Source organism: Amblyraja radiata, chromosome 6, assembly GCF_010909765.2.
Source record: "Amblyraja radiata isolate CabotCenter1 chromosome 6, sAmbRad1.1.pri, whole genome shotgun sequence".
In the NCBI taxonomy this organism is placed as follows: Eukaryota; Metazoa; Chordata; class Chondrichthyes; order Rajiformes; family Rajidae; genus Amblyraja; species Amblyraja radiata.
In genome coordinates this window covers 59,836,570-59,908,658 of record NC_045961.1, presented here as the reverse complement: position 1 = coordinate 59,908,658, position 72,089 = coordinate 59,836,570, and the positions used below count along the sequence as shown (strand labels likewise).

The following is a 72,089-nucleotide window of genomic DNA, read 5'->3' as shown; positions in this document are numbered from 1 at the left end:
TTAAATTCGTTTTTTTTCTAGTTTTTAGTGAGTCCTGTTTTTTTGTTTGTAGGGGATATGGTCTTTTAATGTGGGGGGGTAGGTGTTACTTTATTTATAGGTCCCTACCTGGTCGGTGTGGCAGCCTTTTTTCCGGGCTGCCCGTCGACCCGTCGTCGTGGCCTACCAGCGGGCTTGGAGCGCCGTTTCTTGGCGGGAACCACCCAGCACCTCGGCCTGCGTGGCGGCACTGCATTGGAGCGCTGGAGCGCTGGAGCGGAGCGGAGCGGAGCGGGCGATGCCTTGCCTGGGTCGCCGCGCTGGAGCTCTGGCGAGCTGGACCGCCGTGAGCAACATCTCCGGGCTGCGGGTTTGCGGAGCGGAGAGGCGGCGTGCGTAGAGGCGGCAAGGCGGCAGTGATGAGAGCGGTCGCCGACTTTTTCATCTGGAGCCTAGGAGCGCCAAACCGGCGCGGCCTTGTCGGCTTCGGCAGCCCCGGGCTCCAACCAAGAAGCGGCCGTTCCAAGTGGCCCAGCCGCCGAAAGGACTCTCCCGACGCCGGGGCAAGACCACCCGGTGAGAACGGCCAGGGACATCGGGCCTCCGTAGAGGCAACTGCGGTGGCCCCAATAGGCCTGACTTTGGGGTGAACATGGGGTGGGGACTGGACATTGTGCCTTCCTCCACAGTGCTATCCACTGTGGGGGGATGATTTTTTTTTGTCTAACTGTAGTCTTGTAGGTCTGTGTCCAAGATGGCTGCCGTGAAGGGAGAGTGGACGCTGGCACGAATTGGTTGCCGCTGCTCTCTCTTCACACTGTGTTTTTGATTTTCTGTTTTTGGATTGAATTCTGTTTTTAATTTGTGTCATTGTGATGTCTTTAATTACTTGTTTTACTCCGATTATATGTTTTTATTCCGATTACTATGTAAGGTGTCCTTGAGATTTTGTATGAAAGGCGCCCATTAAATATAAAATTTATTATTATTATTATAAATAAGCCAATTATTTTCAAGATGTTTGTGTATCCTATCCCTAAGTATCGTTTCCAATAATTTCCCTAACACTGGAACCTCATCTATAGCTGAAGAAACATAAATATTTCTGTAAAGGCCTCAGGAAATATTGTTGCTTGAATCTCGCAAATATCTAGGATGGGTCCTAGATCTGGGTCCGAGCCATCTTAATGTTTTTTGAAAACCAACCTCTCTTTTTTCTTGGTATAAAAATGATCCAAAAATCAGCATAATTCTCCCTGATTATATTATCATCCATTGTAAGTGAAGCCAGACCAACTTGGTCTCCTCCAGTGTCAGAGTGAGGCCTCAAACAAACATTATATGCCACATGCATAGACAACAACCCAACAATATGAACAATGAATTCTCCAATTTCAAGTAATATTCCCCATCCCATTCTCTTTACCCTGACCCCTCCACCCCATCCCCACTCTGGTGCACACACATTTCTCCCGTCGTCAAAGACCAGAGGGCATAGTTTTATGGTCAGAAAGAGAATGTTTAAAGGAGATGTGCGGGGCAAGCCTTTTTACGCAGGCATTGGAGGGTGTGAAAAACAAATGCTGCCAGGGGTGGTGGTGGAAGTATATACGATTGTGGTGCTTAATATGCTTTTAGACAGATACGTGAATATGCAGGGATATAGCAAGGTAATGCAGGGATATATATCACATGCAGTCAGAAGAGATTAACTTAGGCCTTTTCTGTGCTGAAATGTTTTTTGTTCTATGTTGTATGGATATGTATTGATGGTTTTCTCCACACTGGGGAAGCTATGTGCAGGTTGAGTTTCTGTTCAGTCTGTAGGGGTGAACCTGAGCTTCTGGTTGCTTGCAATTTTAAAACAACACTCACAGTATCTGACCTGTCTATCTGTCAAAGGTAGACACAAAATGCTGGAGTAACTCAGCGACACAGGCAGCATCTCTTGAGAGAAAGAATGGGTGACTTTTCGGGTCGAGACCCTTCTTCAGGTCTGTATATCTCCTGCACTGTTACAAGAAGGACCAATGCAAATTTGTTGAACATATCTTATCTTCTGGGCACATCACAGCCCACAGGATACAATTTCAAATTCTCCAACTCTAGGCTATTCACTCATTTTTTAATGACAGAACGCTATTTCTGTGTCATTATTTTGGCTCTGTTTTGTTTTCTTTTTTTTGTATAAATGACCATCTGGGAATATCCCACAGCTTTACTATTAGCAGCACATCACACTGCCAAAGTAGAATAATCTGATTTTAATTGCCACTTAACTGCCACATTAAATAATCTGTCGGAGATATTAGCTTTGTCCTATCCATTTCTCCCCCACCTTCTTTGCCACGTAAACCAAATTAGGTTTCTCGCTCTCAGTCTGACGAAGGGTTCTAGATCTGAAACATTAACTCTATTTCACTTTCATAAATATTACCTAACCAACACAGAGTTTCCAGCAATGTTGCTTCAATGGCAGTTTTTTATAATATATCTTCACATTTACAACTGTTTAGCCCACACTGTAAACAGAGTAGCAGAGCTGGAATTATCATAACATCACCAGCTTGCTATTGCCCCAGGATGAAGACTTAGGCATCACGGTATGTCAATGTGACGGATGAACTACGTCGGTAATGCATTTGGATTTCATTGTAGTGTGGATGTGGAAAAGAAGGCAACTATGCAGGATAACCTCTCTGAAGAACATAACTCAAAAGGCCGAAAGGAGATAGAGTATCATTAGTCCAACAATATAATAATAATAATAATAATACATTTTATTTTTGGGCGCCTTTCAGACATCTCAAGGACACCTTACAGAGATTAACAGGAATAAAAACATATAATTAGAATAAAATAAATAATAAAGACATCACAGAAACACAAATTAAAAACAGAATTCAGTCCAAAAACAAAAAATCTAAAACACAATGTGAAGAGAGAGCAGCGGCAGCTAAAGCGCGCCAGCGTCCACTCTCCCTTCATGACAGCCATCTTGGACAAAGACTAACAGGATTACCTTACAGACAAATAATCATCCCCCCACAATGGATACCACTGTGGGGGAAGGCACAATGTCCAGTCCCCAACCCCAAGTTCACCTAAAGTCAGGCCTATTGAGGCCACCGCAATTGCCTCTACGGAGGCCCGATGTTCCTGGCCGTTCTCACCGGGTGGTCTTGCACCGGCGTCGGGAGAGTCCTCTCAGCGGCTGGGCCACCTGGAACGGCCACTTCCTAGCTGGAGACCGCGGCTTCTGAAGCCGACAAGGCCGCGCCGGTTTGGAGCTCTCAGGCTCCCGATGTTGAAATCGGCGCCGCCCGCTCCGCTCCGCAGACCCGCAGCCCGGAGGAGTTGAACACGGCGGTCTCAGCTCACCAGAGCTCCAGCGCGTCGATCCAGCGCAGCGACCCAGGCAAGGCATCGCCCGCTCCGCTCCGCGCCGCCACCGAGGCCGAGGTGCTGGGTGGTCCCCGCCAGGAAACGGCGCTCCAAGCCCGCTGGTAGGCCACGAGGACGGGTCGACGGGCAGCCCGGAGAAAAAGCTGCCTCACCGACCAGGTAGGGACCTAGAAGTAAAATTGCCCCCTACCCCCCACATTAAAAAGTCAATTTCTCCTACGGACGAAACACAGGACTTACTAAAAACTTTTTAAAAAAAGCAAATTAAACGGACGGCTGTTGGTTAGCAGCCGTTCTCCAAGATGGCTCCTCCTCCTCGTGAGGAGGAGGAGCCATATGAAATATTTCTACATTATAAGTAGATTTGTTTTTTATTGTCCGTCCTGAATGTGACAAAATCTTTTCCAAATATTGTAAAATGCATTCCTAAAGTGTTTAAAGTGCTGGAATTGTTGCAGTACATTATTATATTATTAGGCGTATATTATTAATGAAATATTCTCCTGATAACCAAAATCTGTGTGTTGCTATGGTACTCAGAGATTTGTGAGCCATGTGATGACGTACATCGGAAGGAATTGAAATGCACTTCTAATTTGCCTGCTTTGATGTACATGTGTCATCTGCTACGGCATGAGAACTCGGCAGTAAAGAGATGTATCAACTTAGAAAAGAAAACAGCATAAATGAATTCCTCATTCAAAATCAATGTGCAGATTTAATCCAAAATGAAACTTTACAACATTGACTAAAATGCAGCAATATATCTTTCAGATAGAACAAGCCTTCGTGTAGTATCCCAGTACTTTAAAGGGCTGAACGTGCAAGATATTACTAGTAGCCTATTGCATCAGTTGAAATAAATATATTGCATGGAATCGCATGCACAAAGTTCAAGCCTTGAACCTCAGCAATGCATTTTTATCTCTTATTAATTCCAGATTTGTTAAAATGCACCATGCATCGATCTGAACATCTATTTACCAATTTTCCTCTTAATTATTCACAGCAGTAAGTTCTTAAATTCAGAAATGTCATCATTTTTTTCCTAGTAAGTCCTACAGTGACGAATATCAATCAGAAATTAGATAGGACACCTGATTAAATCTTAATAAATGCATGATGGATGTTTGGTTAAAAATGCCAGTCATGAAATCTCCTGATTAAAATTTGATTTTCTTATATATTGATAAATTAGTATATGCACAAAACGTAATTAAGATTTTGGTAAAATTAATTCATAACACCAAAAGTGTGTCTTTCAGTGTTATGAATTGATTTTACTAAAGTAGAAATCTGAAATCTGTAATAAAAATAAAGAAAGCGCAGAAATGTTTTGACCAGAAATATTAATTGTTTTTTTTCCCATTGATACTGCCTAACCTGCTGATTACTTTCAACATTACCTGCTTTTTTACCACATAAATAATAATGCACAGAGCATTAAAAGCCACGTGTTTGTGGGGAGAGAGAACCAAAGATAAAGAAATCAAGGAGCTACCTAGTCTAATCTAAGGCAGCCACCCACTTTAAGAACATTATTATCATCTTGATGCCAAAGAAAAACAAGGTAGCATGACCGCTATCTGTTTGCTCTGGCACCACCGATATGGAACATACCACAGCACAGGAATAGGCACTTCAGCCCACAATTTCTGGATCAAACATGATATGAAATTAAGCTAATAATTTCTGTCTGCATGTAATCTCTCCATCATGAAGAGCTTCAAGAGGCTGGTCATGGTACACATCAACTCCAGCCTCCCAGAAACCATGGAGACATTGCAATTCACCTAACAGGGCCATGGCAGATGCCAATTCCAAGGCTCTATGTTAATTTGAATAATAAGGACACCTATGTCACACTCCTATTTATTGACTGCAATTACGCCTTCAACACCATAAACCCATCTCCAAGCTCCTGCACCTAGGATACAGCACCCCTTTCTTCAACTGAATCCTTAACTTCCTGATCCGAAACAACAATTAGTGAGGAAAGGTGACAAAACATACTCCATGATAATTCTGATACTGCTTACCTGTAATGGGGCTGTCCCACTGTACGAGCTAATTCAAGAGTTCTCCCGAGTTTCCCCTGATTCGAACTGGGAGAATTGCGGTAATAGCCGCTCGTAGGTACTCGGGGCTCTCGTGGACATTTTTCAACATGAAAAGGAATTGAACATCACAATCTCAGAAGAAGAATGGCATCATATGTATGTAACACTACAGACATCCACTAATTCACAAAAATTGAGAGAATTTAATTGGAGACATTTTATTTGTTTCTTTATTACGCTTAACATAAAAAGTAAGCAAATTCTAAGGCAGCAAACATGCTGGAGGCAATGTGGCCAAACAGATGCAAATCATGAACATATCTTCTGGAGTTGCCCAAAAATAGAACCATTTTGGGACAGAGTGAATTCAGAATTAAAGGAGGTATTAGGATATATAGGCTCCAAGAAGTGTTCCATTTTATACCTGGGTAACATAAATACAGTGGTGCTGAAGGGAGATCATTACTTGGTTAAAATCCTACTCACAGCTGGCAGAAAGGCCATTACAAGAAACTGGCTTGCAGCGGAAACACCCAGACTTAAACAATGGTTAGACATAGTACAGGAAATATTTGTCATGGAGAAAATGACATATTCTCTAAGAGTGAAAGAAGACGGGTTTAACAGAAAATGGGAAAATGGATTAGGTATAGAAATAAAGACATCAACACTATAATTTTATTGACAATAATATAAGTTATTGTAAAATGTTTTAATAAGAAAATAGTTCTGTATACTGCATCATTAATTGTAAACTGAACCCCCCGCTGTACTGTTGTACGTTTCACTGCATTGCTTTATGTTTCGTTGTTATATTTGTGTTTTATTTGAGTATGCATAAAAGCAATAAAGAAATAAAAAATAAAGTGAAAAAAAAGAAAAGAAAAATCTTTACGAGTCTTCCTGAGCTTACCGCGTTTCCCAAGTACCTGCCATTAGCATTACGAGCCGCTAAGAAACGTCCCGAGCTCCGACGTACCCACTATGTACATTCTACGTGCTTACCACAAGTTTGATTTTTTTTTAAACTCAGGAGAGCTCTTGAATTAGCTTGTACAGTGGGACAGCCCCTTTAGAAAGCATTCTCAGCCCCTAATTATACTTTCAATACACTCATGCCTGTGCAGCCAAATGTTGTTCTAATTCCATTTACAAGACTGCTGTGCCAACACCATTTAGGGTTGCATTAGGAACAACAATGAGTCAGAGTACAGGAGATAGAGCTTAATACCATGGTGTCCTCTTCCTCAATGTCAGCAAAAGGAATGAGCTGCACGTGCTTCAGATTTCAGATGCAGGTTTGAGTAGAAACATAGAAACATAGAAACATAGAAATTAGGTGCAGGAGTAGGCCATTCGGCCCTTCGAGCCTGCACCGCCATTCAATATGATCATGGCTGATCATCCAACTCAGTATCCCGTACCTGCCTTCTCTCCATACCCTCTGATCCCCTTAGCCACAAGGGCCACATCTAACTCCCTCTTAAATATAGCCAATGAACTGGCCTCGACTACCCTCTGTGGCAGGGAGTTCCAGAGATTCACCACTCTCTGTGTGAAAAAAGTTCTTCTCATCTCGGTTTTAAAGGATTTCCCCCTTATCCTTAAGCTGTGACCCCTTGTCCTGGACTTCCCCAACATTGGGAGCAATCTTCCTGCATCTAGCCTGTCCAACCCCTTAAGAATTTTGTAAGTTTCTATAAGATCCCCTCTCAATCTCCTACATTCTAGAGAGTATAAACCAAGTCTATCCAGTCTTTCTTGATAAGACAGTCCTGACATCCCAGGAATCAGTCTGGTGAACCTTCTCTGCACTCCCTCTATGGCAATAATGTCCTTCCTCAGATTTGGAGACCAAAACTGTACGCAATACTCCAGGTGTGGTCTCACCAAGACCCTGTACAACTGCAGTAGAACCTCCCTGCTCCTATACTCAAATCCTTTTGCTATGAAAGCTAACATACCATTCGCTTTCTTCACTGCCTGCTGCACCTGCATGCCCACTTTCAATGACTGGTGTACCATGACACCCAGGTCTCGCTGCATCTCCCCTTTTCCTAGTCGGCCACCATTTAGATAATAGTCTGCTTTCCTGTTTTTGCCACCAAAATGGAGAACCTCACATTTATCCACATTATACTGCATCTGCCAAACATTTGCCCACTCACCCAGCCTATCCAAGTCACCTTGCAGTCTCCTAGCATCCTCCTCACAGCTAACACTGCCCCCCAGCTTAGTGTCATCCGCAAACTTGGAGATATTGCCTTCAATTCCCTCATCCAGATCATTAATATATATTGTAAATAGCTGGGGTCCCAGCACTTAGCCTTGCGGTACCCCACTAGTCACTGCCTGCCATTGTGAAAAGGACCCGTTTACTCCTACTCTTTGCTTCTTGTTTGCCAGCCAGTTCTCTATCCACATCAATACTGAACCCCCAATGCCGTGTGCTTTAAGTTTGTAAACTAATCTCTTATGTGGGACCTTGTCGAAAGCCTTCTGGAAGTCCAGATACACCACATCCACTGGTTCTCCCCTATCCACGCTACTAGTTACATCCTCGAAAAATTCTATAAGATTCGTCAGACATGATTTACCTTTTGTAAATCCATGCTGACTTTGTCCAATGATTTCACCACTTTCCAAATGTGCTGCTATCCCATCTTTAATAACTGACTCTAGCAGTTTCCCCACTACCGATGTTAGACTAACTGGTCTGTAATTCCCCATTTTCTCTCTCCCTCCCTTCTTAAAAAGTGGGGTTACGTTTGCTACCCGCCAATCCTCAGGAACTACTCCAGAATCTAAAGAGTTTTGAAAGATTATTACTAATGCATCCACTATTTCTGGAGCTACTTCCTTAAGTACTCTGGGATGCAGCCTATCTGGCCCTGGGGATTTATCGGCCTTTAATCCATTTAATTTACCCAACACCACTTCCCGGCTAACCTGGATTTCACTCAATTCCTCCAACTCCTTTGACCCGCAATCCCCTGCTATTTCCGGCAGATTATTTATGTCTTCCTTAGTGAAGACGGAACCAAAGTAGTTATTCAATTGGTCCGCCATATCCTTGTTCCCCATGATCAACTCACCTGTTTCTGACTGCAAGGGACCTACATTTGTTTTAACTAATCTCTTTCTTTTCTTTTCTTTTCTTTTCTTTTATTTTCACATATCACCCGAGACTGTATCAATGGTTTTGCAGTTGATTGAGTCCTTCAAGTTCTTAAGTCAAGTCAAGTCAAGTCAATTTTATTTCTATAGCACATTTAAAAACAATTCTCGTTGACCAAAGTGCTTTACATCAGTGCAGGTACTAACATGCTACATACAATGGTACATAGATCTAACAATACATACGTAAAAACATACATACAGCGCTCCCTCAGAGGACCTTAATAAACGCTTGTGAGTAGAAATAGGATTTAGGTCTAGACTTAGAGTCGATGGAGGGTGCAGTTCTGATGAGAAGAGGGATGCTGTTCCACAGTCTAGGTGCTGCAACCGCAAAAGCACGGTCGCCCTTGAGCTTAAACCTGGACCGCGGGATAGTCAGTAGCCCCAAGTTGGCCGACCTGAGGGACCTGGAGGTAGAATGGTGGGTTAGCAGATTTTTGATATAGGTGGGGGCAAGCCCGTTTAGGGCTTTGTATACATATAGGAGTTTGAAATTGATTTTGTATCGTACTGGGAGTCAGTGGAGAGAGGCCAGAATCGGGGTGATGTGGTCCCTTTTACGGGTACCCGTCAGAGGTCTCACTGCACCGTTTTGGACCAATTGCAGGCGGGACAGGGATGATTGTATAGGGAGATGCAATAATCAAAGCGGGAGGAGATAAAAGCGTGGATGATCTTTTCAAGGTCGTTGAATTGGAGGAATGGTTTGCTTTTACCTATCGTGCGAAGCTGGAAGAAGCTAGCTTTTACCACAGCATTGACTTGTTTGTTAAACTTCAATGCGGAGTCAAATATCACGCCAAGGTTTTTGACGTGCGGTTTGAGTAAGGAGGTTAGGCTTCCAAGGCTGCCTGCTATCGTTTTGATGGAGTCCGAGGGGCCGAGTAGGATGACCTCAGACTTGCTCTTGTTTAGTTGGAGGAAGTTCTGCGCCATCCAACACTTTATATCCTCAGTGCATAAGGCTGACTAGATTTGATCGGTTATTGGGTTTCAGGGGGAGATAGAGCTGTGTATCGTCTGCATAGCAGTGGAAGGCAATGCCATGCCTTTGAATGACTTGGCCTAGGGGGAGCATATATAGAGAGAAGGGAATGGGGCCTAGGATGGAGCCTTGTGGAACCCCGCAGCAAAGGCTAGCTGCAGAAGTCTTAGGTGTAAATATCACCACAGATTTCTCCCAGTCCAAGCCTAATGAGCCTTTGGCCAAGGAAGCTCACTAACATTTCTATTTCAACAGAAGACCACTGAAATTTGATGTGTCTCCAATGTCTCTCACCAATTTCAACAGATGCACCATAGAAAATATCATATCTGGATTACTACAATTTGATTTGGCCCAAGGCTGCAAGAAATTGCAGAGAGTTGTGAACACAAGCCTATCCATCACACAAACCAGCTTCTACCCCATTGTTCTCTCTTCTCCCCTCTCCCATTAGGGAGCCAATACAAAAGCATGAAAACAATTACCACCAAATTCAAGAACAGTTTCTTCTGCACTGTTAACAGATTCTTTAAAGGACCTCTCATATGTCCTTGCAAGGCGGGACTCTTTTCAAGATCCATAAGAGGTCACACACCTATTGCAAAGGCCTATGTCTTCACAGAGGACATGTGTCATTTTTAATTAATGTGCAATCAAATGCTATAAATACTGAAGATTTGAAGCAAATTGGTGTCCTTTGAGATGTTCTCAGAAAACTAATGGCTGAAAAGGATTAGCTACGTTGTATGTTTAACGTAGCTAATCCTTTTCAGCCATTAGTTTTCTGAGAACATCATATCATGGAGAGAACATAAACATTATATGTGGTAGAGTTCTAGCTCATTGTCTCTGGCTGTTTACTGCCCTGTGGATAAATCAAAATTTCCCCTGGGTACATACTGTGCTAAAAACTTCTAATTAATATAAGGATCCTAACTACATCATGACTCGCAGTTTTACATCTTAACAAGACTCTCATTTCCCTGGAAGGAGCATTAACTACTTGAATTGACTTGAAAATCACAGCAGGCTGCATTTGGATATGATGTTAGTTGGAAGAAGCAATACAATTTTGGTCTAACTGCTGCCTCATTGACATTCAGTGTGGTTATTAGGTTTGCCAAAACTGAAGCCATATAGGCTTATTTTCCAGGTCTGAAGCAGGGTCCTGACCCAAGGCACTTATCCATTTTATCCATGAATGCTGCCTGGACCCATTGAATTTCTCCAGCATGTTGTGTCTTTTTGTGTCATCCAGATTCTGCATGTCCCTGTTTCTACCTCTAGACTTATTTTCTCTCTCCTCTCAAGCTTACTGTGAATATCCTATCTTCATGTTTCTTCTCCATGGTTCAAATGGTTCAAAGTTTGTAATGCCTCTGTAATAAAAAACATAATTATCACTCAATGCTCAAGTTTGAGAACAGGTTATCCTGACAACTGTGGTTGCAGAAATTCCAATCTGCATGCTAAATATTCTATCACCATAATTCAGGTAACATGTTATAAATTTGCATTACTGACTATGTTCCAGTATATTTGAAAGATGATGTGAAGTAATAGCTAAAAGTAGAAACACTATAAGTAGAAACGCATTATGAGCACAGACTTTCCTTTTAATACTGTATGAAATGTTTCATTTTTATTCAGTCACCATGTAAAATACTATTCAGGCAACATATTATCCCTCTATGGTAGAAAGAGATCGGAATTTAAAAAATGAAATATGTAAGCAAAGATTGAGTTGCTGATTGTTAGCTGAATGCAAAGTTGTTTTCAACCATTATACATTTAGAAGCTATTTCACTTTCATTTTTTCAAACCCTTAACCATGTAACAATAAGTGCTACAATACAAGGTGTGTGAAAGGAATGGGAAGATAAGACGTATCGCAGACTACGTTCTATAAAATACATCCAGCAGATGCATAATTACTTACCGCTTATTTTCAGCTTTAATAATCAAATTCTACTATTGAATAAAGAGCATAAAACATTTAAAATACTTACCATTGATCCAAAGTCATGATTTCAAATCCAACCATGGCAAGTGAGGAATTTAAATTCAGCTTATCTGGACTGAAAAAAACCCCAGCTAATTGCGGTATTGTAAAAATCATTTGTTCACTAATGCCCTTTACGGAAGGAAATCTACCATCCTTACCCGGGCTGGACTGTATGTGATTCCAGACCCATCTGAAGGAGGTAAGCGAGGAGATTGTGGGGGCCTTCACAAGGATCTTTGTTTCTTCTCTAGCCACATGTGAGGACTGGAGAGTGGCTAATGTTGTTCCTTTGTTTAAGAAGGGAAATATAGAGAATCCAGGGACTAGAGGTCAGTAAGCCTCACGTCAATGGTAGGTAAACTCAAATTCTTTGAGATAAGATTTACTCCCATTTGGAAGCGAAAGTGCTCATTTGGGATAGTCAGCATTATATACGGCAGATCATGTCTTACTAAGTTGGTTCCTTTTTACGAGGAGGTGATGAAGGAGATTGATGATGGTAAGATGGTGGATGTTTTATACATAGATTTTAGTAAGGCTTTTGAAAAGGTATGCTGATCCAGAAGATTAAGATGTACGGGATTCATGACTTGATCATATGGATTCAGAAGATCAGATTCAGATTCAGATTCAGATTCAGATTCAACTTTAATTGTCATTGGCAGTGTACAATACAGAGACAACGAAATGCAGTTAGCATCTCCCTGGAAGAGCGACATAGAATATGATTTCAATAAATAAAACTATTTACATGCATACAGTCATAGTGTTTTCCCTGTGGGAGGAGTGTCCGGGGGGCGGGGGGGGGGGGGTGATTGGCAGTCACCGAGGTACAGTGTTGAGTAGTGTGACAGCTGCAGGGAAGAAGCTGTTCCTGGACCTGCTGGTCCGGCAACGGAGAGACCTGTAGCGCCTCCCGGATGGTAGGAGGGTAAACAGTCCATGGTTGGGGTGAGAGCAGTCCTTGGCGATGCTGAGCGCCCTTCGCAGACAACGCTTGCTTTGGACAGACTCAATGGAGGGGAGCGAGGAACCAGTGATGCGTTGGGACATTTTCACCACCCTCTGCAGTGCTTTCTGGTCAGAGACAGAGCAGTTGCCATACCATACTGTGATACAGTTGGTAAGGATGCTCTCGATGGTGCAGCGGTAGAAGTTCACCAGAATCTGAGGAGACAGATGGACTTTCTTCAGTCTCCTCAGGAAGAAGAGACGACAGTGAGCCTTCTTGACCAGAGTTGAGGTATTGTTGGTCCAAGAGAGGTAATCGGAGATGTTGACCACCAGGAACCTGAAGCTGGAAACACGTTCCACCTCCGTCCTGTTGATGTGGATGGGGGTGTGCGTGCCGTCCCTAGACTTCCTAAAATCTACAATGTGCTCCTTGGTCTTCTTGGAGTTAAGGGCCAGGTTGCTGTCAGCGCACCATGCTGCTAAGTGCTGGACCTCCTCCCTATAGGCCGACTCATCGTTGTTGCTGATGAGGCCAATCACCGTTGTATCATCTGCATACTTGATGATGGTGTTAGTACCATGTACAGGTGTGCGGTCGTAGGTGTAGAGGGAGTAGAGGAGGGGGCTCAGCACACAGCCCTGTGGAATGCCGGTGTTCAAGGTGAGGGTTGAAGAGGTGTGCTTGTCTAACCTAACAGACTGGGGTCTGTTGGTTAGAAAGTCCAGTATCCAGTTGCAGAGGGAGGGGTCGATGCCCAGGTTACCGAGTTTGGTGATAAGTTTAGAGGGTATAATGATGTTGAATGCTGAGCTGTAATCGATGAACAGCATTCTTACGTAAGTGTCTCTGTTGTCGAGGTGGGAGAGGGCGGAGTGAAGTGCCGTTGAGATGGCATCTTCCGTACTCCTGTTCTTGCGGTAGGCAAACTGATAGGGATCCAATGTGGGGGGTAGGCAGCCTTTGAGGTGTGCCGGGACCAGCCTCTCGAAGCACTTGGTGATGATGGGAGTAACTGCAACTGGGCGGAAGTCGTTGAGGCTTGCCGCAGTGGAGTGTTTTGGCACCGGCACGATGGAGGTGGTTTTAAGGCACGTGGGGACAACTGCTTGGTCAAGTGACAGGTTGAAGATGTCAGTCCAGACGTCTGTCAGCTGCGCAGCACAGGCCCTGAGGACGCGCCCGGGGATGCCGTCAGGGCCAGCAGCCTTACGTGCATTAGTCCTACTCAGTGCCACGTACAAGTCGTAAGGGGTGAGTGTGAGGGGTTGGTGATCAGCAGGGAGCACAGCCTTGATGGCTGTCTCTAGATTGTCCCTGTCGAAGCGGCCATAGAAGTGGTTAAGCTCCTCAAGGAAGGAGGCGTTGCTGGATGTGGGGGTGGTGTTGGTGGGTCTATAGTCCGTGATGGCCTGGATGCTTTGCCACATGCGTCGGGGGTCGGTCTTCTATGAACTGACATTCATAGAAGACATAGGGTTGTAGTTGAAGGAAGACATTGTGCCCAGAGGTCTGTGACCAGTGGGATTCCACAGGGATGTTTGCTGGGACCTCTGCTCTCTGTGATATATAAACATGGATGTAAATGTAGATAGGTTGATGAGTAAGTTTGCTGATGACACAAAAATTTGAGCAGTTGCAGGTACTGAGGAATGCAGAGGGATCTTGGAATACAAGTCAATGGCTCATTGAAGGTGGCAGCACAAGTAGATAGGGTGGTAAAGAAGGCATGTGGTATGCTTGCCTCCATTGCTAGGGTCATTGAATATGAGAATCAGGAAATCATGATGGACCTCTACAGAACCTTGGTTCAGCTGCATTTGGAGTATTGCATGCAGTTCTGGTCTCCCCATTCCAGGAAAGATGTGGAAGCTTTGGAGAGGGTGCAGAGGAGGTTTACATAGAAACATAGAAAATAGGTGCAGGAGTAGGCCATTCGGCCCTTCGAGCCTGCACCACCATTCAATATGATCATGTCTGATCATCCAACTCAGTATCCTGTACCTGCCTTCTCTCCATACCCCCTGATCCCTTTAGCCACAAGGGCCACATCTAAATATAGCCAATGAACTGGCCTCAAACACCTTCTGTGGCAGAGAATTCCAGAGATTCACCACTCTCTGTGTGAAAAATGTTTTTCTCATCTCGGTCCTAAAAGATTTCCCCCTTATCATTAAACTGTGACCCCTTGTTCTGGACTTCCCCAACATCGGGAACAATCCTTCTGCATCTAGCCTGTCCAACCCCTTAAGAATGTTGTAAGTTTCTATAAGATCCCCCCTCAATCTTCTAAATTCTAGCGAGTACAAGCCGAGTCTATCCAGTCTTTCTTCATATGAAATTCCTGACATCCCTGGAATCAGTCTGGTGAAACTTATCTGTACTCCCTCTATGGCAAGAATGTCTTTCCTCAGATTAGGAGACCAAAACTGTAAGCAATACTCCAGGTGTGGTCTCACCAAGAACCTGTACAACTGCAGTAGAACCTCCCTGCTCCTATACTCAAAACCTCCCTGCTCCTATACTCAAACCTCCCTGCTCCTATACTCAAATAGTTTAGTTTAGTTTAGTTTTAGTTTAGTTTAGTTTAGAGATACAGCGTGGAAACAGCCCTTTAGGTCTACTGAGTCCGCAACAACCAGCGATACCCGTACACTAGCACTATCCTAGTTTACCAGAATGCTACCTGGATTAGAGGGTTTCTAATACAGGGAGAGGTTGGATAGACTTGGAATTTTTCCTCTGGAATGTCAGAGGTGGATAGAAGCCTTGACAGAAGTATGTAAAATTATGAGATGCATAGATTGGCTTGACAGTCAGAACCTTTTACCCAAAGTGGAAATGTCCAACACTAGAGGGCACAGCTATAAGGTGAGAGGGGGAAAGTTTAATGGAGACGTGCGGGGCAATTAGAAGTACAGGGAATAGAGGGATATGGATCATGTACAGGCAGATGAAATCAGTTTAAATTGGCATCATGTTCGACACAAACATTGTGGTCCGAAGGGCCCATTCCTATTCTGTTCTGTTCAATGTTCTATGTTCTACGTAAGTCATTGGGATTAATGTTTATCATCAATGTCCAGATGACTTGAGATGTGGTTTTGGTTGATGTAAGAATTAATGAAAGTAATGAATTGGTTTGATTTTAGATTACAAAACTTCTGCTGTATTTTCCATTCCTTGCGGTCTGATTATACATTACGTTTTGTTGTCGATCAAGAGATAGCATAACATATGCTGCGTCAGAGTAAACCAAGTGAGAAAGATAAACAAAGGCAACTAGTTGTGTAGGTAGGAACTGCAGATGCTGTTTTACACCGAACATAGATACAAAAAGCTGAAGGAACTCAGGGGGTCAGGTAACATCTCTGAAGAAAAGGTATAGGCGACATTTCGGGTCAAGACCCTTCTTCAGGCTGAGAATCAGGGGAGAGGGAAACGAGAGATATGAAAAGGTACATAGAACAAATGAATGAAAGATAGGGGGGGACCCGCAAATGGGCATCTCGGTCAGGCCCAGGTGAAAACCGACAGGGACTAAAATGCAACCAGAACTTGAGGAACAGCACCTTCAGATATCCGTACAGGGGCAGCACACACTCCATATACACGTGGAACCGCAGAAAATACAGAAGGCCGGCGAGCCCATGAACCAGCCCTGTGTAACTAACTCAACTAACTAACTACAACGACTACGAACGAAAGAAGCACGAACGAACGACGAAAGAAGCGAACTAACGAATCAGAACGAACGAACGAACGAACGAACGAAAGAAGAACGAAAGAAAAGAACGCTAATTAACTCACGAAGCAAGCGAGAGAGCGAGAAAGAATGAAGAAAGAGAGAGAAAGTGAGGGGAGGCAAAGAGAGAAAGAAAGAGAGGGAGAGAGAAAGATAGTGAGGGCAGAGAGAAGGAGAGAGGAGCGAGAGAAAGGGAGAGAGAGAGCGAGAGAGAGAGGAGGGAGAGAAAGAGATAGAGAAGAGAGAGAGAGAGAGAGAGAGAGAGAGGAGAGAGAGAGAGCGAGAGAGGAGAGAGAGAGAGAGAAGAGAGACGAGAGAGAGAGAGAGACGAGAGAGAGAGAGAAGTAGAGATGAAGAGAGAGAAAGTCAGAGAGAGATAGAGAGAGAGTGTAGAGAGAGAGATATAGATAGAATAGCGAGAGAAGAAAGAGAGAGCATAGTACTACTCTATCTCTCTCTATCTCTCTATCGTCTCTCTCTCTCTATCTCTCCTCTCTCTCTCTCTCTCTCTCTCTCTCTCTCTCTCTCTCTCTCTCTCTCTCTCTCTCTCTCTCTCTCAAATGGCACTTGTTGCCCCCCCCCCCCCCCCCCCCTCTGATAGGGCCTGTCTTTGGCAACCTCTCTTTCTGCTGCGATTGCCGTTGGCAATGTCCCATTGTGATGTTGTGGCAGTGGGCTGCTTGAGAGCCCATTGTGATAGGTGCACTGTGAGTGGCATTGTGACATCATCATTTGAAGCTGCTGGAAAAAGTCTCTCTGTGAGAAGCGATTTTAGGCCTTTTTTTAAACTTTAATCACGAATAACGTTTCAAATAGAGCATGATATCTGAAGTGACCCTGATGAGGTCGTGGAGGGAGAAAATGTGAGTTAGAATGTGTAAACATTTACGTGTTAGCACATAGCGTTTTGAGGAAGATACAATGAATACAGACAGACACACACACACAAGATCATACTTTTATAGGTATAGAGATTGCTCTACCACTACATCAAAGCTGACTTTATCCATTCCAGTGACACAGCAGGGGATGTATGACTAATTGTGGAGGCAATTTCATTCTTTTACTCACGAGAATAAATCTGGCTTTTATCATATTTTTCAGAGTTTGGAGATTATTCCGTAGGCACATTCAAAGAATCCTTTTGAATATCAGAAAGTAAGTAATTCACAACATGAAATTTACAATTATCCTTTCCATCTACTATATAGAGCTACCACTTCACTTGGTATTTAGAGAATACTGCAGATGTAATTTGCATCTAGGTCAGTGGCTTGCAGCAACTGTTTCCTTATGAGTATAAGGTATGAATGTCTGGCTTTATGCCAAATTGCGACTGAAGAATGTGTGGGAACAGTAGTAGTGTGGGTGGAGGGGCCAATTTTAAAAACCGGGTACCTACTTCTGGAATGTCTATTTGTCAATAAGATATGCAGGAATCGTTGTCATGTTTCTCCTGAACATTTATGTTATACAGAATACTCTGATCAACATATTGAGACAAATATCAATCACTGCAGGAAGATTTGATCAACTCAGTGAAAGATTCCCTGTGCTCCAGCTGAAATATTTTTTTATTTCAAAAATAAAATGTATTCAGAATATTGTCACAGGTACTGTATATTGTTAGCATATTAAACATAAATAGATGGAGTAACTCAGCAGGTCAGGGAGCATCTCTGGAGATCTTGATTGCTAAAGAAGGATCTCAACCCGAAACGTCACCAATTATTTTTCTCCAGATTTTCTGCCTGACCCGCTGAGTTACTCCAGCTTTTAGTGTCTATCTTCAGTGTAAATCAGATTTGCACTTCCTTCTTACACATATTGTTGGCATATTGTTTGCCCAAGCTGGTCAAATTATTCACAATTTGACTCATTGCCAAATAAAATGATGCATACATATCTGAATGTGGCTAGAACAATTATAAAGGGGATTGGGCGGATAGGGTAGGGGGTGGGGGGGGTCTGCAGTAGGGCAGGTATTCTGAAGAATACCACCAATAAAAACACTGAATGTCTGGGATGGATAAGGATGACTCCATATAACCATATAACCATATAGCACGGAAACAGGCCATCTCGACCCTTCTAGTCCGTGCCGAACACGTATTCTCCCCTAGTCCCATATACCTGCGCTCAGACCATAACCCTCCATTCCTTTCCCATCCATATAACTATCCAATTTATTTTTAAATGATAAAAACTAACCTGCCTCCACCACCTTCACTGCAAGCTCATTCCACACAGCCACCACTCTCTGAGTAAAGAAGTCCCCCCTCATGTTACCCCTAAACTTCTGTCCCTTAATTCTCAAGTCATGTCCCCTTGTTTGAACCTTCCCTACTCTCAGTGGGAAAAGCTTATCCACGTCAACTCTGTCTATCCCTCTCATCATTTTAAAGACCTCTATCAAGTCCCCCCTTAACCTTCTGCGCTCCAAAGAATAAAACCCTAACTTGTTCAACCTTTCTCTGTAACTTAGTTGCTGAAACCCAGGCAACATTCTAGTAAATCTCCTCTGTACTCTCCCTATTTTGTTGACATCCTTCCTATAATTAGGCGACCAAAATTGTACACCATACTCCAGAATTGGCCTCACCAATGCCTTGTACAATTTTAACATTACATCCCAACTTCTATACTCAATGCTCTGATTTATAAAGGCCAGCACACCAAAAGCTTTCTTTACCACCCTATCTACATGAGATTCCACTTTCAGGGAACTGTGCACAATTATTCCCAGATCCCTCTGTTCACCTGCATTCTTCAATTCCCTAACATTTACCATGTACGTCCTATTTTGATTTGTCCTGCCAAGATGTAGCACCTCACACTTATCAGCATTAAACTCCATCTGCCATCGTTCAGCCCACTCTTCCAACTGGCATAAATCTCTCTGTAGACTTTGAAAATCTACTTCATTATCCACAACCCCACCTATCTTAGTATCAGCTGCATACTTACTAATCCAATTTACCACACCATCATCCAGATCATTGATGTACATGACAAACAACAGCGGACCCAACACAGATCCCTGTGGCAACCCACTAGTCACTGGCCTCCAACCTGACAAACAACCATCCACCATTACTCCTGCTCCTTTATAACATGTCAAGTCTGAAGGTTTGCTCAGGACCAATCTCATCCCATTATAATTCAAGTGATTTGACTTGCCATCAGTATGGAAGGATCTGGAATTTAATGGGAAGGATAAAAATAGATTCTTTAGAATTGTTCTACTTTGGCAGGTGTCTGCCACACAGATAACAAGAGTTATTATTTTCAAATTTATTTTAAGAACAGCAATACACGGAATAATAGGACAATTATCTTATGTTTTCTCAATCAGAGCTGCACAACTTTTTTACAAAGAGAGAGATTTATAATTACTACCAATCTCGAGGGTCACACACTTTTGAATTATCCATACAGAACCCAATATTTTTTATCATGTTCAAAGAAACAAATGCCTTAATCTTTGCTGCTTCACTCTGTCCCCCTGCCATAGTTGAATTGCTTTCTCTTTGCTGCTGTTCCGTTTGGTTGTTACATTCACTGACTCTTTATTACTCCATTGCTGTAATTTTGCTCACTCACTTTCCTCTCACTGACACTTGCTGCTCGAGTCATTACCCCCTGGTTATTCCTCTTGCCACATCTCTGGTGCTCCTTCCCAGCTTGCTGTTGACCACATCTCTCGTAAATGAAAAGATATGCTGCAAATAGTCAGTAAGTCAGCATTTGTGGAGGGAGAAATGAAGTTCACATTGTTGAACAATAGACAATAGACAATAGGTGCAGGAGTAGGCCATTTGGCCCTTCGAGCCAGCACCGCCATTCAATGTGATCATGGCTGATCATCCCCAATCAGTACCCCGTTCCTGCCTTCTCCCCATATCCCCTGACTCCGCTATTTTTAAGAGCCCTATCTAGCTCTCTCTTTAAAGCATCCAGAGAACCTGCCTCCACCGCCCTCTGAGGCAGAGAATTCCACAGACTCACCACTCTCTGTGAGGAAAAGTGTTTCCTCGTCTCCGTTCTAAATGGCTTACTCCATATTCTTAAACTGTGGCCCCTGGTTCTGGACTCCCCCATCATCGGGAACATGTTTCCTGCCTCTAGCATGTCCTTAACAATCTTATATGTTTCAATGAGATCTCCTCTCATCCTTCTAAACTCCAAAGTGTATAAGCCCAGCTGCTCCATTCTCTCAGCATATGACAGTCCCCCCATCCCGGGAATTAACCTTATAAACCTATGCTGCACTCCCTCAATAGCAAGAATGTCCTTCCTCAAATTAGGGGACCAATACTGCACACAATACTCCAGGTGTGGTCTCACTAGGGCTCTGTACAACTGCAGAAGGACCTCTATGCACCTATATTCGATTCCTCTTGTTATAAAGGCCAACATGCCATTCACTTTCTTCACTGCCTGCTGTACCTGCATGCTTACTTTCATAGACTGATGTACAAGGACCCCCAAGATCCCGTTGTACTTCCCCTTTTCCCAACTGGACACCATTTAGATAGTAATCTGCCTCCCTGTTTTTGCTATCAAAGTGGATAACCTCACATTTATCTGCATTAAACTTCATCTGCCATGCATCTGCCCACTTAATAGTTAATCCCTATTCTTTGTTTCCTGTCTGCCAACCACTTCTCTATCCATGTCAGCACTCTACCCCCAATACCATGTGCCCTAATTTTGCCCACTAATCTCCTATGTGGGACCTTATCAAATGCTTTCTGAAAGTCCAGGTACACTACATCCACTGGCTCTCCCTCGTCCATTTTCCTAGTTATATCTTCAAAATATTCCAGAAGTTTAGTCAAGCATGATTTCCCCTTCATAAATCCATGCTGACTCGGACCGATCCTGTTACCGCTATCCAAATGTTCGGCTATCTCATCTTTTATAATTGACTCCAGCAACTTCCCCACCACCGATGTCAGGCGAATTGGTCTATAATTCCATGTTTTCTCTCTCCCGCCTTTCTTAAAAGGTGGGATAACATTAGCCACCCCCCAATCCACAGGAACTGATCCTGAGTCTATAGAACATTGGAAAATTATCACCAATGCACCCACGATTTCCAGAGCCACTTCCTTAAGTACCCTGGAATGCGGACCATCAGGCCCTGGGGATTTATCAGCCTTCAGTCCCATCAGTCTATCCAACACCATTTCCTGCATAATGTGGATTTCCTTCAGTTCCTCCGTCACCCCAGATCCTCTGGCCACTACTATATAAGGACGATTGTTTGGGTCCTCCTTAGTGAAGACAGATCCAAATTACCTGTTCATCTGCCATTTCCTTCTTCCCCATAATAAATTCACCTTTTTTGGTCTTCAAGGGTCCAACTTTGGTCTTAACTCATTTTTTCCTCTTCTCATACCTAAAGAAGCTTTTACTAACCTGCTTTATATTCTTGGTTAGCTTACCTTTGTACCTCATCTTTTCTTCCCATATTGTCTTTTTGGTTATCTTCTGTTGTTCTTTAAATACTACCCAATCCTCTTGCTTCCCGCTCATCTTTGCTACGTTGCACTTCTTTGCTTTAATTTTTATACTGTCCCTGACGTCCCTTGTCAGCCATTGTCGTCCCTTTCTCCCCTTGGAATCTTTCTTCCTCAGAGGAATGAACTGATCCTGCATCTTCTGTATTATTCCGAGAAATACCTGCCATTTTTGTTCCACTGTTATCCCTACTAGTGTATATAACCATATAACAATTAGAGCATGGAAACAGGCCATCTTGGCCCTTCTAGTCCGTGCCGAACACTTACTCTCACCTAGTCCCATCTACCTGCACTCAAACCATAACCCTCCATTCCTTTCCCGTCCATATACCTATCCAAATTATTTTTCCAGTATCTTTCCAATCAACTTTGGCCAGCTCCTCCCTCATGGCCCCATTGGCCCCTTTATTCAACTACAACACTGATATCTCTGATCTACCCTTCTCCCACTCTAATTGTAGATTAAACCTGTCCATGTTATGGTCACTGCCTCCTAATGGCTCATTAACCTCGAGGTCCTTTATCAAATCCGGTTCATTACATAACACTAAATCCAGAATTGCCTTCTCCCTGAAAGGGTCCAATGCAAGCTGTTCTAAGAATCCATCATGAAGGCCTTCTACAAAGTTCCTTTCTTGAGGTCCAGTACCAACCTGATTTTCCCAGTCTATCTGCATGTTGAAATCTCCCATAACAACCACAGCATTACTTTTGCTATATGCCAATTTCAACTTGCGCCCTATGTCCAGGCTACTGTTTGGGGGCCTGTAGATTAGTCCCATTGGGGTATTTTTACCCTTACAATTCCTTAGTTCTATCCATACTGACTCCACATCTCCTGTTTCAATGTCACCCCTTGCAAGGGACTGAATTTCATTCCTCACCAACAGAGCAACTCCACCCCCTCTGCCCACCTGTATGTCTTTTCGATAGGAGGTATACCCTTGAATATTCAGTTCCCAGCCCTGGCCCTCTTGCAGCCATGTCTCAGTAATTCCCACAACATCATACTTGCTAGTTTCTAACTGAGCCTCAAGCTCGTCCACTTTATTCCTTATACTTCGCGCATTCATATACAGCACTTTGACCTCCGTATTCACTTCCCCCTTTGCACCGCTCGCAATTGGCCCTGACCTTACTTTGTTGTCCATTCTTGAGCTTTCCTTCTCATTAATTTGAGAATCTTTTGTAATTTTTCTTGTCGCCACTTCCCCTTCAACTCCATCTTTATACTCCCAATTTGTCAATCCCTCCCTCCCCACTATTTAGTTTAAACCCACACGTGTAGCCCAAGCAGACCTGCCTGCCAGAATGTCGGTCCCCCTCCAGTTAAGTTGTAACCCGTCCCTTTTGTACAGGTCACCCCTACCCCAGAAGAGATGCCAGTGGTCTATACATCTAAATTCTTGCTCCCTGCTCCAGCCCCTCAGCCACACATTCAGATCCCCTATCTCCCTGTTCCTGTCCTCATTAGCATGAGGTACTGGAAGCAATCCAGAGATAACCACCCTATATGGTTCTATGAACCACAGAAAATTTTGGAAACACCAAGCAAGTTTAACCGCATCTGTGGAGTTAAAGTTTTTCCAAACTTGTCAAAGGCCTCCTGAAAATCTAAGTATACAACATCCACTGATTTTCCTTTGTCTATCTTGCTATTTCAAGAATTCCAACAGATTTATCAGGCAGGATCTCCCCCTCACAAAACCTTGATGACTTTGGCCTCTTTTATGATGCGCTTCTATGTACTTGGAAAACTCATCCTTGATAATGGACTTTAAAATTTCACCAACCACAGAAGTCAGGCTAGCCAGCCTATAGTTCCCACTCCCTTCTTAAAAAGTGGAGTAACATTTGCAATTTCCCAGTCATCTGGGACCACTCCTGACTAGTGATTCATGAAAGATTACCACTAATGCCTTCACAATCTCCAAAGGTACCTCTTTCAGAATCCTGGGGGGTAATCCACGTGAGTTATCCAGCTTCAGACTTTTCAGGTGCCCAAGCATCTTTTCCTCAGTAATAGCAACTCCACTAACTTCCATTCACTGACTCTCTTGAATTTCTGGCATGTTGCTGGTGCCTTCCGTTGTGAAGAATGATACAAAAAAAAACATTTCAATTCATCTGCCATTTCTTTATTCCCCATTACTACTTCATTGGTGTCATTTATCCGGGGTTCAATGTCCACTTTTGCTTCTCTATTACTCCTTATATATCTGAACAATCTTTTGGTATCTTCTAAATTATTATTGGCTAGCTTACCTTCATATTTCAGCTTTTTTTCCTCTAATTGTCTTTGTAGTTGCCTTCCGTTGGTTTTAAAACATACCTTGTACCTCGTGGTCATCATTTCCGAAGAGTCCACCAGGGACTATACTGGAAGTTGGACAATTTTATACTGGACAACTTTAAATGGCCTGTCCCACGAGCATGTGACTGCATGCAGCAAGCGTGACCAAACCGGAAGTGGGGGCCGCGCGGGGTCCGCGCAGAGGTCGAGTGATCCCCGTACTGGGCCTGTACCACCAGCATGCGACTGCATGCGGCGAGCATGACCAAACCGGAAGCGGGGGCCTCGCGGAGGACGAGTGATCCCATACGAGTTGATGTGAAGTTCGAGCGAAGTCCGCGGGAAGTTTGCGCTATGCGTACGTCATCAAGATGCTGCGTACGATGTCGAGACGCTGCGCACGCGAGGTGGTGCGTACGGCCTCAATGCGGCTGTAGGCCGGCAGGCCGTTGCCGCGCAGAATTTCTGGACAGTGTCAGTTTTTCGGAGCCCCGCGCGATGTCGGGACCAGCTCTGCACAACTCCATACGACTCCGGCGATCGAAGTGGGACCGGCCCCGCGAGGTTGTACGGCTCAAGCGACCATGTTAGGTCACACTTGCCACATGCAATCACATGCTCGTGGGACAGGCCCTTTACATTTATCAAGCCAATTAACCTACAAACCTGTACGTCTTTGGAATGTGGGAGGAAACCAAAGATCCTGGAGAACACCCACGCAGGTCATGGGGAGAATGTGCAAAATCCGTACAGATAGAACCCATAATCGGGGTCTCCGGTGCTGCATTCGCTGTAAGGCAGCAACTCTACCTCTGTGCCACTGTGACTGCCCAATCCTTTAGCTTCCCGCTAATCTTTGCAATATTACATACCTTCTCTTTTATTTTTATGTTGTTTTTGACCACGGTCACCTCATTCTCCCCATACAATCTTTCTTCCACATAGTGTTCTCGATTTCTCCCAGAAACTCCTGCCATTGCTGCTCCACCATCATTCCTGCTCGGGTCCCTTTCCAATCAATTTCACCAACTGCTCCCTCATGCCTCCGCAGTTACCTTTACTCAACAGTAATTCTGACAAATATGATTTAAACTTCTTCCTCTCAAATTGCAGGTTGAATTTTATGATGTTATGGTCACTACCACCTTGGGGTTCCTTTACCCTAAAGCTTCCTAATCAAATCCAGCACGTTACGCTTCACCAAACTCAGAATTTCCTGTCGCAAGTATGTTCGACCACTCATCTCGTATGCATTCTACAAATTCCTTCTGTTGGGAATGATCCTTGCCAGTATCAACCTGAATTTTCCAGTATATCAGCTTATTGAATCTCCCAGTCCATCTTCATATTGAAATCACTGTAATATTACCTTTCTTACATGCCAATTGTATCTCCTGATGTAATTTGTACTCTACATCCCGGCTACTGTTCGGAGGCCTGGATATAACTCCCATCTGGTTCTTTTTATCTTTATAGTTTCTTAACACTCTGATCTACATCTACATCTGATTCCATGTCATCCCTTGCTAAGGATTGAATGTTATTCTTTACTAACAGAGCCATTCCACCACCTCTGCCTGTTAATTCTGGGCATATTAGAGATGCCAGGACACTAAAATTGAGAAACGGCTTCTGGGCTGCTAGGCCATTGGGTCAATTTAAATGTGCCTTCTGCAGAAATAGGACAAGCTGCAGAATGGTGCCAGCTTGTCTATAGCCCAGATAAGAGTTGCAGGGAAAGAATGGGACATCTGCAGATTCTTACAATTAGATATAACGTTCAAGTTCAGTTCAAGTGAGTTTATTGTCATGTGTCCCTGTATAGGACAATAACATTCTTACTTTGCTTAAGCACACAGAAAATAGTAGGTATTTACTTCAAAACAGATAAATGGGTCCATATACCATGATATCAATATATACACAGATGAATAAATAAACTGGTAAAGTGCCAATAACAGAAAGTGGTTATTAATAATCAGAGTTTTGTCCGAGCCAGGTTTAATAGCCTGATGGCTGTGGGGAAGTAGCTATTCCTGAACCTGGTTGTTGCAATCTTCAGGCTCCTGTACCTTCTACCTGAAGGTAGCAGGGAGATGAGTGTGTGGCCAGGATGGTGTGGGTCTTTGATGATACTGCCAGCCTTTTTGAGGCAGCGACTGCGATAAATCCCCTCGATGGAAGGAAGGTCAGAGCCGATGATGGACTGGGCAGTGTTTACCACCTTTTGTAGTCTTTTCCTCTCCAGGGCGCCCAAATTGCCGAACCAATCCACGATGCAACTGGTCAGTATGCTCTCGACTGTGCACCTGTAGAAGTTAGAGAGAGTCTTCCTTGACAATCCGACTCTCCATAATCTTCTCAGGAAGTAGAGACGCTGATGAGCTTTTTTGATAATTGCGTTAGCATTCTCGGACCAGGAAATATCTTCAGAGATATGCACGCACAGCAATTTGAAGTTCTTGACCCTTTCAACCATCGACCCGTTGATATAAATGGGGCTGTGGGTCCCCCTCCTACTCCTTCCAAGGTCCACAATCAGTTCCTTGGTTTTGCTGGTGTTGAGGGCCAGGTTATTGCGCTGGCACCATATGGACAGTTGCTCGATCTCTCTTCTATATTCTGACTCATCCCCATCAGTGATACGCCCCACAATAGTGGTGTCATCAGCGAACTTGATGATGGAAATCGCACTGTGGTTCGCTACGCAGTCATGGATATAGAGTGAGTACAGCAGGCGGCTGAGCACGCAGCCTTGAGATGCTCCCGTGCTGATTGTTATCGAGGCTGACACATTTCCACCAATACGAACAGACTGTGGTCTGTGGATGAGGAAGTCGAGGATCCAGTTACAGAGGGATGCGCAGAGACCCAGTTCTGCGTGTTTGGTAACCAGTTTGGAGGGGATGATTGTGTTAAATGCCGAGCTGTAATCAATGAATAACAGCCTGACTTATGAGTTTTTGTTGTCCAAGTGGTCCAGTGCGGAGTGGTGGGCCAGCGAGATCGCATCCACCGTTGATCTGTTGTGGCAGTATGCGAACTGCAGTGAGTCCAGGTTTTTGTCGAGGTAGGAGTTGATTTGCTCCATGATCAACCTCTCAAAGCACTTCATCACCACCGGCGTTAGTGCCACTGGTCGATAGTCATTGAGGCACGTCACCTTACTCTTCTTGGGCACCGGTATAATTGATGCCCTTTTAAAGCAGGTGGGGACCTCAGACCTCAGAAGTGAAAGGTTGAAAATGTCCGTAAAAACTCCCGCCAGTTGGTCCGCACAGGTTTTTAGAACACAACCGGGTATACCATCAGGACCAGGTGCTTTTCGGGGGTTCACCCCTCTGAAGGATTTCCTGACATCGGTCTCTGTGACTGAGACTGAAATGCCATCACAGCGAATGGGGGATCGGGAAGGCACATCAGTATTCTCCCTGTCAAAGCGTGCGTAAAATGCATTGAGCTCCTCAGGGAGTGATGTTACACCGACATTCGAGCTGCCTCCTGGTTTCGCCTTGTAGGAGGTGATTGCATTCAGGCTCTGCCACAGCTGCCGAACATCTGTCTCGTCCTCCAAGGTACACAAAATTGCTGGGGAAACTCAGCGGGTGCAGCAGCATCTATGGAGCGAAGGAAATGGGCGACGTTTCGGGCCGAAACCCTTCTTCAGACTGTCTCGTCCTCCAGTTTGGAGCAGAAGTCCCTTTTGGCCTTTTTGATGGCCTTACCAAGGTCGTATCCGGTCTTCATGTAGGCCACTGTATCATTGGAGGTGAATGCCCTGTGTCTGGACTTCAGGAGACTGCGGATCTCAAAGTTCATCCAAGGTTTCTGATTGGGAAACACTCAGAAGGTTTTTGTAGGGATGCAGTCCTCCACACATTTCTTCATGAAGTCCGTAAGGACTGTGGCATATTCGTTCAAGTCTGTTGCCGAGTCCTTGAACATTGCCCAGTCTACAGACTCCAAACAGTCCTGGAGTTGTTCTTCTGCCCCCCCCCCCCCCCCCCTGACCAGCTCTGTACTGTCCTCACTTCTGGGGGTGCGCTCTTCAATTGCTGCCTGTAGGCAGGAAGAAGCAGCACCGCGGTATGGTCGGACTTACCGAAGTGAGGGCGAGGGATAGAACGATAGGCATTCTTAATGGTGCTGTAGCAGTGGCCGAGGGTGTTAGGTCCTCTGGTGCAGCAGGAGACATGTTGGTGGAAGTTGGGGAGTGATTTCTTGAGGTTCGCCTTATAAAAGTCCCCAGCAATGGTGGTAAATGCCTCGGGGTAAGACGTCTGGTGTTTGTTGACCACGGCGTGCAGCTCCTCCAGTGCCAGATGGACGTCTGCCTGGGGTGGGATGTAGACCGCGGTCAGGATAATGGAGGTGAATTCTCTCGGGAGGTAGAAGGGACGGCACTTCACCGCCAGATGTTCGAGGTGTGGAGAGCAGGAGTTGGACAGGACTGCCACGTCTGAACACCACGCAGAGTTGACCATGAGGCAGACGCCCCCTCCTCTCCCTTTCCCAGATGCCAGGGTACGGTCCATACGGTGGATAGAGAACCCTCCAGGCTGGACCGCTGAGTCTGGGGAGCTGGGGGTGAGGCATGTCTCTGTGAAACAGAACACAGAGCATTCCCTCAGCTCCCTTTGATAAAGCAGTCTTGCCCTTTTGTATGAAATGGATTGGGTGAAAGCAAACCAGACATACACATTGTAAATATTGTTGCAAAAATTTACTTTGCTAGATGTTGATTGGGTTAACTGTTGAGCCTTGTCTGGGTTTCTTGAATATCTGGGCAAATGTTGCTATGTTTGCTTCCTTCCAGAAGCTCTGTTTGAATACAATATATTGGTTACTGTATTATTGGGTGAGGGAAATGTCTATCATGTACTGTGTTAATTGATATATGTTATTGGATTGTAAAGAGACCACCCCCGTATGGTTCGGCCCCTCAAGGTTCGGGGCCCTATAAAAGGTAGCTCCCACGAGGTCCTGTGTCGATCTTTTGGAAGAACGTTTGGGACTGGGTGGCCTTTTGGAGTGCCTCTGCTTGGACGAGGCTAGAAGGGCTAGGCCAAGCAGATACAAGGTTTGAACCTGGGGTGGTTAGGTATAGTAGTGGGGAACTGTTACTGTATTTTTCCAAAGTAAAGTTTAGATGCGCAAGTGCTTGACTGAGTATGTTATTGACTGAAACTAGACTGGGGGAAGCTTAAAATGAGCTATTTACATTGGGGGCTCGTCCGTGATCGCAACGGACCCCCAAACACAAGTTTGTGATTAAAGGTGTTGAGCTGTTTCGATCGCAGAAATCGGCGCCGCTGTGCGGTTTTCGTATTGATTTTCGGCACTTCGCTAGTCGGAGCAGACCGATCATTCGCGGGCTTGCGAAAGGGTCCCAACAAGATCATACAACAGAGTCTAGCAAGCACGGGATGGTGGGGGGGGGGGGGGGGGGGGCTACCGCTCCTTTGGGTTAGGGACTCATAAAACCAGGGTGGGGTTAGAGGCCCTGCTTCGGTTGGGTTAAAGGCTCTTTCCTGGGTTAGAGGCCCAAAACTTGGTCGTAGTTGGCAGACTGCAGCTACTTAACGAGAGCCAAACGTGTATCCTTTCCCAGATTTGGTATCTAATTGGTGGGGTATTGAAATACAAGTCTGGTTTACGTGTTAAGCGGTGAAGCATTTGACCTGTCGTTGCTTGGAGCGCTGATTGGAAGGTGCGTTCCGAGAATCGGCATCGACTGTCAGCGCGAAGAGGTCCCATCTGCAGAACGCAACAAGACACGCAACAAGAAAAATGCACTGAATAAATCTCATCTTTAATGTTTAAATTGTTATTCACATTTTAAGAGTTATTAACATTTTAATCTTTAATAAATCCCTTTTCCACTTGCCGCGCCCGTCACCTGCACCTGCACAGTAGTACCTGTGTGTTCTATGTCACAATAGGATCCCAAATGGCTGGGAATGGCTGCGCTGCCAGAGAGCCGCTAAGAGTTGATGTGGGGGGGGGGGGGGGGTTGAGGGGGTTTGAGAGGAGGTGCAGTGAGTGCAGGATGCTCCCCCAACCCCAACCCCCACCATACCCTGCTAGCCCCCGCCTGAAGCCATCCCCCTCCCCCGCTGCATGACGCTCCACCCACCAGCCCCTGCCTGAAGCCGTCCTGTCCCCAGCAGCAGGACGCGCCCCCACCCTCCCCCCACCAGTCCCCGACTGAAGCTGTCTCCATCCCCCACTGCAGGATGTTCCCCACTGGTCCTTGCCTGAAGCCGGTGGGGAGCTGCAGCGGTAGGCCTTGGCAGCGGAATGCCATGACAGTGATAGGCCATGGCAGCAGTAGGCAGCGGCAGTGATAGGCCATGACAGCGATAGGCAGCGGCAGCGGCAGTGGTAGGCAGTGACAGCGGCAGGCCATGGCAGCTGTAGACCATGGCATTTCTCCCACCCCCTCCCCTCCGGCCCCCGACAGGCCCTGCCTGAAGCTGTCCCCCTCCCCTGGCTGCAAAATGCTCCCCCCTCTCCCACCGGCTCCCGAGAGCCCTGCCTGAAGCCATGCCCCTCCCCAGACTGCAGCACGCTCCTCCATCGGCCCCAGACAGCCCCCACCTGAAACTGCCCCTTCCCCCTGCTGCAGAACGCAACAAAAGACGCAACAAGAAAGAATGGGCTGAATAAATCTCCTCTTTAACATTTAAATTGTTGTTATATTTTAAGTTATTTATATTTTAAGATTTAATAAATCCCTTTTCCACTTGCCGTGCCCATCAGCTGCACCAACACAATAATATCTGCGTGTTCTACATCACAATGGGAACCCAATGGGCGGGAATGACTGCGCCGCCGGAGAGCCGCTAGGAGTGGATGGGGGGGTGGAGTTGAGGGGGGACGGAGTGAGTGCGTGGGGGGGGAGAGGGCAAGGGGCAGAGTGGGTGGGGTGATGGGGGATCAGGGGCGTTACAGTGGGAGCCCGTCAGACGCACCCGCGCAATTGGGGACGATGCGTGAGTGGTGGAATATTCCGTTGGGGGACCAGGCCTCCCATGTGAGAATTGGACCCAACGGGTCCCAATTAGTCTAGTATATTACTAAAACTTTCAACTTGTTTGTTTCTATGTGTGGACATGTGATCCTGAAATTACGGCAAGACGATACACAATAGCTCTAAAATATTTGCACCACCTTACTCACAATTGTCCTGTGGTGTGTTTTCAATAAGTTTCGGCCAGATTTATGTTATATTTTACTAATTATTAACATTTTTAGCTTTACAAAACCCCACTTTGAGACCAATAACTTCAAGTGCTGTGGCAGTTGCTGGCAATTACACCTATGACATCACAATGGGATCTGATTTGCAACAATGTTGCAATCATAGAACAATGAGTCATGGCAGAGTCAAGCTGAACAGGAGGGGGAGGGGCATTTTTTTAATGCTTGCATTTTTTTTTAAGATTAAAAAGAGGGAGGATGAGGGGCTATGGGTGAGTGGTGGAATATTGCGTTGGGGAATGGGTTGCATTGGGGGAATGGGTGAATGGTTGAATATTGCATTGGGGGAACGGGTTGCGTTTGGGGACCAGGCCTCCCTTGGGGGCTATGGGTGAGTGGTCGAATATTGCGTTGGGGGAATAGGTTGCATTGGGGACCAAACCTCCCATATGACAGGGACCCAGCGGGCCACACTTGGTCTAGTATATTATTAAAACTCTCATCTTGACTAAGTTTGCGTGTTTGTTTGTCAGCTTTTCATGACTTAAACTGTGTCAAAATGGTATACGATAGCATTACAATTTTTGCACCACCTTACAATTGTTTTGTGGTGTAGTGTATCAAGTTTCATTCAGATTGTTATATTTTATGTTTTTCACATTTTGAGAAAGTTTGAGAAAGAATCACTTGAACACAGCAGTGCCAGTTTGGCCGTTAGCAGATATGACATCACAATGGGTCTCATTTACATAAACCACCTGTCAACGGTGTTCCGCCCAGTGCAATGGGAGATTTGTTACATTGTTGTAAGGAGGGGGGAGAGGGGAGAGGGTAGAGGGTAGAGGGTAAAGGGGAGAGGGGAGAGGGGAGAGGGAGAGGGGAGAGGGGAGAGGGGAGAGGGGAGAGGGAGAGGGGAGAGGAGAGGGAGGGGGAGGAGGAGGAGGAGGAAGAGGAAGAGCAGGAGGAGCAGGAGGAGCAGGAGGAGGAGAGGGAGGAGGGAGGAGGGAGGAGGGAGGAGGGAGGAGGGAGGAGGGAGGAGGGAGGAGGGAGGAGGGAGGAGGAGGAGGAGGAGGGAGGAGGGAGGAGGGAGGAGGGAGGAGGGGGGAGGGAGGAGGGAGGAGGGAGGAGGGAGGAGGGAGGGGGGAGGGAGGAGGGAGGAGGGAGGAGGGAGGAGGGAGGAGGGAGGAGGGAGGAGGAAGGAGGGAGGAGGGAGGAGGGAGGAGGGAGGAGGGAGGAGGGAGGAGGGAGGAGGGAGGAGGGAGGAGGGAGGAGGGAGGAGGGAGGAGGGAGGAGGGAGGAGGGAAGAGGGAGGAGGGAGGAGTGTTCCACCCAGTGCATTCCGGAACCTCGCCTGCAGTCCGTTTGTCTTTTACTTTTTTGTGTTGTATTTTTTTTTCGTTTTGTCTAGTTACGTTTTTGGTTTTTAGGTCGTGTTTATGTGGGGGGGGGGTGAAACGGGGCTTGCTGTCTCTCCCTTCGGGGGAATACGACCTTTTTGTCGTATCCCCCTTCTCTGCCTCCGTCTACACTGAGGCCTAATGGCGGAGCTGGCGACCTCGGGACTCTGGAGGCAGCTGACAGGACTCGCCCTGAGCTCCCGTGAGGGTGGCCCAGCCCGGGGCTGGAACTGCGCTCTCGTGAGAGCGGCCTGGCGAGGGGCCGAGAGACTTTCCCGTGAGGGGCTGTGGCCCGTCGGAGTGGCCCAGCCCGAGGGAGGAACGGCGCTCCCGTCGGAGTGGCCCAGCCCGAGGGAGAACGGCACTCCCGTCGGAGTGGCCCAGCCCGAGGGAGAACGGCAATCCCGTCGGAGTGGCCCAGCCCGAGGGAGAACGGCACTCCCGTCGGAGTGGCCCAGCCCGAGGGAGAATGGTACTCACGTGAGGGCGATCCGGCTCGGGGCTGGAACGGTGCTCCGGTGGCTGGGACGGCGTTCTGAGGCGGTGACCTGAGTCCGGGGTTCAGCCGCGGGCCAGCGGCTGCGTGTGCTGGACTGGAGGGCGGCAGCTTCGACCACCCCGGGCCGCGGTGTTTGAACCGGCCCGTTTGCGGGGTTCGGTGAGCTGCGGGACTGTTGTGCCATCGCCCGGTGGGGAATCGCCTCAGCGCAGAGGGAGAAGAGGAGGGAAGAGACAGTAACCCTAAGATTTTTGCCTCCACCACAGTGAGGAGGTGCTTGGAGGATACACTGTGGTGGTGTTAATTTGTGTTTATTGTTGTTTATTATTGTATGATTGTATGTATGACTGCAGGCACGAAATTTTGTTCAGACCGTAAGGTCTGAATGACAATAAAGATATTCAATTCAATTCAATTCAATTCAATTGAGAGATTTGTTACATTGTTGTAAGGATAGGGAGGGAGTGGGGGAGGGGATGAGGAGAAATGTTATTTAAACATGTGTTTAGTGGGGGAGTGCGATAGGGGAGAGGTGAGGAGTGGACTAGCATGTAGAGGAGGGAGAAGAAGAAGGGTGACGAGGAGGGAGAAGGATTGTTGGGGGATGAGGGCAAATGAGCCATGCCTGCGCAGTTGGGGGCTATGGGTGTGTAGTGGAATATTGCATTGGCAGAACCGGTTGCGGTGGGGTAATGGGTGAGTTGAGGAAATGGGTTGCGTTGGGAGAACAGGTGAGTGGTGGAATATTACGTTGGGGGAAGGGGGCCCAATGGGTCCCACTTGGTCTAGTCCAAACTAAAACTATATTTTTATGTCTCGGGATCAATGAATATAAAGATAATCTAAAATTAAAATAAAAAAACAAAAATTAAAATTAATAACCTAAAATTAAAAACCTGTGCATTCTAATTCTTCAAACATAAATCTGATCACTGCATCTTTGATGTCAATGGTTAACACTGCATGTGCATGCTGTTTGTATATCATGTAGGAATTTCTTGAATAGATCATTTAGTTGACAATTTCTATGATTAAAATAATATATCATCAATGTAAGGCAACTACATGAGGCAGTGATCTTTCGCCTTCAGAAAAAATGGTGCAATGGCTATTTGTCTACATAATTAATGATCTGTTAATGAAATTGTATTGTCAGCAATCAAATGTTTCAATGATGTGCATTCTGCAATTTCATTAAGTAGTTGTTAATTAGTATAAAATGGGTACCTTGCTGCCCATTAATTTTATGGACAAAAATTCCTGTGAGGTCACCTAACCTCATTGGTTGATTTCCTACCGCATGAACCTCACGGAGATGCAAAATATAACCTTCTGTGTTTGCCTGAGAAGACCGAGGAGAACCACAATTTAATCCATCTTCTTTTATCAGGAATATGACAAGAGTAGAAAAACATGAAATTATCATTATATTTTGATTAGCATTCAAAACTTCCTCGGTCAGGTTGTATATTTGAACATGGAAGGAGTGAAAGAAGGATTTTCAAACATACCTACTGGTATGCCAAAATCAAATTAAATGAAGGTAGTTATACCCTCAGATATCATTATAATCTCACCAAGAAAAAAGAAGGATCAATTTTGCGTAGTTTTTAATCAATCAGCCAGAAAAAAAATGTAAAGTAAAATTGCCTTTCTTTAAGGGTATTTTTAATCCTGAGTGGTTTATTTCACTGGAAGGCTGCTGGAAGAACAATCTGTTGAAAAATGGGCAGAGAATGGATGCCAAGCTACTCAGAAGCCGTCCTGGTGATGCAGCTGGAGATGAAAGTAATGTGATAATTCTGGTTCTCCACCATTGCCATCCGATATGTTGCCAACGCCAATGGATATATTGTCAGAGTTAGAATTATCACTGTCTGTACCTGGATACAAAGCATAAAGTACTTATTTTGAGTCACTATTATTAGTTTAGGTTCAGGTTTATCATTGTCAAAAGTGTCGTGGTACAGTGAAAAGATTAGTTTGCTGATCCAAAACAGATCAGAAATTCTATACATAAACACAACAATGTCAAACACAATACAGTAGATTAAGCAAAGTAAAATATACTTCTTAGCTTTTAGTGCATCCGTTTCATAGAAAAAGTTTGAAAAGCGGTAGAGGTGAACCAGACTGTACCTTAACCTATGGAAGGATTGTTCAGAAGCCAGATAACAGAGGAGAAGGAGCTGTTCCTGAGTCTGGTGGTATACACTTACAAGATTCGGTATCTTATGCTTTGTATTTATTACACTCACAACAAAGTTTCTTGTTACGACAAACACTTACTGAGCGTATTGGGCGAGCTTGGACTTCTGCGCCGTATAGGCCCAAGGAAAGTCGCGGCTGCACCTGGAGCAACACTGGTGAGGAATCATCGTAAGCGGTGTAACAGGATGCGGAAGTGGGGGAAGCGCGGAGGAGTCTACGCTTGGCTAATCGCTAATCCACACAAACCAGTAGTGCCTACATTCATGTTGGCAAATGTCCGCTCCCACGAGAGTTTCTCAACATAGCGTGAGGAACTGCTGTGTCTACGTTCTCACGGAGACCTGGCTGAACCAGAACATCACTGACGCTGCGATCCAGCTGGAGGGGCTAATGCTGCACAGAGCTGACAGAGTAGCTTCGTTGGCCGGTAAGTCAAGGGGAGGCGGCCTGGCTGTGTACGTCAACAGGTCGTGGTGTCGGGATGCCGTGGTGGTTTCCACTTACTGCTCACCCCACGTAGAGCTAATGACTGAAATGCCGACCCTTCTACTTACCGAGGGAGCTGACGGCAGTCTTCATAACAGCCGTTTATGTACCACCGAGCTTGGACGTGAAGGATGCTATGACAGAGCTGACAATGGCAGCAGACAGTCAGGGTGGGCAGCCGGACATCAGGAACCATCGCAGTGAGCACTGGCTCACCCCAAGGCTGTGTCCTAAGCCTCCTGCTGTTCAATCTGCTTACTCATGACTGTACTGAAAGACTCAGCAATAATTATATCAATAAGTTCGCTGATGACACAACAGTGATGGGTCTCATCAGTGACAACAATGAGTCGGCATACAAGATGGAGGTGGAGCTGCTTACAGAGTGGTGCAGATCTCACAATCTCACCCTCAACGTGGAAAAGACAAAGGAGATGGTGATCGATTTCAGGAGGGCTGGAAAACACCATCACACACCGCTGCATATTGATGGTGCTGCTGTGGAGAGGGTCAGCAGTGTGAAGTTCTTGGGACTTTACCTGGCGGACGACCTGACCTCAACGACCAACACTACAGCAGTCATCAAAATAGCACAGCAGCGGCTCCACCCCCTCCGGAGACTAAGAAAAGCAGGTCTCCCTACTGTTCACCTAACGACCTTCTACAGGGGCACCATCGAGAGTATACTGATCTATGGCATCACTTCCTGGTTTGGGAGCTGCAAGGCTTATGAACAAAGACAACTTAACAGGATAGTGAAGAGAGCCAGTAGGATCATTGGTGCTCCACTCCCTTTCCTGTTGGAGATCTATCAGAAGCGCAGCATCCGCAGAGCCATTTCCATTATTAAGGACCCTTATCACCCATCACACCACATCTTCTCCATTCTGCCATCTGGGAAGAGGTACAGGAGCATCAGCTGCAGAACCAGCAGGATGCTACACAGCTTCTTCCTACAGGCAATAAAACGTTAGCGGTCTGTGTCCCCTCCCCATACATCATACGCATACATCTAACCTCGCCCATACATTGACAGCCTGTCAAGGCAAAGCCACTGTTCGGTCTGAATGTCTGTTTTTATTTCAATTTTTAGGTCTATTTTAGATATGTTAGTTTTAAAGTTGTATGTATTTATTCTGCTTTTATTAACTGCTTAATTTGACAGGAACTGATTGAGAAACAATTTTTCGTTTCTTCTGTGTATGTAAGTACTCAGTGAAATGACATTAAAGTTAATACTGAATACGGAGTTTTCTTTCAGTAATAAATGACTCACTGCTTACCATAAAATAAAATGGTGCAAAGCAACTGTAAGGGGAGCATGGCCTGTGGAGACCAGCCAAGCTTGAACATTTATATTACTAAAAGTCTGATCTTGACCGCTTTTGGCTCACTGTGGTGTGATTTCCAAGAGAACGCTGCCACCTACGGCTGACATTTTTGGCCACCTCGCTCAGAGCCCCACTCCACCTTCCGGGACCAGAGGATTTTTCCCATTGATGAAAAATCAGAGAGATATTAATGTTTTAAAAACATTTGCCATTCTCTCTGCTGCCCCTGCTGGTGGGAGGGGGAGGGACTATAAAACCCGAAAGTAGTGTGCCTCACTCAGTCTCTGCAAGATGGAGGAAGACAGAGGGTCACGTCTCTCTGAGCTGTGAATAACACTGAACACATGTCTACTCAACTGTGAGTGCCCTTAATGTGGTTCTAAAATGGTTGCAAAAAGTGTCTATTGTTTCTAAAATGGTTGCAAAAAGTGTATTTTTTGGTTCTACAATGGTTGCAAAAAGTGTCTATTAGTTCTAAAAGGCCTGCAGAAAGTGTCTATTGATTCTAAAAGGCTTGCAAAAAGTGTCTATTGGTTCTAAAATGCTTGCAAAAAGTGTCTCTATTGGTTCTAAAATGCTTGCAAAAAGTGCCTCTATTGGTTCTAAAATGATTGCAAAAAGAGCCTCTATTGGTTCTAAAATGTTTGCAAAGTGTCTCTATCGGTTCTAAAATGCTTGCAAAAAGTGCCTCTATTGGTTATAAAATGCTTGCAAAAAGTGCCTCTATTGGTTCTAAAATGCTTGCAAAAGTGCCTCTATTGGTTCTAAAATGCTTGCAAAAGTGCCTCTATTGGTTCTAAAATGCTTGCAAAAAGTGTCTATTGGTTCTAAAATGGTTGCAAAAAGTGTCTATTGGTTCTAAAATGGTTGCAAAATCTGTCTATTGGTTCAAAATGCTTGCAAAAAGTGTATTGGTTTTAAAATGCTTGCAAAAGGTGTCTCTATTGGTTCTAAAATGCTTGCAAAAAGTGTCTATTGGTTCGAAAATGGTTGCAAAAAGTGTTTCTATTGGTTCTAAATTGGGTGCAAAAAGTGTCTCTATTGGTTCTAAAATGGTTGCAAAAAGTGTCTATTGGTTCTAAAATGCTTGCAAAAAGTGCCTCTATTGGTTCTAAAATGCTTGCAAAAGGTGCCTCTATTGGTTCTAAAATGCTTGCAAAAAGTGTCTATTGGTTCTAAAATGGTTGCAAAAAGTGTCTATTGGTTCTAAAATGGTTGCAAAATCTGTCTATTGGTTCAAAATGTTTGCAAAAAGTGTCCATTGGTTCGAAAATGGTTGCAAAAAGTGTTTCTATTGGTTCTAAATTGGGTGCAAAAAGTGTCTCTATTGGTTCTAAAATGGTTGCAAAAAGTGTCTATTGGTTCTAAAATGCTTGCAAAACGCGTCTCTATTGGCTCTAAAATGGTTGCAAAAAGTGTCTATTGATTCTAAAATAGTTGCAAAAAGTGTCTCTATTGGTTCTAAAATGGTTGCAAAAAGTGTCTATTGGTTCTAAAATGCTTGCAAAAAGCATCTCTATTGGTTCTAAAATACTTGCAAAAAGTGTCTGTATGTTCTAAAATGCTTGCAAAAAGTGTTTATTGGTTCTAAAATGCTTGCAAAAAGTGGCTATTGGTTCTAAAATGCTTGCAAAAAGTGTCTCTATTGGTTCTAAAATGGGTGCAAAAAGTGTCGCTATTGGTTCTAAAATGGTTGCAGAAAGTGTCTCTACTGGTTCTAAAATGCTTGCAAAAAGGGTCTCTATTGCTTCTAAAATATGTGTGTGCGTTCGTCTGTCTGTATGTGCGTATGTGTGAGTGTCTGTGTCTGTGTAATTGTCTGTGGGGAGTGTCTGTGTTTGAGTGTGTGTGTGTGTATGTGTGTCTGTGTATGTGTGTGAGTGTTTGACTGTGTCTCCGTGTATGAGTGTCTGTCTGTGTGTCTGTATGTGTGTCTGTGAGTGTGTGTCTGCGTGAGTGTCTGAGTATCTGTGTGAGTGTGTGTGTGTCTGTGTGAGTGTGTGTACGTGTTTGTGAATGTGTATGTGTGTCTTTGTGTTTGTGTGTATTTCTGTGTGGGTGTGTCTTTGTGTGTGTGAGTGTGTGTGTGTCTGTCTGCATGTGTGTGAGTGTCTTTGGGTGTGTGTGTCTGTGTGAGTATGTGTGTGCACTCTGCTTGAAATGCTGTGAAATTGGCTTGGTGTGAGGTCAGACTTGCAGCCTGCACACTGCTTGGAGTGCTGCTAGGTTGGACTTGCTGCCTGCACTCTGCTTGGTGTGCTGTGAGGTTGGACGTGGCCTGCACTCCATGATGACTTTTGAGGTAAATTCTCAGATTTTATTTGTTAAAATTTGACCGCTTAATCTCTCTATATTAAAATTTTCTTTTTTTATATCAAAAGCAAAGTGTTATCAAGAGGCAGTGAGCACCAGAACACAGCAAGAGACACAACAAAAAAGAACTTATAAATCTCATCTTTAACATTTAAATTGTCGTTATATTTTAAGTCATTCACATTTTAAACTTTAATAAATCCTTTTTCCACTTGCCATGCCTGCGTGCTCTTCATCACAATAGTAACCTAATAGGCAGGAATGGTTGCGCTGTCGGAGAACCGTTAAGAGTGCATGGGGAGGGAGGTTGGGGGGAGATGGACTGAATGCGTGTGGGGGAAGGGAATTGCATGGAGCAGAGTGGGTGGTGAAGAGAGGAGGGGTGACTGAGTGAATTGCCACCACCAGCCGTGAGTGACTGGGCTGCCAGCCCACCAGCCATGAGTAAGTGAAATGCCAGTCCACCAACTGTAAGTGACTGAAGTGCCAGCCCACCACCCATGACTTAGTGAACTGCCAGCCCACCAGCCATGACTGCAAGTCCAAAAATCCATTCAGTCCACAATGTCCATACTAGCCCTCTGGAAACCAGTCCCTTCAGCGCACAACAGCCTGAGTGAGCTGCCCGGCCAGAGTGACTGAGCTGCCTGGCCAGAGTGACTGAGGTGCCCGGTCAGAGTGACTGAGGTGCCCGGTCAGAGTGACTGAGGTGCCCGGCCTGAGTGACGGAGCTGCCAGCCCAAGAATCCATTCGGCCCACAATGTCCATACTAGCCCTCTGGAAACCAGTCGCTTTGACCCACAACGCACATGCTAGCGCTCCAGAGCCCCCCCCCCCCCCCACCCACCCCCCACCCCCCACTGGCCAGCCATATTGGAATTGTTGCAGAGGTGGAATATTGCATTGGAGGACCAGCCCTCCCGTGTGAAGCTGGGACCCAACAGGTCCCACTTAGTCCAGTATTATTTAAATGCTTAGCCCTTTTGATTGATGGGAGCATGTGGATCATCCCCTACTTTTTGAGTACTTACTTGCATTCAGTCGGTGTGACCAGACATTGATGCAAATCCCAGAGTTATCTGTCTCTTCCTGTTGACAGTCATTATGAAGTTAATAAACTGGATATGGCAGATTGAGTGAGGATTGTTGGCATGATTATTATACCTATGTAGAAAAGGCTGGAGAATGTAGATGATATCCCTTGTAGCAACATGGAAAGAGCCTGAGGCAACAAGAAAGTTCAGGACGGCTGTGATTTTCACTTTCACAGACATATCTTGGCTTTCCGGTTACCTAGACCATCTGTTCTTCTGCAGGAAGGTTCTCAGGTCTATACAATGTGACCTGATGAATTACAGCTCATAGCTCTTCAAGAAAGTAATAGAAACCTAGAAAATAGGTGCAGGAGGAGGCCATTTGGTGCTTCGAGCCAGGTCTGCTGGAAATGAGGTTTACAGAACATGTAAGCCATTGAGCAAAGACAATCCGACACCTGATGTACTGTAACTGAGTGGGATGCACTAGTCCCGATAATTGAAGTGTCTCTTCCTCAAATTGTTCTTTCAGGTAAAATACAGAAAAATAGCAATGAGCAAAAAATGCTTAAGTTGACTGAATAAAATGCTCTAATCACTGAAATCCAATCTTTAAATTTTTATGTGAGTTGGCAGTTAACTAATTAATAAACAATGATAATCTTAAAGCATTAATTTTTTGCCATATTTGCAGGAAGACAATAATTAATTCCTCTCGGGCTGGGTGGTTGTACAGTCATGGCAGTTTGTGGGTCTCATATCTGGAACTTGATGAAAACCTAATATTTCAGCATTCCACAAGAGAACTAAGAACTATGTGAATGTACACTCAGTGAGCAGAATGTAATGTGTATCTGTTGTCATTAAGCAACTAATTTCTTCTCTGACCCTTTGTGGTTTTTACTTCTTCAAAAAAATAACAAATTGTACAAGATATTAAAAAAAAACGTTATCCAAATTGTCAGGATTTCCCCCCAAAGTGTTTGGAAATGCCAAATAGTCATATCTCCTTTGTGTTCACTCTTGTAATGGTTAAATATGCAAATTAACAGAGAGCTACTTCAATCAAACTCCAGTTGTGCATTTTAACTATCGACTTGTTTACAGATTGGCATTTCAGCCGTAACATTAATGCGGTTATGTCAGGCTATTTCAGCAAACATTATTAGGACAATGATGTGAGATGGGGAGGTGATGGGTAGTCATGGAATATATAATTTGTTATCTGTAATATCATTCCACTATAACTATGTTTTTTCACATATAAAGTTTAACACCGTCATAACTGAATAACTCCAATGAAATGCTGCCCCACCTCCTTAAAATGTATATAACTGTGGCTTAGCAAAATATTAACAATTGTTAAAAGAATGTGCATATCTCTGAAGATCTCTCCTGGTCCGATAACACGGATGCAATTAGAAAGAAAGCACATCAGCGCCTCTACTTCCTGAGAAGATTACGGAGAGTCGGTATGACAAGGAGGACTCTCTCAAACTTCTACAGGTGCACAGTAGAGAGCATGCTGACTGGTTGCATCGTGGCTTGGTTCAGCAACTTGAGCACCCAGGAGCGGAAAAGGCTGCAAAAAGTGGTAAACACTGCCCAGTCCATCATCGGCTCTGATCTCACGACCATCGAGGGGATCTATCGCAGTCAGTCGCTGCCTCAAAAAGGCTGCCAGCTTAATCAAAGACCCTGCACCACCCTGGCCACTCACTCTTCTCCCCGCTGCATTCAGGTAGAAGGTACAGGAGCCTGAAATCTGCAACATCCAGGTTCAGGAATAGCTGCTTCCCCACAGCCATTAAACACAACTCAAACAAAACTCTGATCATTAATATCCCATTGCACTTTATCTGTTTATTTATGTGTGTGTATATATATTCATTGGTATATAGTCACACTGATCTGTTCTGCTCTGTATTTATTTATGCCTACTATATTCTGTTGTGCTGAAGCAAAGCAAGAATTTCATTTTCTTATCTGGGACACATGACAATAAACTCTCTTGAATCTTGAATCAGAAACAAGAGATGGTCAAAAATATGGCTCGGGCTGAGTTCCTATTTGGTCAAGATTGGGGAAGGTGGAGTGTAAATGTAGTGTTTGGTCAAAGGTGGTGTTATGGCTGATGAAAATGGTCTGTGGGACTTTATCTTAAACTTAAGATTTTTTAGCCATGAAGATTTGGCAGTTAAGAAGTGATAGTGGATGTTGTGCCTCAATGGATTAGTGATGATTTGCCCCTTAGTATGTGGAGAGAGTGGGTTTAATGCAAACAACCATCATATTAGGATTACTGTGACGTCTCAGCCTTAGGTAGATGCCCACAGAATTAGGAATTCTGGTCACTTCTCACTAATTAAGTCTCTGGCTCAAACATTTGCATATTCAATTGTAATTTATTACCAGTCTGCTGTAAATATAGGTAGACTAGGATAACATCAATTTTACACAATGCTCGCAGATGAATGGCCATTTAAGGGGCTGCTGGTTTATCAGAGTCCCCCTGTGGCTAAATTAATAATGTTGTAGACTGGCCACTCTCTATGACTTCAGATTCACACAATCTAGGATTCAAGTAACATCATGGGTCATGATCATGAATCTTTCCCAAATCCAATCACTCTCCATCTTACTTGTAAAGTGTTACTGGGTTTCAAAGGGGAAGCAGGCAATTATCACAAATTTAAATGCCTGTCCATTCCCTTCTCAAGCTGTGCAGTACATAGCACGTTAATGTCAAAAAGCATGTTAGGATAAACATGGCGATCAATGGTGTGAATCAGTTCCAATTACCTAATGAATAAGTTCCCATCTAAACTAATACTTTATCAACTCTCCACAGCAGTTGACTGCATCATCTGACCAGCTCTCATTTTCAATGTGACTGGCCTTCATATTGACTATTCTTGGGGCCTTGAACTTCTGTCTCTGCTATTTCTGATTCTCTGGTCACTCCTCAGGTCTGTTGTCTTTTCCGCCTAATCTCGGACTTCAAACTCCCTTTACACAGCATAGCAAAGTCAGTCACATCCCTGGATTGGAACAATGAAGGAATGGAACCAATGTCCTTGGGGGAGTGTTTGCTAGTGCTGTCGGGGAGGATTTAAAATAATGTGGCAGGGGGATGGGTACAAGAGCAGAGAGGCAGGGGGGTGTAAAATGAGGGTAATTGTGATTGTGATTGTGATTGTGATTATACCTTTAATAATCCTTTACAGGAAATTACAGTGCCACGACAGCTTCAAGACAGACATAACACCACACATTTCGTCAAATGGCTTCCATACTTAACAAGTTAAAATACAAGTTAAAATACAAGTTAAAATACAATTAATTTTAAAAAAAAGTGCAGTTATTTATGCGCATTATGTAACCTTATAGCAGCTGGTAAACAGGACTTCCTATGTCTCTCAGTTTTGCACATTGGTGCAATCAGCCTCTGAGTGAAGGTGCTGCTCTTGATCACCTTCAGGGCATGGAGTGGGTGAGTGGGGTTGGTCATTATTGAACCCAGTTTGTTCAGAGTTCTGGCCTCTGCCACCTGCTGGACCGTTCGTTGCTCAGCCCCGACCATTGAGCCGGCCTTCCTGATTAGCTTGTCCAGTCTGTTTTTGTCCGCTATGCGGGCCCCATCTCCCCAACAGGCCACAGCAAAAAACAGAGCACTGGCCACCACTGAATGGTAGACACTGCACAGTAGGGGTTGGCAGATGTTAAATGACCTCAGCCTCCTTAAAAAATACAGTCGGCTTTGTCCCTTCCTGTACACCGCCTCCATATGACACTTCCAGTTCAGCTCACTGTCAAGCTGCACACCAAGGTACCTGTGGTTAGCGACCACCTCCACCTCAGTGCCCTTAATGGTGATTGGTGTTGCTTGAGTCCTCCTCCTCCCCCTCCTGAAGTCCACAACTATCTCCTTGGTTTTTTTGGTGTTAAGATGGAGGTTATTGTGTGCACTCCACTCCACAAAGTTACTTATTATGTCTCTATACTCCTCCTCATTGCCCGCTTTAATGAGGCCGACAACAGCTGTGTCATCCGAAAACTACTGCAAAAAGCAGCTGTTGGTGTTATATTGGAGAACCGCTGTGTAGATGGTAAACAGGAACGGAGCCAGCACAGTTCCTTGTGGAGCCCCTGTGCTGCTCAAGATGGTGCCCGAGACACTGTTCTGTAGGCGCACGTACTGTGGTCTGAGGGAAAGGTAATCCAAACACCACAGTACCAGTGATGGATCCACTTTCATCTTCTCCATCTTCTCCCCTAGCAGTCGGGGCTGAATTGTGTTGAAGGCGCTTGAGAAGTCAAAAAATGTAATCCTTACAGATGCATCAGTAGTAAGGATTACATTCTACAGCAAGGGTAGAAGCAATAGGTAGCAAGGTGATTAGTAAAAGTGGCAGGCAGACAAAACCAGGGCAAAAATCAAAAAGGGCCACTTTTCAACATAATTGTATAAGGGGTAAGAGCGTTGTAAAAACAAGCCTGAAGGCTTTGTGTCTCAATGCAAGGAGTATTCGTAATAAGGTGGATGAGTTGAACGTGCAGATAGCCATTAATGATTATGATATAGTTGGGATCACGGAGACATGGCTCCAGGGTGACCAAGGCTGGAGCTGAACATCCAGGGATATTCAATATTCAGGAGGGATAGAGAGAAAGGAAAAGGAGGTGGGGTAGCGTTGCTGGTTAGAGAGGAGATTAATGCAATGGAAAGGAAGGACATTAGTTTGGAGGATGTGGAATCGGTATGGGTAGAGCTGCGAAACACTAATGGGCTGAAAACGCTGGTGGGTGTTGTGTACAGGCCATCTAACAGTAGTAGTGAAGTTGGAGATGGTATCAAACAGGAAATTAGAAATGCGTGCGACAAAGGCAAAACAGTTATAATGGGTGACTTCAATCAACATATAGATTGGGTGAATCAAATTGGCAGGGGTGCTGAGGAAGAGGATTTCTTGGAATGTATGCGGGATAGTTATCTAAATCAACATGTAGAGGAACCAACGAGAGAGCAGGCTATTTTAGACTGGGTATTGAGTAATGAGGAAGGGTTAGTTAGCAGTCTTGTTGTATGTGCCCCCTTGGGCAAGAGTGACCATAATATGGTTGAGTTCTTCATTAGGATGGAGAGTGACATTGTTAATTCAGAAACAATGGTTCTGAACTTAAAGAAAGGTAACTTTGAGGGTATGAGATGTGAATTGGCCAAGATTGACTGGCAATTAATTCTAAAAGGGTTGACGGTGGATATGCAATGGAAGACATTTAAAGACTGCATGGATGAACTACAAAAATTGTTCATCCCAGTTTGGCAAAATAATAAATCAGGGAAGGTAGTGCATCCGTGGATAACAAGGGAAATCAGGGATAGTACCAAAGCGAAGGATGATGCGTACAAATTAGCCAGAAAAAACAGCATACCAGAGGACTGGGAGAAATTCAGAGACCAGCAGAGGAGGACAAAGGGCTTAATTAGGAAAGGAAAAATAGATTATGAAAGAAAACTGGCAGGGAACATAAAAACTGACTGCAAAAGTTTTTATAGATATATGAAAAGAAAGAGATTAGTTAAAACAAATGTAGGTCCCTTGCAGTCAGAAACAGGTGAGTTGATCATGGGGAACAAGGATATGGCGGACCAATTGAATAACAACTTTGGTTCCGTCTTCACTAAGGAAGACATAAATAATCTGCCGGAAATAGCAGGGGACCGCGGGTCAAAGGAGTTGGAGGAATTGAGTGAAATCCAGGTTAGTCGGGAAGTGGTGTTGGGTAAATCGAATGGATTAAAAGCCGATAAATCCCCAGGGCCAGATAGGCTGCATCCCAGAGTACTTAAGGAAGTAGCTCCAGAAATAGTGGATGCATTAGTAATAATCTTTCAAAACTCTTTAGATTCTGGAGTAGTTCCTGAGGATTGGCGGGTAGCAAACGTAACCCCACTTTTTAAGAAGGGAGGGAGAGAGAAAACGGGGAATTACAGACCAGTTAGTCTAACATCGGTAGTGGGGAAACTGCTAGAGTCAGTTATTAAAGATGGGATAGCAGCACATTTGGAAAGTGGTGAAATCATTGGACAAAGTCAGCATGGATTTATGAAAGGTAAATCATGTCTGACGAATCTTATAGAATTTTTCGAGGATGTAACTAGTAGCGTGGATAGGGGAGAACCAGTGGATGTGGTGTATCTAGACTTCCAGAAGGCTTTCGACAAGGTCCCACATAAGAGATTAGTATACAAACTTAAAGCACCCGGTATTGGGGGTTCAGTATTGATGTGGATAGAGAACTGGCTGGCAGACAGGAAGCAAAGAGTAGGAGTAAACGGGTCCTTTTCAGAATGGCAGGCAGTGACTAGTGGAGTACCGCAAGGCTCAGTGCTGTGACCCCAACTATTTACAATATATATTGATGATTTGGACGAGGAAATTGAATGCAACATCTCCAAGTTAGCGGATGACACGAAGCTGGGGGGCAGTGTTAGCTGTGAGGAGGATGCTAGGAGGCTGCAAGATGACTTGGATAGGCTGGGTGAGTGGGCAAATGCATGGCAGATGCAGTATAATGTGGATAAATGTGAGGTTATCCACTTTGGTGGCAAAAACAGGAAAGTAGACTAATACCTGAATGGTGGCCGATTAGGAAAAGGGGAGATGCAACGAGACCTGGGTGTCATGGTACACCAGTCATTGAAAGTAGGTATGCAGATGCAGCAGGCAGTGAAGAAAGCGAATGGTAAGTTAACATTCATAGCAAAAGGATTTGAGTATAGGAGCAGGGAGGTTCTACTGCAATTGTACAGGTCTTGGTGAGACCACACCTGGAGTATTGCGTACAGTTTTGGTCTCCTAATCTGAGGAAGAACATTCTTGCCATAGAGGGAGTGCAGAGAACATTCACCAGACTGATTCCTGGGATGTCAGGACTGTCTTATGAAGGAAGACTGGATAGACTTGGTTTATACTCTCTAGAATTTAGGAGATTGAGAGAGGATCTTATAGAAACTTACAAAATTCTTAAGTGGTTGGACAGGCTAGATGCAGGAAGATTGTTCCCGATGTTGGGGAAGTCCAGGACAAGGGGTCACAGCTTAAGGATAAGGGGGAAATCCTTTAAAACCGAGATGAGAAAAACTTTTTTCACACAGAGAGTGGTGAATCTCTGGAACTCTCTGCCACGGAGGGTAGTTGAGGCCAGTTCATTGGCTATATTTAAGAGGGAGTTAGATGTGGCCCTTGTGGCTAAAGGGATCAGAGGGTATGGAGAGAAGGCAGGTACGGGATACTGAGTTGGACGATCAGCCATGATCATATTGAATGGCGGTGCAGGCTTGAAGGGCCGAATGGCCTACTCCTGCACCTAATTTCTATGTTTCTATGTTTCTATGAACTGCATTCCACAAATGGGCAGATATTGAAAAAATAATCTTTAGTAACTCAGGTAAAGTAGTTAAAGATAGATTATTTTAAATGCTTCAGCAATATAAAAACTCGTACATGTATTTTAAACCTCACAGAAACAAACATGTCATCTGATCTCTACAAATTATCATAATTATTAAAAGTAAATATTAACTTTCCATAACTTAGTTTGCCTTGTCTGCAATTATGCCACGATTTTATAAAGTTCACTCTGCAATTTAAAAAATGCTTTGAATATGAATGATCCCATAACATGAGTCAGTAGTCTGAAAGATTTGAAGAGGTGCAATTAGGTTTACGTTTAGATTTTGATTTATTATTATTATCATTTTAACTGAGGTACAGTGAAAGCTTTGTACCTGTTATCCAAACAGATCAGATATACTTTACATAAGTACAATTGTCAAATTAATGTACAATAGAAATCCGATTAAAAGTAAAGTCCCTGAACAAAGGTATATTTTCTCAGGTGGCAACAATCTTATCTCTGAGCTAGAATCTTATTAATCAAATAGGTTTGCAGACTGTATTATGTAATGGAAATTGTTATTAATGCAGTACAGAGGCAGTTATATTGCTGCAATTACAGTATTTTTGGAGGTGAAACAAATGTTCTAGTTTTTTTAATTCATTGTTTGAAAGAAGCCCTAAGGCATCGTGTGAAGTACAACGTATGTGTTTTCTTCACAAGCTGTGCAGTACATAACATGTTATTGTCATTATATTTTGTCTGATTGCTTATGTGGTTCACTACCATTGTCAGCTGGCAGGATCAGTATTTATTTCAGCTGAGATGACAAAAGTCATGCAAACCTAAAAGTTATGGCAGCATATGGATTATAATATCCTTAGCTCAAGGGAATATGGCAGCAAAATCAGGTATACAGCTATGTTCATGTTCCTCAATCAGTCCACAGTGTTTTCTCTGTTGCTCATTTGGAGGAAATTCTCCATGCTAATCCACCTAACACTGACAAGGCAATTAATCCTGGAATTCACGCTGGTTAGAGTGAATTAAGTCATTTGGTAGGCTTGCAAATGTTTTTTTCAACCCATTTAATTCAATCATTATAAACCTCAGCCAGCAGTTCTTGTGATTGTGTTCTCCAGGGAGCCTTTTATTTTATAACATTATTATTCTTTTTCTGTAGCACAATGAAGGTTGCAAGTACCCAGCTTGTCAAAGAACAAAAGCTCAGGCTTGACAATGTTTGCTTGATGAAGATGCGAGTTGGCACCAAAGAAATAAATTTAAGATTCACTCCCCAATTTATGAGGTGTTTTCAGCACTAAACGATTTTCCTCTGTTGAAGGTTTACAATCCAAAGTAAATCCAACACTCTCTCCTTTGTTAGGAGTTTTTCTCTGCTGTCTGAAGTTTGCTTTAAGAAAGGTCCTTAGTCATTTGCTCTTAATCAATGTAAATTGAGTCTGAAGAAGGGTCCCGTCCCGAAACGTCACCTATCCAATTTCTCTAGCGGTGCTGTCTGACCTGCTGAGTTACTCAAGCACTTTGTGTCCCAGTGTAACCGCAGCTGATTGCTGATTGAATTCAGCCATCACCAAAGCAAATCTACATGCCCTTAAATTTACTCATGACCTTCATAGTTGTTGCTTTTAATCTGTTCGACCAGATTGAGGTTGGGTTAATCTACAATAGCCATGCATGAAAAAGCTATTATTACATTTTTAAGCTATTATAAAAGGTTTATTACATTTGTTTCAGCGCAAGTTTGAGGGAAACCAGATTTTGCAGATCATGTCATATAGGAGCAGAATTAGGCCATTTGGCCAATCATGTCTACTCTGTCATTCATTCATGGCCTATCTATCTTTGCCTCTCAACCCCATTTCCCTGCCTTTTCCCTTATAACTTTTGACACTCTTACTAATCTAGAACCTGTCAATCTCCACTTTAAAAAATGTCCAATGAGTTGGACTCCACAGCCATCTGTGGCAATGAATTCCAGAGGTTCACAATCCTCTGGCTAAAGAAATTCCTCCTTATCTCCTTTCAAATGGCACATCCTTTTATTCTGAAGCTGTTCCTTCTGGTTCTAGACTCTCCCACTAGTGGAAACATCCTCTCCACATCCACTCCATCCAGGCCTTTCATTATTCGGTAACTTTCAATGAGATCCCCCTCATCCTTTTAAACACCAGCGAGGATAGGCCCAGAGCCATTAAATGCTCATCATACATTAACCCAATCATTTCTGGGATAATTTTCGTAAATCTCCTCTGGACCTTCTCCAATGCCAGGACATAACTTCACAGATACAGTATGGGCCCCATAACTGTTCATATCATATCAAATGCAGTCTGACCATCAAATTAACCTTTTGGTAATCCTGCAGCAGCACTCCCAAGTCCCTTTGCATCTCTAATTACTGAATCCTCTCCCCATTGAGAATATAGTTTATGCCTTTCTTCCTACTATTAAAGTGCATGACCACCCAATTTGCTGCGCTTTATTCTATCTGCCACTTTTTTGCCCGCTCTGCCAACCTGTCTGTTCTTCTGCAGACTGCCTGCTTCCTCTCCACGACCTGCCCCTCCACCTGTCTTCATATCATCTGCAAACTTGGACACAAAGCCATCAATTCCATCATCCAAATCATTAATATACAACGTGAACAGCAGCAGATCCAACCACGGTCACTGTGGAACACCACCAGTCACTGGCAGCCAAACGGAGAAAGCCACTTCATGCCCACTCTTTGCCTTCTGACATTCAGTCAAGCTTCTATCTATGCTAGTAACTTCCCTCTAATACTACGGGTTCTCATCTTGTTTAGTGGCCTCACGTGCGGCACCTTATCAAAGGCCATCTGAAAATCCAAATAAACAACATCCACGGACTCTCCTTTCTCTCTTCTGCAACTTACTTCCCCAAAGAATTCCAATAGATTTGTCAGGCAAGATCTCCCCTTCACAAAACCATGCTGACTTTGCCTTCTTTTATCATGTATTTCTAAGTACTAAGAAAAGCAAGATATCATGTCTTAATGACTACTGCCCAGTTGCCTTGACATCCACCATCATAAAGTGCATTGAGATGCTGGTTATGGAACACATTAATCCACCTACCAAGTAATCTTAATCCACTGCAGTTCACCTACCACCACAACAGGTCCATGGCTGATGCCATCTCCCTCATCCTGCACTCATCCCTGGATTAACTGGATAAGAAGGACACCTAGGTCAGACTCCTGTTCATGGACTACTTGAACGGGGCTCTGCTTTTAATACCATTATCCTAACCAGCGGGACAGGCAGCATCTCATGCAAACTCGTGGAGTTTGAGTCAGCACTCCCCTCTGCAACTGGATCCTCGACTTTCTGACCAAAAGACAACAATTAGTGAGGAAAGGTGACAAATCATCCTCTACAATAACCCTCAATGCTGGTGTCACACAAGGATGTGTTTTCAGCCCCCATTCTATATTATTTGTACATTTATGATTATGCAGCCAAATACAGAAAGTACAGAAATGAGATTAAGAGCATTGCAACCTCGTGCCAAGACAACAAACTCTACCTTCAATGTCAGCAAGTCAAAGGAGATTATGATTGACATCAGGAAGCGAAGCAGTATACACATGTGTGTTCCATAACCAGCCTCTGGAGACATACATTACGGGCACCAAAGTAGAGATGGTTGAAAACTTAATTTTCTTAGGAATAAATATCACCAGCAATTTGTCCCAGACCATCTTTGGCCAAGGGGATTTAATCAACTTAAATGTGTGTATATTGACAGAATGATAGTTCAAAAGACACTTACATTGCTAAGTGTACCTTATGATAGAGTAGATTTTTAGGATGATCTAATATTACAGGAGTCACTGACATTTCAGCAAATTCAGGTTAGTTCATAGTCAGATGGACACAAAATGCTGGAGTAACTCAGCGGGACAGGCAGCGTCTCTGGAGAGAAGGAATGGATGACGTTTCGGGTCGAGACCCTTCTTCAGACTGAATAGTTTATAGTCATATACACTTGTATTCAATGAAATTCCTTGTTTGCATGAATTCACAGAGTAAACAGTAAACGGTATAGGGTAATGGCAGATACACCAATAAATAAAGTAATTAATACGAAACAGCACAACGATACTAAGGTTTTAACGCAATCTGAATTTTTATTTAAAAAGATGCAATATTGAATGAGGTAGAATTAAGATTGGAGTATGTGGCAGTGGGTGTAAAAGAGGTAAAGGGCTCAGGAGTCTGAAAGCAATGGGGAAGAAGCTGTCCTTAAGATTGGACCTCCTGTAACATTACCGAGAGATGAGTGGACCCAAGGACAGATAAGACACAGGAGCCAGGAGCAAGTTAAACTCACAAAGGCTTTTACTAGAATTCTGAACTACAAGAGTACAAGGCTAAGCATGAGAAAATCCAAAACTGAGCAAAGACAGAGACAAACATCAGCATTTAGATCGGAGACTCAAATAATAACACAAATGATAATGGCTCACGGGTGAAAACATAATTAAACAAAAGACAACTCATTCTATGCCACCCTCAGTGGTCAACAGAGGGATCAGCAGGCACTATGATACCTACAGGCTTTTAACTTCCTGTATCTCTTCTCAGAAGTTAGAAGTGAGAAAAGAGAATGACGAGAGGCAGGCATCCTTGACGGTACATTCAGACTTCCAGATGCAATGCACCATGAAGATGGATCGATGATGGAAGGAAGTGACACTAAGCTGCATTGATCACTTTCTGCAGGTTCAGCCAGTCAAGAACAAAACACCATGGCACAGTGGACACCATGGCACAAAGTTCAGTCTCTTTCCTGTACATTGTTTTTGAACTTACTGATAACAGTGGTATCATCAGCGTACCTAAGGATTGAAGATAGACAGAAGGAAGTCATTATCTCTGTGTCTCCCTCTCCCCTGGCTCTGTCTGAAGAAGGGTCACATTCCACCAATTCCTTCTATCCAGAGATGCTGCTGGTTCCACTGAGTTACTCCAGCATTTTGTGTCCATCTTCAGTGTAAACCAGCATCTGCAGTTCTTTCCTACACATTTTGTCTGGTCATCTAGTCTCTCCAAGTTATATTTGATGGGCTGTCAATTACCTGGCATGCCTTATATATAAAGTTATGAATCTCACTATATTTGATTTTATTAGATTTTTGGGAAATCCAAATCAGTCTCTCCCTCAAGAGTTGTAGGGAGCAGTCTTCTGAATGTAGCTAAGGCCGGGGTAGATTAAGGTTCAGGTGAAGAAGATGATAAATTATCAAGGAGAAGTGGGAATGTGGAGTTTGGGTTGTAATTAAATTAGCAAAGATCTATTGAATAGTTGAGCGGATTTGACAGGTACAAGCGTCCTACTCCTGCTCCTAATAAGTATGCGCCTATCTGTCTCAAAACTGCCACACTGCTTGAAGTCGTGGATTGCTCGAGGAACCATAGGTTTAAAAGATATCGCACTGTGATATCTCTGGGCTGCAGCTCAGCAGTGTCACTAATCTATTGGAGAATGGAGTAGACTGCTGTTTTACACTATTTTAACATTGTTTTCATGAACCATTAAAACTGAAATCTGGATTTGCAAATCAGCAAGCTCAGCTTGAATGAGAGCTGCATGACCATATAGTAATGGAGAGAGTGCGGTCTGCTGGGCATATGCCATAACACTGATATTAGCAACATATGACATAGACAGAAAACGATACTCTGCTTCCAGCTACCACATTAACCCATTCAGTCTCAGTTTATCAGACATATGTATTTTATTCAATACATCCGACACCCACCTCACCCTCGCAGTAACTGAAAACTTATTTGTTCATCAGGAAAGGTCCTGAACCTGAAACATTAATTCTGTTTCACTTTCCACAGATGCTGCTTAAATGTTGGCCTGTTCTTAACCTTACTGATCTATCTATGCAGTTCATGCCATCTATGCAGTTCATAAGGTTGATCGCAACATCATCCTAAGGAAACAAAGTCCAGTCATCAAACAGTAGATATATACAATATACAAACTCTTGGCCCAGCATATGCCTCGATCTACTGTTATAAACAAGCCAAAGGATTAAAACTGATTCAGTGAGAAGTGAATATCTTTAGGTTTTTAAAAACGTGAGGGGCTAACCTGATGAAGATGCATCGAATGCATGCAAAAAAACAAATATGGCATGTAATACACAAGCTACGCCATAGCACATCAATAAGAAATATCAATGATCGACAATTTAACCATGTGTAGGCATGAATGATGGTGGACATTATATAGCTAATAGGAAGGAGAGGTATATAGGTTAATGTATTTATAGAAGTATACCGTTTGAAAACAGCTCCACCAGTTCAGTTCATATATGCCAACAGGTTGCATGTCATAACTAACCACATTTGGCTATGATTAACCTTATCCCTATAACCTTTCCTACCCATGTATCTCTTTATTTTGTACTCGAATAAGTGGGACCCATTGGGTCCCATGTTCACACAGGAGGGCTGGTCTCCCAACGCAATATTCCACCACTCCACCAATTCCAATATTGGTGGCCAGTGGGGGGCTTTCCGGAGCGCTAATATGGGTGTTGTGAGACGAAGTGACTGGCTTACAGAGAGCTAGTATGAATATTGTGGGCCGAATGGATTCTTGGGCTGGCAGCTCAGTCACTCAGGCCTGGTGGGCTGGCGGCTCAGTCACTCAGGCCTCGTAGGAAGGCAGCTCAGTTACTCGGGGCTGGTGGGCTGGCAGCTCAGTCACTCAGGGCTGGTGGGCTGGCAGCTCAGTCACTCAGGGCAGGTGGGCTGGCAGCTCAGTCACTCAGGGCAGGTGGGCTGGCAGCTCAGTCACTCAGGGCTGGTGGGCTGGTGGGCTGGCAGCACAGTTACTCAGGGCTGGTGGGCTGGCTGATCCGTCACTCAGGGCTGGTGGGCTGGCAGCTCAGAAACTGCCAGAAATTCTGCCCAAAACAGGTGAGGGACTGTGAGAGAGAAGGGGGAAAGGGTGGAGAATCAATTTTAGAAAATCTTCATCTTTTTCTATAGAGCATAGCAATGAAGGAGGAAAGTCTATCCTGATCTGGATCTCACAGGGAGCCAATGAAGGAGGGAGAAAAAATACTGGGGTGAGGTTTAATACTTACAGGGGGAATACTTACAGATGGGCTGAAGGGACTCCTCCTGGGCTAGTACTTGCCTGATGGGCCAAAGGGACTATAACAAAAAATCTTAGTGAAATCGCAGTGAAAGGCACTTTTTGGACTTTTCCTGACCTGGCACGGACCTTTTGGGCCAAAATGCTCCTCCTGGCCTAATACGGCATTTTCGGCAAAAGGGGCTAGTTTCTGAGATAATAGGGTCCTTGTGGGCCAAAATGAGTGCTTTCAGATAGGCCAAAGGTGAGCTGGCAATTCACTCACTGACTCACGGCTGGTGGGCTGGCAGTTCACTCACTCACTCATCGCTGGTGGGTCGGTAGTTGACTAACATGGCTGTTGGGCTGGCAGTTGATTGACTCACGGCTGGATTTAATTTCATAGCATTTCAAGCAGAGTGCAGGCCACCAAATTCAATTTCACAGCATTTCAAGCAGAGTGTGGGCCACCAAATTCAATTTCACAGCATTTCAAGCAGAGTGCAGACCACCAAATTCAATTTCATAGCATTTCAAGCAGAGTGCAGGGCACCAAATTCAATTTCATAGCATTTCAAGCAGAGTGCAAGCCACCAAATTCAATTTCATAGCATTTAAAGTAGAGTGCAGGCCACCCAATTCAATTTTATGGCATTTCAAGCAGAGTGCGTGTCACTAAATTCAATTTCATAGCATTTCAAGCAGAGTGCAGGGCACCAAATTCAATTTCATAGCATTTCAAGCAGAGTGCAGGTCACCAAATTCAATTTCATAGCATTTCAGGCAGAGTGCAGGACACCAAATTCAATTTCATAGCATTTCAAGCAGAGTGCAGGTCACCAAATTCAATTTCATAGCATTTAAAGTAGAGTGCAGGCCACCAAATTCAATTTCATAGCATTTCAAGCAGAGTGCAGGTCACCAAATTCAATTTCATAGCATTTCAAGCAGAGTGCGCATCACCAAATTTAATTTCATAGCATTTCAAGCAGAGTGCAGGCCACCAAATTCAATTTCATAGCATTTAAAGCAGAGTGCAGGCCACCAAATTCCATTTCATAGCATTTCAAGCAGTGTGCAGGACACCATGTTCAATTTCATAGCATTTCAAGCAGAGTGCAGGCTAATTGCATTGTCACTTCATTTCCAATTTTGCATTGCAGTTTAAAGCACCGGCAGGGCAGTCTAAACAACTCATTGCCTTCTCATTTAATTTCCAATTTTGCATTGCAGTTTCAAGCACAGGCAGGGCAGGCCGAACAACTCATTGCATTGTCATTAAGGGCTAACACATCATTTATTGCAAGTACATTGCAGACTCACAGTTCAGTTGATTCACAGCTTAGAATGACAGTTGAGGCCTCTCCCTTGCTATCTTCCAGCATGACTGATTCACGTCCAGGCATCCAGGGTTTTATAGTCCTGCCCCCCCCCCCCCGGAAGGTGCGTTACCTTCATCATGGTGATTGACAGGCGAGAGGACCAATCAGCTGATTTCAAGATTTTTTAAACAATCATAATTTATTTATTTTTCATCGATCGGAAAACTCCTCACGGCTGCCTCAGCGGAGGAGGACTGTGAGTAAGATGGCTGAAAATCATAGCGATATAGGGTAGCATTTTTTCTAAAATCAATATACAGCGCAGACAGGAAGTGGTCAAGAAAAAACTTTTAGTTAGATAGATGTTGTAATTATAAACCCCTCTACCACTTTCCTCATATCCACTTTAAATATTTCACCTCTCATCTCAAACCAGTGCTCTGTAGTTTCAAAATCCCCTATCTGAGCATCATGACTATTACCCTGTCTAATCCATGGTACCCTACTCTAATACCATCATCATTTTAGAAACCTGTATACGGTCACCACTTGGTTTTCTTTGCTCAAAGGAAAACAGTTCCCATTCATCAGTTTTTTTCCCTATAACTCAAGCCCTCCAACTCTGGCAATATCTTTGTAAATATTTTTCTACACCCTCTCTAGAACTACTCACAAAATTCCAAGTTCGATGTAACCAACATTTCGTACAACTGTAACATGACAATTCCAGTACTCAATGCCATAACCGATGAGGGCAAGCATGCCGTAGGCCTTCTTCGTCACCCTGTCTTCCTTTGTTGTCATTTTTGGGGAACTTTGCACTTGTACACCTCTCTGTTTTGCAATATTCCCCAGGGTCTTGGCATTTACTGTGTATATCCTGCCCTGGTTTAATCTCCCCAAATGCATTACTCTGCATTTTATTTGAGTTAAATTCCATCTTTCATTCCTTTACCCTCTTTTTAAGTTGACCACTGTCCACTATACCACCAATGTTCATATTATCTGCAAACTTACTCATCGTGTTAACTACATTTTCATCCAAATCATTAATATAGTGATGAGAGCATGGGGGTCTGAAGTGGGCGGTGTGGGAAGGGGAAGAACAATAAGGACCCGGCATGGGGGGATTGCCATGAGGGAGGGGGAGAACAATGGACAATAGAGGACCTAGCCTGGGGGAACTGCTAGGGGGGAGGGGGTTGAGAGGGGGAGAGGGGGAGAGAAGGTGGAGCTGGCGTACCTTGTAACTTAGGTCAGCGACATAGATAACAGCTATTTGCATATGGGGTATGCAAGCAAAGCATTTCACTGCGTCTTGTCACATGTGACAATAAAGTATTCCATTCTCTCTATATGACAAACTACAGGCGATCTTTCACTACTTCCTGTGACATACCACTGGTCACTGGCCTCCAATTTGAACAATAACCCACGACTACCTTCCTAATGACTCCATAGAAAACACCTACCACCTTGCCCTCATCAATCCTCTTTGTTTCCTCCTTATAAAACTCTATTAAATTTATGAGACATGATTCCACATGCACAAAGAGGGTCAAAATCTATGCCCTCTACAATACTAATGAGTCCAGCGTGTGAATAAAAAGGTAAAAACTTCTGCAAATAATTTCACCAAAATAGTGGATAATCTTTGTAAGCTTCCTTTTTAGATCCCTGCCAGGAGAGAAGCCAGTGTGGCAAATTAGATTCACTCCACGGGATATCAAAAAACACCTGAGAGCATTGAATACAGCAAAGGCAATAGGATCAGACAACATTGCAGATGTGGTACTAAATATTTGCACTGCAAAACTATCTATTCTTCTAGCCATGACATTACATTATCGTTGTACTACTGGTATCTACACAACAATGTGAAAAAAATCACAAGTATGTCCAATCCTTAAAATGGCAGGACAATTATAATCTTACTAAATGCTGTTCAATCAGTTTATTCTTTAAATTTAGTACAGCAATGGAAGGTGTCATTGAAAACTTAATAAAGGACACTTACTTTCCAATATTCTGCTTACTGATGCCAGATGGTGTTTGTCTCAGACCACCTATCACCAGACCTCATCACAGCTTTGATCAAGGAATTAAATTCCAAAAGTCAAGCGAGTGACCGGCCGCCAATGGTGTGATGTCATATCTTGCATAAAGGAAGATGGTTGCTTTGATGGAGGTCCATCTTCCCAGTCCCTGGGCACCATTTCAATTTATTTCTGTATTCACATCCGGAAAAGCTTCTCTCCCAATGTACCAAACCTGCAATTTAAAAATCACAACAGTTCAACTCACCAGTACGTTTCAGCAGCTACTGATCTGCTCACCCATACCATTTAAAACTTTGATGGTCCAGGCCCCATTAAATTCCTGGAATGCAAAGAAAATCACAAATTCCTTTTCACTCCCGCAGATATTTCTAAGCAAATCTTCACTGTCTATTCCATCATCAGCTTCAAAAACAAACATGAGCAGGTCATGAACATCTTGGATGGAAAGACTGAGACCTTCCAATTTACTGTCCTTGCTACTTCCATTATTTCTTCTAGACAACCAAACCCGACATATAACTGAAGAAGTGTACCAGACTGAAACATCACCTATCCATTCTCTCCTCAGATGCTGCCGGGACCACTGAGTTACTTCAGCACTTTGTGTTTTTGCTCAAGATTCCAGCATCCATAGATACTTGTAACTCCATAATTACTGCATTCCCTGACTTAATTTAAGATCTATTACATCTATTTCAGATTTCCAGCATCTTTTTTTTGCTTTCCTGAGCAGAACCTCCTGGGTTAAAAAAAATCAGCACACATTTTTCTAAACTTCAGGAACACTGCAGCTAATCACTCTTTCCTCATAAGACAATGGTTCATTCCAAGAGTCAATCCAGAGAACCTTCTCTGCACTGCCTTCAAAACATGTATACTCATCCCTAATTAAAGTCTAAACCTCATAGTAATTAATTCATTGGCATTAATTATATTAATTATATTTATTACTAGACCAACGTGCGGTTGTAGGGGGGGGGGAGGCGGCACGCAGCGTCACACACACTAACTATCCCCCCCCCCCCGCACTCACGCTAATTACCCCCTTGATATTATATTAATATTATTAATTTGCTCCTTTTAACCCATAACCACCCTATCTACTGATGCATAGCCCCCAACTTGCAGTCACTTCTAGAGAGGGGGAGGGGGGGGGGGGAGCGGGTGGGGGTAGAGAGTGAGGGCAGAGAGAGAAGGGGCAGAGGCAGAGAGAGAGACAGAGACACAGAGAGAGGGGCAAAAGGGATAGGGGGGTGGAGAGGTGGAAAAGAGGGAGGGTGGGTGAGGGGGGAAAGGTGGGGGAGGAGGGGAGGAGAGAGAGAGAGGGTGAGAGTGAGGGGGAGAGAGAGGGGTGCTGAGAGGGGGGTGAGGTGGGGAGCAGGGAGGGGGAGGGAGGGGGGAGGGTGGAGGGAAGAGGGTAGGGGGTGTGGAGGGGAGGGGGTTTAGGGGAGGGAGGGAGGGAGGGTGGGGGAGGGGAGGAGGGGGAGAGGGGGGAGGGGGAGAGAGGGGGAGGGGGGAGAGAAGGGGGTGAGGGGAGAGAAGGGGGAGAGGGGGGAGGGGGGGGAGGGGGGGGGGGGGAGGGGGGGAGGGGGGGGGGGAGAAAGGGGGAGAGAGGGGGAGAGAGAGAGGGGAGAGAGGGGAAAGAGGGAAAAGAGGGGAAAGAGGGGAAAGAGGGGAAAGAGGGGGAGAGAGAGGGTGAGTTGAGAGGGGAGGGGAGAGGTGGGGAGCAAGGAGGGGGAGGGAGGGTGGAGGGAAGGGGGTAGGGGTGTGTGGAATGGGGGGGTTTAGGGGAGGAATGGTGGGGGAGGGGATGGAGGGGATGGAGGGGAGGGGGGGAGAAAAAGAGGGGAGAGAGAGAGGGGGGAGGGGGGAGAGGAGATGGGGAGAGGAGAGGGGGGAGAGGAGAGGAGAGGGGGAGAGGAGGGAGAGGAGAGGGGGGGAGGAGAGGGGAGGGGAGAGGAGAGGGGGGGAGGAGGAGAGGGGGGGAGAGGAGAGGGGGGAGGAGAGGGGGGAGAGGAGGGGGGAGAGGAGAGGGGGGGAGAGGAGAGGGGGAGGAGAGGGGGGAGAGGTGAGAGGAGAGGAGAGGAGAGGTGAGAGGAGAGGGGAGAGGAGAGTGGGAGGAGAGGGGGGAGATGAGAGGGGGAGAGGAGAGGGGCAGAGAGGAGAGGGGGCGGAGGAGGAGAGGGGGGAGAGGAGAGGGGGGAGAGGAAAGGGGGGGGAGAGGAAAGGGAGGGGGAGAGAACCTAAAAAAACATTTTAGAACCAAAAAAGACACATTCCGCAAGCATTGTAGAACCAAAAGAGACACTTTTTGCAAACATTTTAGAAACAAAAAAAAATGTTTGCAAACATTTTAGAACCAATAGACACATTCTGCAAGCGTTTTAGAACCACTAAGGACACTTACATTTGATTAGACATGTGTTCAGTGTTATTCACAGCTCAGAGAAACGTGACCCTCTGCCTTCCTCCTGCTTGCAGACACTGATTGAGGCACACCATTTCCTGGTTTTATAGTCCCTCCCCCCTGCCGCCAGCCGGGGCAGCAGAGAGAATGGGGAATTTTGTAAAATCATTAATATCTCTCTGTCATTTTTCATCGACGGGAAAAATCCTCGGCACACATATGGCGGAGGGGGGCTCTGAGCAAGGTGGCCAAAAAAGACGGCCATAGGTGGCGGCGTTCTCTCGGAAATCGCAGCACAGATGGCCAAAACCGGTCAAGAACAGACTTTTAGTAATATAGATTAATATTAATCTGAATGAACAATTAATGTTATTAGCAATTACTATTAAATACTTAATCATATTAATTAATATTTTATAAAACTCATCTGGTATGTGCAGGACCATAAAGTAAATTATCCTGCAGTTTCTAATATTGTTGATCTTGTTTTCTGTTTCCTTTTCTGTTTAAATTCATTTTACTTTAAACCTGTTATAAAATAACAAATCTTTACAAATTATTAAAATTCTGCCTTGACTGAGTGTGATAGCACAGACTGGTAGCATTTCTTGGCAATACCGACAACAAAAGCATTCATTTACTTTGCTGATTTGGAATAAGAGAAATAGAAGTATTAGGATAAGAACAAGGTGAAAAAACATTAAATCAGGCAAAGCAATCTGCTTGACATTGCTTTACTGAATAGAATAATTAAGATTTGCAAAGTCCCTAACTCAAGACTGCTTCAAAGTAACAAAAATTACTCTCTTCTTCAATTCTGTTCCAAATCCAACTGGATTTATCAGTGCCAACAATATCATTCAAGGCAGTGAGAATATACCAATCTTTCATGAGCAAAGCACATCAAGCCACGGGGAGGTTTGTAATTTTGTGACTATTGCTCTCAATGTAAAATCATGAGAGTCATCAATGTGGTGAATGATCACAATCATTTACCTAGGCTAATGGTGTCCAGAACTAGAATGTATAGGTTAAAGGTGAGAGGGACCAAACTATCGGATATGGTGACATTTAAAATACACTAGACCAAGTGCAGACCCGTTGGGTCCGTTTCCCCAACGGCGTTTGCGGGGGGGGGGGGGGGGCGGCGGCAACACACTCACATTAACCACCCCCCAAACACACAGGTGGGGGGATGGGGGGGGGGGTGAGAAGAGGGGAGGGAGGGGAGAGGAAGAGGAGGAAACGGGACAGATTTGGGATGGAAAGGAGAGCAGGGTAGGGGGTGAAAGAGATGTGGGGGAGGGGGGGATTGGGAGGGAGGGAGGGGGAGAGGGGTGGGGGGAGAGAGGGGAAAGAGTGGGGAGGGAGAGTGGAGGGGGAAGGGGGGAGAGACGTGGCATAGTGGGGAGGGAGGGGTAGGGGGAGTGGTGGAAGAGGAACAGAGGGGTAGGTGGAAGGGGGTGGGGGGAGATGGAAGGGGGTGGGGTAGAGAGTGAAGGGGGGTGGTGGAGAGAGGGATGGGTGGGACAGGGAGAGGGGTGAAGAGAGGGAAACATAGAAACATAAGATTCTATAAGATCCCCCCTCAATCTTCTAAATTCTAGCGAGTACAAACGAGTCTATCCAGTCTTTCTTCATATGAAAGCCCTGACATCCCAGGAATCAGTCTATGGCAAGAATGTCTTTGGGCATTGGGCATTGTGACATCACACGATGGAACGTTCACCAGGGGCTGGGGCTGGGGCTGGTGAAAAGGCATATGTAAATAGATCCATTCCGATTGGGCATCTGCGAGCATTGGGCATTGTGACATCACACAATGGAACGAATCAAAAGGCAGAAAGGCAGCCGGACTGACGCTGGACGGCAGGCGGCAGCCACACAGTTTGAAATATAGACTAGGCCAAGTGCAGACCCGTTGGGTCTGTTTCCCCAACGGCGTTTGCGGGAGGCGGGGGGGCTGCGGCATCACACTCACATTAACCACCCCCCAAACACACAGGTGGGGGGAGGGGGGATGAGAACAGGGGAGGGGGGGGTGAGAAGAGGGGAGGGAGGGGAGAGGAGGAGGAGGAAACGGGACAGATTTGGGAGGGAAAGGAGAGCGGGGTAGGGGGTGAGAGAGGGGGATGGGGAGAGAGATATGGGGAGGGGGGGATGGGGAGGGAGGGGAGGACGGAGGGATGGGGAGAGGGGTGGGGGGAGAGAGGGGAAGTATTGGGGGGGAGAGTGGAGGGGGAAGGGGGAGAGAAGTGGAAGAGTGGGGAGGGAGGGGTAGGGGGAGTGGTGGAAGAGGGACAGAGGGGTAGGGGGAAGGGGCGGGGGGAGAGGGAAAGGGGTGGGGTAGAAAGTGATGGGGGGTGGGGGAGAGAGGGATGGGTGGGAGAGGGAGAGAGGTGATGAGAGGGAAACATAGAAACATAAGATTCTATAAGATCCTCCCTCAATCTTCTAAATTCTAGCGAGTACAAACCGAGTCTATCCAGTCTTTCTTCATATGAAAGTCCTGACATCCCAGGAATCAGTCTGGTTAACCTTCTCTGTACTCCCTCTATGGCAAGAATATCTTTGGGCATTGGGCATTGTGACATCACACGATGGAACGTTCACCAGGGGCTGGGGCTGGTGCAAAGGCATATGTAAACGAATCCATCCCGATTGGACATCTGCGAGCATTGGGCATTGTGTCATCACACGATGGAACGAATCAAAAGGCAAGAACAGACTTTTAGTAATATAGATTAATATTAATCTGAATGAACAATTAATGTTATTAGCAATTACTATTAAATACTTAATCATATTAATTAATATTTTATAAAACGCATCTGGTATGTGCAGGACCATAAAGTAAATTATCCTGCAGTTTCTAATATTGTTGATCTTGTTTTCTGTTTCCTTTTCTGTTTAAATTCATTTTACTTTAAACCTGTTATAAAATAACAAATCTTTACAAATTATTAAAATTCTGCCTTGACTGAGTGTGATAGCACAGACTGGTAGCATTTCTTGGCAATACCGACAACATAAGCATTCATTTACATTGCTGATTTGGAATAAGAGAAATAGAAGTATTAGGATAAGAACAAGGTGAATAAAGATTAAATCAGGCAAAGCAATCTGCTTGACATTGCTTTACTGAATAGAATAATTAAGATTTGCAAAGTCCCTAACTCAAGACTGCTTCAAAGTAACAAAAATTACTCTCTTCTTCAATTCTGTTCCAAATCCAACTGGATTTATTAGTGCCAACAATATCATTCAAGGCAGTGAGAATATACCAATCTTTCATGAGCAAAGCACACCAAGCCACGGGGAGGTTTGTAATTTTGTGACCATTGCTCTCAATGTAAAATCATGAGAGTCATCGATGTGGTGAATGATCACAATCATTTTCCTAGGCTAATGGTTTCCAGAACTAGAATGTGTAGGTTAAAGGTGAGAGGGACCAAACTATCGGATATGGTGACATTTGAAATACACTAGACCAAGTGCAGACCCGTTGGGTCCGTTTCCCCAACGGCGTTTGCGGGGGGTGGGGCTGCGGCATCACACTCACATTAACCACCCCCCAAACACACAGGTGGGGGGGAGGGGGGGTGAGAAGAGGGGAGGGAGGGGAGAGGAGGAGGAGGAGGAAACGGGACAGATTTGGGAGGGAAAGGAGAGCGGGGTAGGGGTTCAGAGAGGGGGATGGGGAGAGAGATGTGGGGGAGGGGGGGATGGGGAGGGAGGGGAGGAGGGAGGGAGGGGGAGAGGGGTTGGGGGAGAGAGTGGGGAGGGAGAGTGGAGGGGGAAGGGGCGAGAGGTGGAAGAGTGGGGAGGGAGGAGGAGAGGGGTAGGGGGAGTGATGGAAGAGGGACAGAGGGGTAGGAGCAAGGGGGCGGGTGGAGACAGGGAAGGGGATGGGGTAGAGAGGGAAGGGAGGTGGGGGAGAGAGGGATGGGTGGGAGAGGGAGAGGGGTGAGGAGGGAAACATAGAAACATAGAAATTAAGTGCAGGAGTAGGCCATTCGGCCCTTCGAGCCTGCACCACCATTCAATATGATCATGGCTGATCATCCAACTCAGTATCCTGTACCTGCCTTCTCTCCATACCCCCTGATCCCTTTAGCCACAAGGGCCACATCTAACTCCCTCTTAAATATAGCCAATGAACTGGCCTCAACTACCTACTGTGGCAGAGAATTCCAGAGATTCACCACTCTCTGTGTAAAAAATGTTTTTCTCATCTCGGTCCTAAAGGATTTCCCCCTTATCCTTAAACTGTGACCCCTTGTTCTGGACTTCCCCAACATCTGGAACAATCTTCCTGCATCTAGCCTGTCCAACCCCTTAAGAATTTTGTAAGTTTCTATAAGATACCCCCTCAATCTTCTAAAATCTAGCGAGTACATGCCGAGTCTATCCAGTCTTTATTCATATGAAAGTCCTGACATCCCAGGAATCAGTCTGGTGAACCTTCTCTGTACTCCCTCTATGGCAAGAATGTCTTTGAGCATTGGGCATTGTGACATCACACGATGGAACGTTCACCAGGGACTGGGGCTGGGGCTGCTTCTATGGATGAGAAGCCAGTTTTTTTTTGAAATATTGGGGAGGGGGGGGGGGGGGGGGGGGGGGGGGCGAGAAGGATTTGATTAAAAATGTGTACATAAACACGACAAAATGTAATCAGGAGTGGATACTTAGAAAAAAAAGTGAAATGTATACCGAAATGGAAAAGATCTTGGCGATTCTGCGTCTGGTTTCGGCGTAGCAAGGAATCAAAGGAAGAAAGGCGGCCGGCAGCCGGACGGACGGATGCCAGACGCTGGCAGGCACACAGTTTTATAGATAGATAGATAGATAGATAGATAGATAGATAGATAGATAGATAGATAGATAGATAGATAGATAGATAGATAGATAGATAGATAGATAGATAGATAGATAGATAGATAGATAGATAGATAGATAGATAGATAGATAGATAGATAGATAGATAGATAGATAGATACATAAGTTGGAAAGGTTTAGTGGGAAATGAGCCAAATGCAGAAAATAAGCGAATTTGGTATTCTGACTGCGCATGCCAGGTCAAAGGTCACTATGCATAAACAGCCCTTGAAAGCAGTAGACCAGTGAACCTTCATTTCTACCATTTTTTACAGCTTTGATTCTTCTAGGTAAGAAAATACTGCTTTCAAACTATGAAATAGTTATATTTATTGTTCCTTTGTTGAAAGCTAAGATTATTTTGTTTTTATAGTTTTTTGTAGCTTTATACTTTGGTGAACGAGCGAGATCGTGCTCATCCATGGTCGGTGTCGGGCCTGAGTCTGTTGAGTTGCTGTTGGGCCGTCCTCGTCCCCTCCCGTCCCTGTCCCGGGCGTGGCCGGAGGTGTCGGGCCGGGCTTGCAGCCGGCGCGGGGAAAAGTCTGAGTTGCTGCAGCACTTTGTGTGTATGGCTGGTGCTCGGCTTTCACCGGCGCCGGGGGGGTTGGCCCCTGGCAGTCCTCGGCCTGTTGGGGAGTGGGGTTCAACTGGGGTTGGCGCTTCTTCTCCGCGCTGGCTTAGGGCCTGGGGCCACTTGTGTCGTGGGTCCGGGGCTGTCGGTTGGCCCAGCGGGAGTTGAGCTGGGGTTGGCTGAAGAATTCCTTTGCCTTGCACAATTCTGCTAATTTCATGGCAATGGAATTATTCAGCCAACCCCAGCTCAACTCCCGCCATATTGTGTTGTTTTGGACTTGTCATTGAATTTATTGTTGTATTTATATTCATTGTATATACACTGTTCATTCTATAAACTTCATACAAACATGGTGTATATAACAATAAACTAATTTTTAATCTGTAATTTGTGAGTCAGTTGGTTGGGCAATCAGTGCAATTCACTAACCTGCTGCTGTGTATCTCTTTACCAAAATATAACAAAATATGCACAATGTGCACAAATGAAAAATACAGACATAAAAATAAATTAAAATAACTTAGTATTTTAAACATCTTGATTCTTCATTGTATTTAAATATAATTTTGTTAATTCTTCTGTATAACCTACAAAATCAGGAAATAATTTCTGCAGACAGAGTGATAAGCTCAGTATGTTGTTACTCTACTCAGACATAGTCATTAATTCACATCTCTGCTTTTGTGCTGCATCCTAGTTAGTAAATATAGCACAGGACCAGGCTATGCTTTCCATTTGAGCAGTGGAAAACAAAGCCAGTATTTAACTTGTCGTTGAATGGGCCATCCATAAGATAGCCGCAAAGAGGAGGCATTTCTGTCAAATGAGTATATACTATGTTTGCCACAGAGAAGTAAATCAAGGTACTTTTGAAGGTAAAAAATATTTACATTTAATAGTTAAAACATTACGCTGATTTTATTGATACCTTGTTATAAAACTGACTTTAGGACTCCAATTGGTGAAATATTTAATTGTACTCAAGCTAAATGATCAAATGCATTAAGGCGACAACCTCTTATATGCTCTCAAGTATGTTTGGGTAGATAAGGGTTGTTTTAAAATTATTTTACAAGATGCTTGCAGGTGTTAATGCAACTATCAGCAGTTTTTTAAATCTATTTCACATCTTTTAGCTGACGAGGGCATTTCAAAAGACAACTAAGAGTTAATTACATTCAGACACTCACAAATAAATATATCACAGAAAGAAGCCTGCTTTGCCCCATTAACCGCCTATTTACATGAATCCTATATTAATCCCATTTTTTTTATCCTCCCCACATTCTTATCAATTCAATTTCCCATTTCCCACCACACCAGATTTTACCACTCACCTACATACTGGGGATCATTTATACTGGCCGATTAACTAATCAACCTGCACATTTTTGGAATATGGTAAGGAACTGGGGAAACGCAAATGGTCACGGGGAGAAATGCAAACTCCACACTGAGAGTACGTGAGGTTAAGATTGAACCTAGGTCTTTGGCATGGTGAGGCAGTGACTCTTTGAGCTGTGCCACTGTGTTGCCCACTTGCACACACCTGCAGCAGACCAGGTAAACAGCATATTTAGTTTCCCAAATATTATCAGCAGTTTAGTGCTTCCAACGATCTGGGACTATCATGATAAACACTATATTTAAAAAAAAATCATGATATATTTAATGAACTATCAGACTAAGTGGGACCCGTTGGGTCCCTGTCACACAGGAGGCTTGGTACCCCACCGCAATATTCCACCATTCACCCATAGCCCCCAACCATTGCACAGGTGCAGCTCATTTTCCCCTCTCCCTAGCACTCTTCCCCTCCTGTTCACCCTCCTCTTCTTTCCCCTCTCTTCCTCCCTCCCCAATCCTCATCAACCTCTCAACCTCTCCTTGCCCTATCCCCAGCATCACTCCCCCCTGCATAAGTCCTCTCATCCCAACCCCCTCCTACCTCTATACCACCCCCCCGCCCACCCTCACCCCCCGATCGCCACACTATACCGCAAACCGCCCCTACGCAACTCTCCCTCTATTCCGACCCCCTACCAATCCCACCAACCCCTCTACCTCCCCCCATCCTTTCAAACCATCCCCCCACCCTCCCTCCTCACATTCTCCCTGCGTCTTTTCCCAATCCCCTACCCTCCCCAATCCCTCCCTCACCTCTCCTTTCACCTACCCTCAGTCACTCACTCCATCCCTCCCTCCCTCCATAACTCCTCTCCCCTCCCCACTCCCCCCCTTTCCCTCTATCTCCTCTCATCCCCCACTCGCCCTCCCCAGGATATCGAGTTTGCCGCAACTCTCCCTTCTTGCGTGCCCCGGAAGAGCATCAGCCGTCGGCGCGGATCCTCGGCTCGGCCCGGAAGCACAAGCAGCTACGGCCACGCTGGCGTGGGGATGGGTGGAGAGCTCGGAGAAAAGACGGGGGAAGAGCCATGGGGGAGGGGGGGGGTGTATCACAGGGGAGGGGGCAGGAGCCAGCAAAGGGGTCCAGAGCGGAAGGGGCTGGAGCTGTGTGGCTTTGCGATGGCAGTGCGTTTGGGCACTGGATGCTCTCCTCTGCCTGGATCTGATTCACCGCTTTCCATTTGGCGACATTTCCCGTGCCGGGCCACTTCCGGTCCCTCCGAAAATTGTGTCTGGTTGGAGACCTCCACCGGCCAACGTCAGCCCCAGTAAATGCAGAATTGGGCAGGAAGGGGCAGACCATCACTTACAGGAGAGAGACAGGAGAAGAATCCAACCTGATAAAGTCGGTGGGGGCGCTGCGAGATGGCTGCCCTGCCAGCAACGTGTTCGTTATTTCTACTTTTTTTGTTTTTTTAGGTGTGTCTAGTGTCAGTTTGGGTGTCTCTCGGTATGTCTTATGTGGGAGGTGGGGGGGAGGGGAAAGGGGGAAACAGCTTTTGGCTGCCTCCTCCACGGAGAGGCGATTTTTTTCATGTGTTTTTTTCCTCGCGGCCTAACATCACAGGATTGGAGTGGCCTTTCCCAGAGTCGGGCCCGGAGCATAGGCAGCAGATGCAGCATGAACTTTCCATCGCGGAGCGAGCGAACCCTTACCGGGAGTCGCCAGAGAGTAGCACTCTGATCACTGGCCTGGTGTCATTGACATCATGGGGCTGTGGTCTGCAGAGCTTCCAGCCGCGGGTGTGGCGTGGACTTACCAACCGGAGCCTGGGAACCCTCGCCGGGTATCGCCGAAGAAGAGCTCCGACCGCGGGCCCACGGCCGATAACATCTTGAAGTCGCGGTCTCCGGTAGGAAATTGCCGTTTCTGACATCCAAGCCGCGGAGTCTATGGCTTCGACTGTGGGTAAACAAGGGAGGAGGCCTGGTTGAACTTTGTTGCCTTCCACCACAGTGAAGAATGCTGTGGTGGATGTTTGTGTTCAATTGTATTGTGTATTGTGTGTTCTTTTTAAGTGTATCGCTGCTGGCAAATTCATTTCACTGCATGTAATGTACATGTGACGAATAAAATTGACTTTGACTTTGACAACCCACGCGGCGCTGACTGGCAGGAGAGGAGATCAATCTGCGCATGCGTTGTTTATAAGTTTTTTAAACCTCAATAAGTTTTACAATCGACCACCAATCGGTTGATTGAAGAAGGGCTTTTAAGAAAAGCCTGGGAACAATAGACCAATGATCTTAACATCTGTGGTGGCAAGTTACTTGAAAGGATTCTGAAGGATAATATATATATACTTTTGGATAGACGGGCTGATTAGAGATAGTCAGCATCATTTTGTATGGAAGAGATGGTGTTTTCCAAATCTGTTTGTGTTTTTTGAAGAAGGGCAGCATGGTGGCACAGCAGTAGAGTTGCTGCCAGAGACCCGGGTTTGATCCAGACCATGGGTGCTGCCCGTACCTGTATCTCTAACCTGAGCTAAACTAAGACAAGTAACCAAATAGGTTGATGAGATCAAATCCAATCATTGACTATATGGACTTCATTGCTCAGGCTCCACATGATAGGCTGCATTGGCAGGTTAGATCACATGGGATACAGGAAGAGCTTGTCACCTGGATAGAGAATTGGATATATGGAAGAAAGCAGATAATGATAGTGGAGGGCTATTTTTTGGATTGGTGGTCTGTGATTAGTGGTGTGTCTCAGGGATCAATTTTCTGCCTATTGTTATTTGTAGTTTATATGAATGATTTGGATGAGAATGCATAAGCATGATTAGTCAGTTTGTAAACGGTACCACAGTAGGTGGTATCATAGATAGTGAAGATGGTTATAAAAAAATTACAGCAGGATCTTAAGCAACTGGGCAAATGGGATGAGGAATGATTAATGGAGGTTAATGAAGATAATTGTGAGGTACTTCATTTTGTGAAGTCAAACCAGGCAGGATCTTCACAGTTAATGGTCGGCCACTCGGGAGTGTTGTAGAGCAGAAGTGCATATTTATATAGTTCCTTGAAAGAGGCATCACAGGTAGATAGGTTAGTCAAGAAGGCATTCGGTCTTCCTCAGTCAGATATTTATTATAGAAGTTGGGACTTTGTAATAGCTGTATAAAATGTTGGTAAGGCTGCATTTGGAACATTGTGTTTACTTTTGGTTACCCTGCTATGGGAAAGATGTTGTTAACCTGGAAAGAATGCAGAGAAGATTTACAAAGTTTTTGCCAGTACTTGAATGCATATGTAATAGAGAGAGGTTGGACAGGTTAGGATTTTATTCCATGGAGCACAGGAGGCTGAGGGGTGACCTTATAGAGGTGTGTAAGACCATGAGGGGAATAGATAGGGTGAATGTGCTGAGTCTTTTACCCAGAGTGGAAGAATCAAGAACCAGAGGACGTAGGCTTAAGGTGATGGGAAAAGGGTTAATAGGAAGCTAAGAGTGGTGAGTATATTGAACAAGCTGCCGTAGGAACTAATTGAAGCAGGTAGTTTAAAAGACATGACTCTATGACTCGACTACTAGTCCAGTAACATAGCCATTATAACACTACAGCCCTTTTTTTTTAACAATGCTCTCATTATAAGGAAAACTGGATTAAATCTGTGTTGGTGCAGATACACATGATTAGTTTCCTGGACTTTTAATTAAACACAGTCAAATATAAAGGAAGATTAAGTCTGAATTCTAAATGGATAAGAAAATGTTGAAGCATTCCAAAATAAAATGTACGGTATAATCCAATTTGAGTTTGCAGAAAATCTCAGACAAAAGCATTCATTTTTCAATGCTCTGACAGAAAATTTTAATCATGAAGCACAAATAGCTCCTATTTGCATGATGGCTCTGTCCCAACAAGCAAAAGATTGTGATTCTGATTAGTAAATAGACTGACAAATATGAAAGATGGCAAATGCAGCATTCTGACCCTTCATCACAAAGCAGAGTGCTGGATAGAATCTTAAAAGCACTGAATAAAGAGCATCATAATCATGAGGATATGGGGATCTGATTTGGGATGCTATTGAAGAAGACAATTTGTTAGATATGCTGCAACCCAGAGGATCAGTACATCTTTTTATTTTCAAAGTACTTGCTATTTCAATACTATTTATTTCTTTTCAGCATGAGAGGTAACCTCTGGAATAAACATATTTCTTATTGCAGGGACAGCTGAGGAGAATTGGCCATTAATGGAGAGAGGAAGTTTTATTTTTAACACAGCTTGCTTATTTTAATTTAAAAATCTATCAATATATTACAAA

The 72,089-nt window shown here is 44.6% G+C and overlaps 1 long non-coding RNA gene across 1 annotated transcript; it reads right to left on the bottom strand.

Annotated features, from left to right (window-relative positions):
* Positions 1 to 34,827: 34,827 nt before the first annotated feature.
* On the bottom strand, positions 34,828 to 58,743 carry LOC116974000. Its single transcript, XR_004412242.1, has 2 exons — positions 58,497 to 58,743; positions 34,828 to 35,114 (listed from the first exon to the last, which is right to left on the bottom strand). It is a non-coding gene; the product is annotated as an uncharacterized LOC116974000 (long non-coding RNA).
* Between the last annotated feature and the right edge of the window lie 13,346 nt (positions 58,744 to 72,089).